Below are 72,089 nucleotides of genomic sequence, written 5' to 3'. Positions count from 1 at the left end.
TTCATCACAGTCACATCACATGCAATTACTAATTCACAGGGTGTCAATAAAGTCCTTCCATTATCTGTACCGTTTTGTCCCCACCACGGGGGGTTGTTCGCAGACGCGCTGGTCACAATTCAACAGCCTTTCTCGTAAAGTTGTAAAATTTGAACGAGATTGTATGGAAAGCCGGCATTCGTAGTATTCTACTCGTTCATTAAAAACAACCTAAACTGATGAAATTCCTTTTCCATTTTACAGCCTTTTCTCTACTCACTGATATCTTTGAATATTGTGTCGTGTTGAGAGACAGCCCAAATTCATTGGTCACGGTGTTCAAGTGAGTGAAGGTGTACAATGCCCCGACCTTGATCGGGGTCAAGTTGGCCTCCCTCCACACCGCCACTCTTACCACAGCTTACTTGTTTTACATATACGATGCTCAATGGCACCAACTGAGCCCCACGTACCGACACCATTCTGCTTGGCTGTTTCTAAATTGGAACAAACAGACATACGATTGTGTTATCCTGCAATGTTTAATGCAAGGGAACACGTTTTTGTATTTTTAGTAGTTCTAAATATATATTTAAACATGCATGTGTGCGTGAAGTAAACTTGCACTTTCAACATGGCCCTCAATAGTTACCAGCCCCTCCGGAGGGTTTTCAAGCACTTGTCTTAGAGACACTGGCACCGACGTGGGGAAGATGAGCTGGATTGCCTCAGCCTGCAAGTCATCACGACACTATACATGCGCCCCAATGTACATTTTGCTGGTTAGTTTTGCAAAACAGCACGTTGGGGTTTCTCGCGTCCGTGGTAAAATGGGAAAACACATAACTGTTGCCCTCTGTGACTTTTAGGTGACTAAAAAGGGTCAACTTGATAGCACTGGTACCGTCACAGAGGGCAACAGTCTCATTTCGTAGCTGCCGTCCATTTGAACGATTGAAGCACCATCCGGCTTCCAGCCTCTGGCCCGGGTGTCCCTCCTTATCCCCACCACTTTTAGCGTTTATGACTTTTCTGTTCATTCTGAAAGAGGAAGTGACAATTAAGATCCAGAATTTTTTGGATCATTTTTTTTTTTTTTTTTTTAATGTGACTCCAAGTATGTGAAGTGAATGTCTAAAAATGTGCAAAGTACTTCGCAATCTGGCACATGCATATCCCACTGCTGCATTTGGGGACAAGGTGAAGCATTTTTAGCCTTCACTCGAACTAATTGCAAAAAGGATGACCGAAAGCAGCCAAAGCAACATTAAATGTTGCTTGTTTTTGTAACATGTAAAGGGAAATGTGCTTTTGGGAGTTTGCAAACATATTTTTTAAGGTTGTGTTAAACTTATAATCATATTAATATCTAGTATTAGAGTGCACGTGTGGATTGGTGGGGGGCGAAGAATGTGCAGGCAAACTGCATGAACTTGTTTTCTTGGAAGTGTTGTGTATAGGCCCAGACAGGGAGTACCGGACGGGAGAACATCTCAAGGTCGGGAATGAGAACAACAGCACGTCTATGTGTCTCGGACTTCGCGGGAAATTCCAACCACCTGACCTCCGCGATAGCACCGACACGGGGAGGAGATGGCCATCCACCAATCATCTCACAATATTTTGCATGCTTTAATATTCATATTGTGTTTCTTTAAAACTGGGCAACCCGGAAGAATGTGTCGTCTTTGGTGGTCACAAAAACGCACGAGTTTTAGTGTGAGGGACCCGGGACCCAGGCCTGTATTAGTCAGGAATAAATAATTGGTAAATTTGGTCTAATTGATCTACTGGTCTTCTCTTTGACAGAACGAACTCGCAAAATTGTTAGGTGCGCCAGTGTGTGGATTAGGACATAGCAATTTATGTGTAAAGTGTTGATCGCAATTTGGAGTCAGATCAATAAATAGAATCCGTAACCTAACACATGTGATTTTACTAATTATCCCTTGTTTGTTTGTGTATCGACTTTAACTTTAAACCAGCAATGTCATTCCTCGTTAACTCAAATTGCAAGCACATGGGTATGGCCATTTTGTCCCATTGTGCACACGCGGACAGCCAATTTTCCTCATGCAAAAGCCTTGCTTGCAGACTTTGAACAGCCTTCTTATGACACAGCATTAATTTTCACGGGTAAAACAATATAGCAGATTTAAAAGTGTCTATGCTTGTTTAACAACTTGTTTTCACTTTCATGCATCTGATGGAGTTAATTCATACCAAATTCATCAGAATGTACCTCAGAAAAAGACCATTTTGACAACAGGACAATATTTTTTCCGAGTATCGTAAATAAAAAGAGAGGATCTTAGAATACTTGATCAACTTCCACCCAGTTTGGAAATAATTTGCACACCAACACATCAGTCCAGGTTAAAATAATAAATTAATAAATGAACTAGGCACATGCCTCAGTGTTTATCGAAGATGTTTATCGAAAATAAAATTTCAAGTTGGAGGGGTGATACCTGAGAAACCACTTACCTCTGTCTTCAGGTTTGCTGTAATTAGGGCAGTTTAGAGTCTCCACCCGCTTTTATGCGTGGTAGAGTCAAAAAAACAAAAACTGGGCATAGCGTCAGAACTTCATTAGTTACACGGATAGATAGATAGATCTTTATTGTCATTGACACATGTACAACGAAATTAAAAATCAGTGCTTCTGCTAAGAAATTTTTTTAAAAAAGCTAAAAGTTTATATAAACTAAAAACAATACAAAAGCTCCAGTTCAGTGGCCTAGTGGTAGAGTTCTTTTATATCAAACAAATTATTTTAGGTGCATTACCTGACATGTTTCGGCGGGTTCTTCCGCCTTCATCAGAGTGCCACGTGTGGTTGTGACGCGTCTTTATCAACTGATGGATGAAGGCGTGGCTCACCTGTCAGATTTGACAGGTGAGTCACGCCCTCTGCTGTCTGCTGATGTTGTTTTCTGTTCTGTAGCTTTGCGGCTTGTAGCTTGCAGCTTTCGGCGTAGCTTATAGCTGTGTTGTAGCTTGTAACTTTGCTTAGCTTCATGAATTGGAGTGACACCGATGGTTTGATAAACGTGTTATTTATGTAATAGTTATTTGAATAACTCTGAATGTTACGTCAGGCCTGTTCTCAGCTCCTCGTTTGTGTATATGTCACGTTAGCATACCGTATCCTGGTTTCATTGCTATCACCAATAAAGACTTATGAAGTGGGGGCCAAGGAAATTGTTGTCAATTGTTGTCAATGTTTGCATCGGGTTCAAACCATTTGTTGAAGAGAGTTTCAAGGGCTCTTAGTGACCCATGTTATGGTAGTCCTCTTTATATTGATGCTATTGGAATACGGAGGGGTGTCTCTAATGAATACAACTGTTAGATTTAGTCCCAGTTTTTTTATCTTTAATGCTTGCTATGCTAACAGTTATTACCAAGAGGCAGCCTTCACAGTTTAAATATTTCATGTATGCCAGAAAGATCAATACACAGCTATGAATCCTTCTCTGCGAGATTTCGGAAGAAGGTCTGCTGTCCTGTTTGTGACATCATACAGTAGAGTGTGGCACCATTTAAATTGGGAGTTTAAAAAGGCAAAAAAACCAAAACATGTTTGTCCTATTTTTCCGCTAGTAAACAACCAATGTGAAACAGAAAGTGTGACTTACGTTGCACACATTGCGGGCACACCGGACAGATGGTCGACAGCTCACTGTCACGCCTTCCGTTTCTGATTGGAAAGTACTACAGGCAGACCATGACGGCAGCTTTGCAATTGAATAAAAAACTGATATTTTTGTTACTACACACTTCCCTTTAACCAACGTAACCATATGTTATGACATTAAAACATTTATTTTCAAAAAGTACATCAATTTATCTTTTTTCTTTAGTAGGGTTGCAAGTGGCAGAGAACACCCTGGACCAGTGGGCAGCCAATTGCAAAGCACGTTGAAAACACATTCTCACCCAAGGCCAATTTACACACGTTTTTTGACTTGTGGGAGGACACCAATATACAGTGGCAAACATTTGGTGTTCCGGGAAGAGCTCTCATGCTCATGCATAAAGGAATTGTAGTTTCTGGACTATATACTGCTACTTTTTGCACAAGCTTTGAACCCTGCATTTTATAGTCCAGTTTATTTCGATGGATTTTTCATGACTTTGATCATTCTGTATGATTTGTGCATATATATGGAAATAAGACATTAAAACACCTCCAGCTTATTATCCAGACTTTCCCCTAATTTTATCTGGCGTGGGTTTTATTCAGGTGCGGTTTTTAGTCCAGAAACGGTATTCATGCATCTACGGCCTTACAGACTTGGCTGGTGCGATTCACATTCGAAATAATCCTTGAGTGGCGCTATCAGGTTGCAAATGACGGCGACGCTCTAGGAACGCCCCGGGACCCTCTGGCGCTGCAGGCGGCCCATGTTCTTCACATCCGTGTAGTGTTTGGGGAAACCAAAAATCTGCTCCATTTGGGTACACCACATGATGACGCCTTTCATGATGACAGGAAGTCCCAATTTCCCTTGAACCATGGAGTTTTTCTTGTGATGGTTCACACCTTGTCCAGCTTTGCTGCACGGCCAACTTCTAAACAATCCTGAAGATTCACTTTTTAATCCAGGGATGGGGCCGCCGGCCAATTCATACCTAGGAGGTTTCCCCAGAAGTAGCAAGCTGAATGTGCAGGGCTGACAGTCACGGCATCGATGATAATTGGAATGCACTCCAGGAATCTGCAGATGTCCGTCTTGTCTCTGCTGGACACGAACACCACATTTTCAAAGAGCCAGAAAAAAGGCCGGTCGTCACCCTCCTTCGGCTTCAGCAACGTCAAAATGCGGTAGAATTCCAAGAAGAGTCTTCCGGTGCCCTCAAACAATCCTTTCCGTAGGATATTTGCCCATGGAAAGGTCGTTGCTAGGACTTCCTCCAATCAGCAGGTCAAAAGGGCCCCATTCAGCAAGGTGTTTCCTTGTGATGGTGCGGACGTCGTTGACATATTCAATCTTGCCAGCGTGCTTGATCATACCCACCGCGATGGAATCCTCACAAATCTCTGATGCAATGTAGCGTCCCACCTTGAAGCCAAGGTCTTTGAGCACCAGGTATCCTGTTGCGATGCCGTCAAAGAGCGACAGAACCTTCAAGGGCTTGCGGCAATGGCCGGGTAAACTCTGTGAGGCTCAAACTCCATGGCATTGTTGTTGGCAAAGAAGTCTTGGACCTTAACACTCCTGTCTGGCCTGAGTTTGAGCTTTCCCTCGCACTGCGTTGGGCGGCAAATGTAGCAGCTCCATGGATCAATATCTTTCAGGTCACGAAAGGTTCCCACCAGGATCTCCACACACTTCTTACAGAAACATTTGCAACAGCTGGCGTTACCACAAAGAAGGAATTCTGTTCCGCCACAGCAAACGGTGCAGTACGACTGATAGCCATCTTCATCGTAGCGATACAGTATTTCTGTAAAGTTTTCTTCGCATTTGAAACAAAGACCGCCTTCAAGCAATGGGTGTTGCACGACCACGTCAGGCGACCCGCAAGCCAAACAACAATCTTCGATTTTTGTGCCTTTGTCTCTAAGCCTCTCAATTAAAGTGTCTCTTGTGAAGCTGTAGTTGCAGGTGCTTGCCCGACTCTTAAAAGCATGTTTCCTTTTCACAGACGGCTGGTAGTCAGACTCAGTCGAATCCGAATTGGACAATTGGCCAGCTTCGTGAATGGCAGGTGGCACAAATCCCTGCGGCCCTGATAGTAGAAATCCTTTCACTGCCCAGTCCAGCATCAGATTCATTTCTTTTTCTTCATCTCCTTCTTCAAAGGACTTCTCAGAGCGTTCACTTGCCAGCTCTATGACTTGGAAGATGGCGGCCTTGTAAGTGGGCAGGCTGGCAAATGAATTTTTGCAGAAACATTGGATGAAATTCCGAAAAGGCATCAAAGCTTCCGTTGGGATCTTTGAGAGGGTTCCATCACCTAACCATTCAACCCTCCGTACACCTGGAGGTGAAATTTTAGTTTTCCAAGGAATCACCAAGCCGGGCCACCAAGAGAAGCCCTCTATCTTCCCCCATATGAGCTCTCCGGTCAAAAACCTATTCCCATCCTGGTAATTGGCTTTCCGTCGTCCTTAGTGTGTTGTATATCTGGGTCGTGCCTTTTCCACCCTTTTGCCAGAGTCGCCATTCTCGACAAGTAGGCTGTCATTTATGGTCAGCTCTTTTAACTTTGTAAGGGCTACGTGACATGGCTTTATATATTTCGTATAGCATTCCTTCAGTTCCATAACTGTGTTAGCTTGCGGTATTGTTTGCCTATTGGGGCTGTCTGAAATGCCCGCCATTGCTCTCCGTTGAGCATTCACTGTCAGAGAGTCATGATCCGCAATTCCCAGGACCTTGCCGTTGGCTAGCGGCTCAGGTTCACAGTCTTTGGCGGAAGATGACAGTTTCCTTCTGCTTTTGGTAGCGGGTTCAGGTAGCAGATACAGGCTGATATCGCAGTTGTTTCTGGCGGTCACGGCATCGTATTCTTCGTACGTCACATTGGCTGTGTAGAAGGCTTTAAACCAGGGGTGTCAAACTCATTTTCACCGAGGGCCACATCAGCATAATGGCTGTCCTCAAAGGGCCAGATGTAACTTACAAATGTAACTAAATGTAATCGAATGTAATGAAAAATAAATGTAACTAGTCCTTATTGTTAAATAACTCATTATTTATTATAACTTATTCAAGTGACAATTACAGTTGCATAGAAAACATGTTTGCTTGTTGCTCTTACATAAATCCTTTTAAATGTTGTCAGCTTATGAAAACCCACATAAATCCATTAATGAAGGATCAAACTGTCCAAGTGAATGAAGAAAAATAACATAAAACTGTATGACACGTAGGCGGCTCGGTGGCGCACTGGGTAGCACGTCCGCCTCACAGTTAGGAGGGTGCGGGTTCGATTCCACCTCCGGCCCTCCCTGTGCGGAGTTTGCATGTTCTCCCCCGAGCCCGCGTGGGTTTTATCCGGGCACTCCGGTTTCCTCCCACATCCCTAAAACATGCTTGGTAGGCCGATTGATCACTCCAAATTGTCCCTAGGTGTGAGTGCGAGTGCGAATGGTTGTTTGTCTCTGTGTGCCCTGCGATTGGCTGGCAACCGGTTCAGGGTGTCCCCCGCCTACTGCCCGATGACGGCTGGGATAGGCTCCAGCACGCCCGCGACCCCCGTGGGGACTAAGCGGTTCAGAAAATGGATGGATGGATGTATGACACGTAGCATTTTACAATAAAGGCTGCACACAGCCTAGCATCCAACTGATGGTTTGATGACAACAATTTGTCTGCATACACACATAAGACCTGCTAACATTAAATAATTACAACAGCAGCTACACATAAATAATATGTAATCAACTAAAAATGCCAAAAGAAAGGTTGACTCAGTTCACAACTATATTGGTCAAGTTTCCGGTTAGTCTTTGATGAGGAGATGCTGCCTGTCCTTGAACACACCAAGTGGATTATCTCTCTACTATCGATTGATCATGTTCTGAAAATGATAAACACAAAAAGAAATGCAAGCACAATCGTTAAATTGCACAATGTTTAACTGTTCTTTTTCTTGGTTGAATTACATTTTATTATATTTTAATTACGTTTTAAAAAAAATGCTTACCTGTGTGTTTTCTGACCAGACGTCTGACACCGTTTTCCCGTTGCCAGTGTGTCAATGTCTGGTTTGAGATCCTGTGCTGAGGCAATGCGTAGCACAGCATGGAGGTTGTCATCCGTGAGGCATGATCTGTGCTTGTTTTTGCTCAGATTCATTATGGAAAAAAACTGTTCGCACAGATAGGTGCTCCCAAACATGGACAGAACACAGGCAGCATGAAGTCGAAGCTGTGGCATCAAACCAGGGGGCAGCAGATGGTAAAAGTCCTTGATTGCAGCATCCTGGAATTTTGCTCTCAGGCCACTGTTGCTTTGAAGCTCAATTAGCACCATCTGAAGGTGCTGGGGTGCAGTGCAGACATCGGTGGTGAACGGATTGGCAAAGATGTCAAAGCCAGACTGTTGTGCTCTGAAGTCAGAGAAGCGCCGATCAAACTCAGTCTTTAACCAGCTCAGTTTGGTAGCCAACTGAGCACTTGAAAAAGTCTTGGGAAATGAGGCTGACATACTCTGACAAACAGGAACGTGGACAAGATTGTCCTGTTTCACTTGCCACATCCATAAGTCCAATTTACGCTGGAAAGCCGTGACCTTGTCGGACATCTGCGTAATGACTTGTTTGTGTCCCTGCAGCTTCTGATTCAGCTGGGCGAGATGGTCGGTTATGTCACACAACACAGCAAAGTCACACATCCACTTTGGATCTGATAGTTCAGACATGAGTTTTCCTTTACTCCTCATAAAAAGAGCAATGTCTTCCCTGAGCTCAAAAAATCGCTTGATGACTTTGCTCCTGCTCAGCCACCGCACTTCTGTATGGTACAGCACATCCCTGTGTTCTGAGCCCATCTCCAGCAAAAACTGCTGGAACTGACGGTGATTCAGGCCACGCGCCCGAATGAAGTTCACTGTTTTCATGACTGTGGTCACAATGTCCTCCATCCCCAGCATCTTCCCACACAAAGCTTCTTGATGGATAATGCAATGATACGTTATCAGAGGCGTGTGATAGTTAATGAAATGGACCGGCCACATAGACTCTGTCCGGAAGAAGGCCCAGCAGAGGCTGTACTTCCTGAGACAGCTCAAGAAGTTCAACCTGCCACGGGAGCTGCTGAAGACCTTCTACACTGCCATCATCCAGTCTGTCCTCTGCACCTCCATCACTGTCTGGTTTGGATCGGCCTCCAAACAAGACAAGCACAGACTGCAACGGACAATAAGGACTGCAGAAAAGATAATTGGAATCAACCTCCCATCTATCCAAGACTTGTACCTGTCCAGGACCAGGAAACGTGCAAGTAACATCTCAACAGACCCTTCGCACCCAGGTTGCAGCCTGTTTGAACTACTCCCCTCCGGACGCCGTTATAGAGCTCTGTACACTAAAACCAGCAGACACAGAGACAGCTTCTTCCCCCAGGCTGTCGCTCTGATGAACTCACACCACTCTTAGAGTCTCAGAGTCATTACTGTGCAATAACATCCCGCTTGCCACACCTTTTTTGTCTACACTGTTTGTACTATGTGTCCTCTCTGCATCCATTGCAGCCTGGTCATCCTAGAAGAGGGACCCTCCCATCTGTGGTCTCTTCTCAAGGTTTCTCATTTCCCCTAGCTGGAGTTTTGAGTTTTTCCTTGCCCTCTTGGGAGTTTAAGATCAGGGGGTGTTTGAGAATATCTTTCGTTCTTCACATGTCCTGAGTGTTGTTGTTAGTCACCTAAATGTTGAACAGAGGCTGTGATTTACCGAAGTCAAATTCCTTGTTTGGCACGCTCAAACATGGCGAATAAAAAACTCTTGAATCTTGAATCTTGAATCTTGAATTGTTTTGCATTTTCCCCTTCATTACTCCAACCAAGCCTACTTTTCCTCCACACATTACCGGTGCACCGTCTGTAGTTAATCCTACCAAGTTTTCCCAGTGCAATGCATTTTTACTTACGGACTTCTCCACCGCATCAAAAATGTCCTGTCCCGTCGTGGTCCCATGCATTGCAGCCACATCCAACAGCTCCTCAGTGATAGGGAGGTCCGACTTTATGCCTCTAATAAAAATTGATAACTGCTCTGTGTCCGTGTTATCTGTACTTTTATCAACAGCTAATGAAAAAGCTTTGCAGCTGCGTGTCTCCTTGGCCATGTCACATGCTGGTGCCACCTGCGACAGGACCACGCCCCCCTGTCAGTGGAATCGCCGTCACCTGCCACGGGTTCATGGACAGCGCTATATCAGCGCCGCCAGCGCAGACCTGAGTGTCAGTCTGTCCCGTGATGCTTTGCTCATCTGTCCCTGAGAATCTGACTTACAAATTCGAATCCACAGAACTGCTTGTCCACCCCAGCCAGATCACCGCTCCAGCGCCAGCCACCCCAGCGCCAGCCACCCCCATCATCCCTTCCACAATAAAGTCTGTCGCTACGCACTTGGCTGTACTGTCCGATCCCTTACAGTACAGACTGACCACGCTATGCAGCTAGCGAACGACGAGACGGCATTGAGCCGACTGGAGCGAGCCGAGACCGCCATCAGCAGCCTGTCCGCCGACATCCGGAATCTGATCGAGGTTGGTCAACAACAACAGCTACAGCAGCAGGAAATGGCCCAAGCCCTCCAGAGACTGTCGGTGGCTGCGTCCCCGGCTGTCACGGCACTCCCGCAGCGCCCATCTGCCGACGCCAGGAGGCTCGTGGACGTCCCGGAGCCCCGCCTTGGCAACATCGAGAAGTTTAACGGAGACCCCAAGCACGTGCGGGCATTCGTGACTAATTGCCGTATAATGTTCAGCCTCCAGCCCGTCACGTTTGCGTCGGAATCTGCCAAGGTCGGGTTCGTCCTAACCCACCTCACGGGCGAGGCGCGGCTGTGGGGTCTGGCCGAATACGAGACGATGGCCCCAGCTTGCGATTCATTCGACGCCTTCGCGGAGGAATTGCTCTGCCTGTTCGACCTGGGCTCCGCCGCCGAAGACACCGCCGAGGAACTGGTGACGCTGCGTCAAGGTAGCCGATCGGTCGCGGAGTACGCACTTAAGTTCCAGACGTTGGCCGGCAGCAGCGGATGGAACACGCCGGCGCTCGTTAGCACATTCCTCAACGGCCTCGCTGAGTACATGAAAGACGAGCTGGTTTCTTATGATCGCCCGCGAACCCTGAAGGGCGCGATGGACTTGGCGGCCCGAGTAGACCGGCGGATCCGGACGTGGCGGCGCAATCGGGTGAGGAGGTCCCCGCGGAACCCGCGTGGTCACCTTCCTAAGTCTGCTGGGGACCTGCCAACCACACCACCCGCCGAGCCCATGGATCTGGGAGGGGCTCGGGTCCCCTCGGAGGAGCACCGTCGACGCCTCTCACTGGGCTTGTGTTTTTACTGTGGGGAGGGGGGTCATCGGGTGGCGGGGTGCCCGTTAAAAGGCCGGAGCTCACGCGGCGTCGGGGGATCCATGTGAGCTCGACCAGCACCGGCTCTCCCAGTCCCAGCACGCTCACGCTACAGGCCAACTTCTAAACAACTTGCGGCGGGCGACCAGAACGTGGCGGCCTTGGTGGATTCCGGCGCGGAGGGGAACATCATGGACATTAGCCTGGCACGCCAGTGGGGTGTCGGCTTCCTCCCTCTGAGCCCGTCCATTCCCGCACGTGCCATTGATGGCCGTCTGATCGGCGAGGTGGCTTTCGTGACGGAACCAGTTAAGTTACTGCTCTCCGGCAATCACCACGAGACCATCAAGTTTTTTCTTCTTTCCCTCCCAGGACAGCAGCTCATACTGGGGCACCCTTGGTTGCGGCAGCACAACCCGGTGCTGGACTGGGAGGTGGGGGTTGTTCGGCAGTGGAGCGAACGCTGCCATCGGGTGTGCCTGAAGGCGGCCACCAGCCCACTCGGCAGAGCCCCGCCCAGGTACAGTCCCGACATCTCCAATGTCCCAGCGTTTTATCACGAACTCAAGGAGGCTTTTATAGTAAAGCCAGGGCCACTTCCCTTCCTCCACACCGGTCCTACGATTTTGCTATCGATCTGTTGCCCGGCACCTTCCCTCCCAAGGGACGCGTCTACTCCCTGTCCGCTCCTGAGCGCCGGGCTATGGAGGAATACATCCGGGAGTCCCTGGCAGCCGGTATCATACGGCCGTCCTCTTCACCTGCGGGAGCGGGGTTTTTCTTCGTGAAGAAGAAGGAGGGCACGCTACGCCCGTGTATCGACTACCGGGGAATAAACCAGATCACTGTAAAGAACCGATACCCTCTGCCTCTTCTGTCTTCCGCCTTCGAGAGCCTTCAGGGTGCCACCATTTTCACAAAGCTGGATCTTCGCAACGCCTACCACCTGATCCGCATCCGTGAGGGAGACGAGTGGAAGACGGCTTTCAACACCCCGAGCGGACACTACGAGTACTTGGTGGTTCCGTTTGGGCTCACCAACGCCCCAGCGGTTTTCCAGTCCCTGATAAACGACGTGTTACGAGACATGCTGGACAAATTCGTGTTCGTTTATTTGGACGACATCCTCATCTTCTCCCGCTCGCTCCCTGAGCACATCAAGCATGTTCGGGCGGTGCTGCGCCGTCTCCTTGAGAATTCGCTCTACGTGAAGGCAGAGAAGTGCGAGTTCCATGCCTCCTCTGTCAAATTCCTCGGCTACGTGGTGCGTGAGGGATCCATCGAAATGGACCCTGGGAAGGTGCAAGCGGTCACGTCATGGCCTGTTCCCGAAACACGCAAGCGGCTGCAACAGTTCTTAGGATTCGCGAACTTTTATCGCCGTTTTATCCGTGGATACAGCACGGTGGCCGCGCCCCCACCGCCCTTACCAGCCCCGCCTCCCCGTACAAATGGACGGAACGGCCAGAACAGGCATTTCAGGAGCTTAAGAGGAGGTTCACATCCGCTCCCATCCTCAGGGTTCCCGATCCCGACAGACAGTTCGTGGTCAAGGTGGACGCCTCGAAGTGGGTGTCGGGGCGGTGTTGTCGCAACGTAGCCGCCAAGACGATCGTCTCCACCCGTGCGCCTTCTTTTCTCACCGTCTGTCAGCCTCGGAATGAAACTATGACATCGGTAATCGGGAGCTCCTCGCCGTCAAGTTGGCCTTGGAGGAGTGGCGGCATTGGCTGGAGGGCACCACCACTCCATTCATCGTCTGGACCGACCACCGCAACTTGGAGTAGAGACTGGACGCGAGACAAGCACGGTGGGCTCTGTTCTTTGACTGCTTTGAGTTCTCTCTTTCCTATAGACCGGGTTCCCGTAACGCGAAGGCGGACGCCCTGTCGCGTTTGTTTCCTGGCGGGGAGGAGGGACAGGGTCCGCCTCCCACTATCCTCCCGAGCTCGGTTCGGGTGGCGGCTCTTACATGGGAGATCGAACACCAAGTGGAAGCCGCATCACGCGATCAACCCGGCCCCAGCAACTGCCCGGAGGGTCGCTTGTTCGTCCCTGAAGGCCTGCAGTCGTCCGTGCTGGAATGGACGCACGACTCACGCCTGGCCTGTCATCCCGGCGCTGCACGCACGAGGTACGTGGTGGCACAGCGTTTCTGGTGGCCCACCTGGCAAGTGGACACCAGCGATTACGTCAGAGCCTGCTCAATTTGTAACCGCTACAAGACGTCTACTCGTCCTCCGGCCGGGCTGCTTCAACCCTTGCCGGTTCCCCACCGTCCCTGGTCTCACCTGTCAATCGACTTTGTCACGGGCCTCCCCCCCTCAGAGGGAAACACGGTGGTCCTCACGGTGGTGGACCGTTTCAGCAAGATGACGCATTTCATCCCTCTGCCTAAGCTCCCATCTGCGAAGCAGACTGCGTCCATCATGGTGCGGGAGGTGTTTCGTCACCACGGTCTCCCACAAGACATCGTGTCAGACCGAGGTCCTCAATTCGCTTCCACCTTCTGGACGGAGTTCTGCCGACTCCTCGGCGCCACGGCCAGCCTCTCCTCGGGGTTTCACCCTCAGTCCAATGGTCAGGCGGAGCGCCTGAACCAGGAACTGGGCAGGTCTCGCCGATGCATGGCCGCCGAGGACGAACGCGGGTGGGTCCAACAGCTTCTCTGGGTAGAGTATGCTCACAATTCCCTCCCCAGCTCGGCCACGGGACGTTCGCCTTTCCACTGCGTCTTCGGGTACCAGCCACCCTTGTTGGCCCACCAGGAGCGTGGTGCGGCGTGCCCGTCGGCCCAGGATTGTGTCCGCCGTTGTCATTGTGCTTGGGCGAGGGGCCGGGTCACTCTTCTCCGCTCTGTTTCAGGCTACGCCCCCCCCAGGCGAATAAGCACCGGACGCCGGCTCCGGAGTACAGAGTGGGGCAGCGTGTGTGGCTCTCGACGTGGGATTTGCCACTGCGAGCGGGATCCCGCAAACTGGCGCCCCGCTTTGTTGGACCGTTCCCTATTCAGAAGGTGATTGGCCCGGCCGCAGTCCGTCTTCTCCTTCCAGATTCCATGAAGGTTCACCCCACGTTCCACGTGTCCCGTGTGCGGCCCATCCATGAGAGCGCGTTGGCGCCGGCGCCCGTTCCGCCGCCGCCGCCCCAGCTCGTCGATGGGGGTCTGGCTTACGCTGTCCGCTCCCTGCTCCGATCGCGGCGGCGCGGTCGTGGCCTCCAATACCTCGTGGATTGGGAGGGTTATGACGACGCGCACCGCTCCTGGGTTCCGAGCCGCTGGATACTCGACCGTTCGCTCATTACGGAGTTCCATCGCTGTCATCCGGACCAACCGGGTCCTCGGCGCGGGCGCCCGAGGAGGGACGAGGGGACCAGGGCTGAAGGTCCGGGGAGGTCTGCCGGTACTGGGGTCTTCTGCTCCCGCGTCCGTCGATCCTGCGTCTGGCGAGGTGTCGGACGTTTCAGCGGTGTGCTGACCCCCCACCTGGTCGCCCGTGGTATTGCCTTCCTTTTTTTGTTGTTTTTGGTTCCTAGGGAAGTCGGGAGCCGTCCCTTGTGGGGGGGTTCTGTCACGTGCTGGTGCCACCTGCGACAGGACCACGCCCCCCTGTCAGTGGAATCGCCGTCACCTGCCATGGGTTCATGGACAGCACTATATCAGCGCGGCCAGCGCAGACCCGAGTGTCAGTCTGTCCCGTGATGCTTCCCTCATCTGTCCCTGAGAATCTGACTTACAAATTCGAATCCACAGAACTGCTTGTCCACCCCAGCCAGATCGCCGCTCCAGCGCCAGCCACCCCAGCGCCAGCCACCCCCATCATCCCTTCCACAATAAAGTCTGTCGCTACGCACTTGGCTGTACTGTCCGATCCCTTACAGTCCAGCTGTGTTGTAAGATTTTCTGTTCGTTCCTTCACTCAGTCGGCGATGGTGTTTCTTGATGAACTGACATTTTTAATAGTCTGTAACTGGTCGGGACGCACCTGCTCACAGACCTTCAGCATGCACTGCTTCAAAAACGCTCCCTCTGAAAAAGACTTGAAAGCGTGGGCGATTTCTTCGGCCACAATGAAGCTAGCTTTCACCATGGCCTCGTTTTTGTCTGTGTTATTTCGTGAACAAACTCTGCTGCGACCGCAGTTTGCCTTTTAATTCTTGGGCAATTTGTTGCTTTTCTTGAAGGCTAGCTTTAGCGTACTTAGCTCCGTGTTTGGTGTCAAAATGTCGACGCAGATTGTACTGAAGGAATGGTGTTGAAATACAAAAAATCCTACCTAGCTACAAAAACAGATATGCTCAAACCTCATTGAATAAAGTACATAAGCAGAAAAGTATATTCACATATTAAATCAATAAAAGAAACACTTTAAGCTTATAATTATACCTACACACCAAATCAATAAAGAAGACATAACTAGACATTTTTGATAAATGGTAATGAGAAAGGTTTTTATAACTTTATGATCTGATATACATTTCTGAGCACTTTGAAATAACAAATGACTTTTGATATATTGCCTAAATAGCTTAATGACCCTTAAGGAACTGTGTAATGCATGCCTGATGTTTTTTCTCTTAATTATGGACACGGCCAGAGTCGTCTTGACCATTCAGTACTTGATTGTATCTTATGTTTTGACTAATGCTAGACGCCAGTTTTTGATTACTACTGAACGCTCTGCGCAGAGGGAAATATTTTGCCTAACAAAGAAAAGATACGGTCGGAACCATGGTTAAACTATGAATAAGCAAAGACATGAAGTATCAAAAGAACAGCAATAGATTAATGATGTCACAGCCAAAAGCTAACATAATTTCGTACAAAATGACAAAATTGAAAGAATGAGGTACGACAGTGTATGTCCAAGATTGGAGAAGAATGTTCACAGGAAGGTCACGTGGAGATAAAACCAGCAGGTGCCAGAGGGAGCCAGCCAAGGACTCGGCCAAATATGATCGCCAAGGCCGAAATACGGGATGAAAGTCAACAGCCCCCACACACACCGAATCGCTCATAACCAGCACCCACTCCCATGGCAAACTTGCCCCACCCCAAAGACTCATCAACTCGGCCCACACTGGCATGTGCAACTGATATAAGCTAACCAAAGAACCTTGAACGTTGCCTTTTCTGAATGGAGACTTTCCGCTCTTGAAGGGCCCAGCGCTGTATTGTACTTTCCTGAAAACAGAGCTGTCTGAACAAGAATTGTGATTGAACTCAACCAACCTGTGTAAGTCTAATTTGTGCTTCAGTGTCTTGGCATTTTCCTAAATCTGAAGAAATCAAACGAGCACACTGTGAGTAAATCGGATAACAGGTGATTGGCAATGGCTTTTGCCGTGAGGCGCAGATAACGCGCTCCCTAAATTGTGGACAAAATCCAACAAATGGTGACCATCCGACGTGATTTCTTCAGAAGGGTAAGTGCATGGTCCACAAAGGATTCTTCCTTCTCCGCTCTTGCTCAACAATATTGCAGTCCGATCGGCACAAAAGGTAAGGGGGAACCTCTTTTTCTCTCTCCCAGTTCAGCAATATTGTGGAGTGAAAGTGGAATACAAAAATTAATAATTTCAGCTCTGTGTTCAGGAATGGTGGTTGTATAGAAGTGTGTGTTTGGGTGGAACTTGGTAAAAGTGATTTGTGGAAAAAATTAAAAATACAAAAACAGGTGAAGGCGCCGCTGATATAGCAGGACGGATGCCGAGCGATTCCAATAGTGTGACCTTAGAACATTATAGGGCTGTCTAAGGCAAGGCACATCTGGGATGTCCGAGTCGTGGTGAATTAAGAGAAAGGTGGTGAGGACTTTGTCTGATCAGCAATGGGCGCTCACACCGCTGGAACTTGTGGGATGCCAGTGACTAGCATATGGGCACCTGAGTGGCCTCAATAGTAGACACTTAGGAACTAAAAGGAAATGTGCTTTCGGCAGTTTGCAAACATATTTTTAAGGTTGTGTTAAACTTATAATCATATTAATGTAATATCTATTATTCGAGTGCTCGTGTGGATTGGTGGGTGGCGAAGAATGTGGAGGCAAACTGCATGAACTTGTTTTCTTCGAAGTGTTGTGGAATAGGCCTAGACAGGGAGTACCGGACGAGAACACCTCAAGGTCGGTGAGAAACGAGAACAACAGCACGTCTATGTGGTCGGGCTTCGCAGGGAAAACCCAACCGCCAGATTTCAGCGACACCTAGACGGGGAGGAGATGGCCATCGACCAATCATCTCACAATGTTTTGCATGCTTTAATATTCATATTGTGTTTCTTTAAAACTGGGCAACCCGGAAGAATGTGTCGTCTTTTGGTGGTCACATAAACGCACGAGTTTTAGTGTGAGGGACCCGGGACCCAGGCCTGTATTAGTGCGCTTTGTCAGGAATAAACAATTGGTAAATTTGGTCTGATTGATCTACTGGTCTTCTCTTTGACAGAACGAACTCGCAAAGTTGTTAGGTGCGCCAGTGTGTGGATTAGGACGTAGCAATTTGTGTGTTAAGTGTTGATCACAATTTGGAGTCAGATCAATAACTAAAATCCGTAACCTAACAATTTACTGTTGTTTATTTTCTTATTTATTTAAGTAAAGAAGTTTTTTATGTGCTTGTACAAATTTGTTAAACTTGATTTCTTTTCTACCAATATCACATGTAGTTTTTTTTACACATGTAAAAAAGCCGTTTGGAGCTCCTCTTCCTCTCTGCCATCATGCAGCCACCACGACTCAGAGTCATCAGCGCTGCTGAACGAGAGCGCGCGCGGAGGGGGGCGGGGAATTAACAAATAGAGCATGAGAGAGCAGTGTGGGGCTCAGACACGCCAGACAGTGAAGGAGGAACGTTGTTGCGCGAGCAGTATGATTTAACGGGGGTGGTGTACTGAATTTGGAGAAAATAAACTGAAACTAAAGTATCGAGCTCATCACGCAAGTATTGATCAATACCAATACCAACGTTGCTATTGATACTATCGATATTTAAGATCGATGCGCCCACCACTGCTGCATTGTTCAACATTTTGGCATGTCTGTTCACGTCATGCGTTATGTTAACAAGTCTTTCGGTTAATACTATTATCTGAACGCAATTGCATTTTAAGTGTTGAGAAAAGTATTGTGCTATAAGTTGTTGCGTGACTACAATTGTGTGTACTCCCCACACTAGGGCAGTGCTTCTCAATTATTTTCTGTTAGGCCCCCCCACGCCCCCCCCCCCCCAACTCTCGGGCGCCACTGTAAATATTTTCTATAAAATTATAATAGGTACACCTCGTTAGCTAGCCTGTCGCCATACATGTCGAGTGCGCTTGGCGCGTCAGAGTCATCAGTGGCGAAAAATCCCTATTTTAAGTACGACTCCAGAAATGTTCTTTTAAATGCAGCGTTCCTGTTCTTAGAAGTGGTAGCCTCTTCTTCGGTCTCCTTATTGGCTTTTTTCCCTTTCCGAAGAAGCTTTCCAAACTTCTCTGTTTCGTGGTCATTTTTGCTTGCCTCGCGGGCTCGACTTGGGTGACATGTCACGTGACCGAGACGAGCGTCATGTGTGAAGGGAGACGGCGACGGATGTAATTGGGAGAGAATTGCCATTTTTAAAAATATTTTTCCAAATAAATTCTTACTTATTTTTGCGGGCTCGACTGGGAAAACATGTCACGTGACCGGGACGAGCGTCTTGACCAGAATGAATTGATCGTCGATTAAAAATCGTCGGGGGGTTGGGGACCCCTTTCATATACTACACATTGAAACAATACTTTAGCGACTGTATTTGCTATAAACAAAATAAAAAACTGGGTCACGTAAATCGGCGGATGACGTTGCTGGTAATGATTTTCAACATCCACGAGGTGTCAGTGCTGAGCGACACAATCAACAGATAGGGAATGTATTTGCAATAATTTAATAAACCGGGTCACCTAAATCCACGGATGACTTCGCTGGTAATTAGTTTATGCATCCACTAGGTGTCAGTGTTGAACGACAGAATCAACAGCTAGGGAACTTATTTGCAATAGAAATTTAATAAACTGGGTCACCTAAATACGCGGATGACTTTGCTGGTAATAATTTTCAACATCTACCAGGTGCTGAGCGACAGAATCAACAGATAGGGAATGTACTGCTTATCACCCAACATGTTGCACATTTAGCACATTTAGGAAAGACCGAGTTACTTTTTCTGGTTTTGTTGTAGCTTATGTGGTTATCAAGCCAACGCATGAAAGAAAAACTAAATACGGCCGAATAAATTGACACCCGTAAGGCAACATCCCGGGTCGAGCGCTGAAGGACTGAGCTGGGGAGCTGTCGGGTGTCTTCACGGACATCTTTAACGTTTCCCTGCAGCAGGCCATCGTCCCCTCGTGTTTCAAGGCTGCCACCATCGTTCCTGTGCCGAAGAAACCTGCACCGTCCTGCTTCAATGACTACCGCCCTGTGGCACTGACGCCCATGAAGTGCTTTGAGCGGCTGGTCATGGAGCACATCAAGTCCGTTCTCCCCCCCACCATTGACCCTTTCCAGTTTGCGTACCGTGCCAAGCGGTCCTCTGAGGATGCCATCTGCTCTGCCCTCCACTCGGCCCTCACCCACCTGGAGAGAAAGGACTCATATGTGAGGTTGCTGTTTGTGGACTTCAGCTCTGCCTTCAACACCATTGTGCCGCAACGACTCATCTGCAAACTCGACGAGCTGGGCCTCAGTACCTCCCTCTGCAACTGGCTACTGGACTTCCTCTGTCAGAGGCCTCAGGTGGTGCGTGTTGGCGACAAAATCTCCGCCAGCATCACGTTGAGCACGGGGGCCCCATCCATCCATCCATCCATCCATCCATCCATCCATCCATCCATCCATCCATCCATCCATCCATCCATCCATCCATCCATCCATCCATCCTTCCATCCATCCATCCATCCATCCATCCATCCATCCATCCATCCATCCGTCTTCTTCCGCTTATCCAGGATCGGGTCACGGGGGCATCAGCTTTAGGAGGGTTCCCAGACTTCCCTCTCCCCAGCCACTTCATCCAGCTCATCCCGGGGATCCCAAGGCGTTCCCAGACCAGCTGAGAGACATAGTCTCTCCAGCGCGTCCTGGGTCGTCCCCGGTGTCTCCCCAGGGAGGCGTCCAGGAAGCATCCTGATGAGATGCCCGAGCCACCTCATCTGGCTCCTCTCAACGTGGAGGAGCAGCGGCTCTACTCCGAGTCTCTCCCGGATGACCGAGCTTCTCACCTTATCTCTAAGGGAGAGCCCGGACACCCTGCGGAGTATACTCATTTCAGCTGCTTGTACCCTGGATCTCGTTCTTTGGGTCACGACATTGATACTAATACATAACTAATTACTAGAACTAATACATTTAATATAATGACGCAACACACAATTTATACACGGACAACTAAGTGGTGAAATATATTATCATAATTTAGATTAAATTAATTTAATTCAATGAAAAAAATTTAAACAATGACTATTTTGTGCATTTAACTTTAAACTTTAATAATAGAACATTTTAAACAGAACAATAAACAAGTAACAAGAAATACAAACAATAGAACAAAAAATAAAACAAAATTACCACAAAAACCCCCTCTGGGGGAAAATTAGGGCCGTCGGGGAATCTTTGGTTTCACGTAGTCAATGGAACCCTTTTGGTGGCATTTGTGGCGTCCATGAGCTCCACTTGCTCTCTTTTTATTTTAAAGGCCACAACATGAAACGCCTCTTCTTCCAGTTTCTGCGTAAAGAAGTGTCATGATAATTTATTAAGTGTTTAAAACACCACGAGAAAACATGATGGATGGATGGATGGATGGATGGATGGATGGATGGATGGATGGATGGATGGATGGATGGATGGATGGATGGATGGATGGATGGATGGATGGATGGGTAAGTAAGTAGGTAGGTAGGTCAGACAGACAGACAGACAGACAGACAGACAGACAGATAGATAGATAGATAGATAGATAGATAGATAGATAGATAGATAGATAGATAGATAGATAGATAGATAGATAGATAGATAGATAAGATGGATTGATCGATCGATCGATAAATTAAAACCTAAAACAGTTTGATTAATTTAATGACCATAATGTCAACCACAATGATTTTATACAGTTAAGGAAGCAAGTGAAATTGTATGTCTTCCTGATAGGGCTGTATCTGAGACAAAATCTTATAAAGTTGATGATCCAGATTTTGAGAAAACTCCTAAAACAGAATCTGACTTCAGCCTTGATGATGATGAGCCACTGATAGCAGTGCATCCCAAGTAAATAACAGTATTGATTCAATTTAGAATACCTTTGTTTATACACATAGGAAAAAACTGCTTGCTTTTGGTACCTTTATCACAGTATTTTCTGTGGAGTGGAGCTCCACACCACCGGAACAGGATGTCTTCAGGTGCGTCATGGACAGCCGCTGTCCGACTGTTACCTGGAAAAGGTTGGTCTCTCGCCACCTGACCACCTTTATTTCCCTTTGATCCTATAATGAAAATGTCAAATTAGTACTAGCTGTTGAAATGTAGATCTAGACTACAATTACTAAGGCAACAAAGCTAGAGACATACTCAAGAAACTGGTGTCAAATTTCTGTCCTACAAAACCAGTGTCTTGCATGTTTAGACGTCTCCCTCCTCTAATATACATGATTGTATGCAAACTGCACGGGTGATATTAGAGGAGTGAGCTATCTAAAGCTTGGAAGGGATCAGGCCTTGATGCCCTAAGGCAGGGGTCCTTATATTTCTGACACGTAACGGGTCCGTGGTGCAAAAGAGGTTGGGGACCACTGCCCTAAGCGACCTTACTCAAGTGAAATGTGAGTGTGTGTGATATATCTATATTTAGACACACACACACGCACACAATGTTAGAGGGAGAAATTGTTTACTTTTTTTAAACAAAAGATGCCCAATAGGACCGAAACCCCACGTGTCAGCACCATCTTGATGGGGCGGATCTAAAACAGAAAGAGATTAATAAACATCAATACTTCATGAAAGAGAGGTAGCGAAAAGAGAGAGATTGATTTTACAGTAGAGACAATGCCGTCTGTCGTAAACAGGACATGGCGGATGTCCTTCAAGGCTTTGTCAATGCTTGGAGGGTACAGCAGAGCTGTCCCCTTCACCTCCAAATCTGGCGTCACCTCCATCCCTCCAGCCAAGTAAATGGTGGTGTTGTGCCGGGAGAAGAGGACCCCTTCTTCTCTTCCCCGGCCAAAATTAATAAAGCGAAAAGTACTTCCGACAGAGATGAAATTCTCAAACAGAACAAATTTGCACAGATGGTGGCCATCACAGAAGGCCACCACTGTGTCATAGTGGGAGGCCCCAGCCTCCACCGTGCCATCCTCTTTTAGGACCCATCTTGTATATTTCGTCATGGTTTTTAAGGCCACCACTTTGGCCGTGAGCGCCGCCGGCAATTGATGGAGCGTCCAGAGGTTTTCCACTTTGAAAATAAAAATAATACATAACTGGTCAGCAGAGATATAATTATTATAGCACTTATATATGGTTTAATTAGTCTACATAATGACATAAATTGATTTCATAAAATAGCTGTCAAACTTGGATCAAGGAGAGGACTCGGATGCAGAGTGACAACAAAAAAGGAATTTATTCTAACAGGCTGGAGTCAGCAAAAAAACAAAAGAGGGAAAACGAGGTGGCAAAAAACAAAAACTGAAATACACAGAGCTTAGGCTTGATGACAAAGGTTTCTTCAATAACTAGGTTCTCAAAAAGGACTCTTTAACTGACGATCGCTGGTGCTCTGGACGGGACAAGACGCACTGGCACAAGACAAGGGGAAGACTCTGACTAAATACACAGAGAAGGGTAAGGGCACAGGTGCAGACAATTAGGATTAAGGAAGGCAAGCAGACTGACGCACAGAGGAAGGACCCACGAACTGAAACGAGAGGAGAGTTACTTATCAAAATAAAACAGGAAGTGACAATACGACAAAAAAGACAAAACAACAAGGACCTACAAAACATAACGGCATGAGACATACCTCTGGCCGCATAATTCCCGAGTGACTTCTTCGAAGGGCTTCAAAATGTCACAGGCCTGCTTTATTCCCTCCCATTCCTCTGGTGTTAGGATTGATAATTTTGGATTTGCAAGTGCTAAAGTTGTAATTATTGCATCTTTGTTCACAAGAGTACTTTGGATCATGTAGAACAGGGGTGCTCAATACGTCGATCGCGATCGACCAGTCGATTGCCAAGCTACTACTGATCGATCGCATGACGTTTAAAAAAAAAAGAAAAATGCTGTATGCTAGAATCCAGCCCATCGCTTGATTGACATACAGGTAGGCCTGTCGGGAGGCAATCACAGTGAACCGCACATGAGCAATAGACAGTGACTACAACCCCTCACCGCAGCATGTTTAACGGCCGCGCACACACAAACCGCCAACGTTTATAAGCTTATCAACGCACGCACTCGCTTTTTTTCTTTTCTCCCAGCCGGTGTTACATGTCAACTTGCTCCCATGTTATCTTGCTCCCCGTCTTGAGTTACGACTGTTAGGGTAAAGCGAGTTGCGCAGTTTTGTGTTTCGCGAAAGAATTTCATTGTACGAAGAAAAGTGCTTTCCTTTTGTACACATGACAATAAACACTTTGAATCTTGCAGATTTGTCACAAGGGACGTGGAACTTGCCTGATTGCAAAACTGTTCAAATTCTCAATAAAAACGTTGAACGAAATGTCTCGTTTACATTTTGGACTGGCTGCAAGAAATAGCAAACACTAAAAAAAATGAAAAAGTAGAACAGTTATAAGCGGGATTTGAACCCGTGACGCAAAGAAATAAAGCACAGCTCACTTGCCACCGCCTGAACCGCTGTGGTATCGTACACGCACTGCAACAGGAACAAATTATCTTAAATATAGCCAAAACTAAATTACTCGGCGAGGGTACGTGTTGATGTGATGCCTTGTGTCTACCCGCCCATGTTAACTGGCTCCTCGGAACCAACTTGACATGGTCGCGTTCCCAGGCTCCACACCAAACTCGCAGCAGGGAATCATGCATTTATGACATGATCAACTTTCTAGACACATAAGGAATGGGTTCAAGCACTAAAGCAGCGGTGTTATATTGATCGGCTTTGTGTATTAATAGGAATGTGGAGAGAACAGAATTTCACAAATGGTTGTCTGTCATGCGATGCGACGCGTGGTGGGTGAGCGGTGTGATATACAAAGGTTTACCGCTGAAAAGATGGTACACTTGCACAGCCCCCCCAACCAAGGATGATTTACTGTTCTGCTAAGTTTAATATCAGAGCACTCTTTGCACAATGTTGACATTCAAAAGTCTTTAGAGGCATTTGAACACACGCTCGCCCAATGTTCAAGTTTGTTTGCACCACCATGTCAGGGATGATGTCATTGCATGGATTTTGAAATAGTAGTGTAAGGACCGTTAAAATGTGATGAATAATTAGAGACAAACAACTGAAAAGTCAATAAAGGTGAATTTTACTTGTGTAACACAAACATAATGTAATACAATACAACATAAATTAGACTCGCACGAGGAAGCTGTCTCCCTTGACCAATTGCTCATGATGGAGAACTCCGAATGGAATACAACTTAACAGATCAGGTAAACATCTTTATTTAAGTAGCTTGGTGAGGAAGGCAATACGTAACTTTCAATAAAAAGAAAAAAAAAAAGAAAAAAAAGGCCAAATACACAAAGGGCAACAGTAATCCTTCTCCACATTTGGTTCACCCACACATTTTGAATGGTACCACATGCAGCAAAAGGAGCACTCTATTTGTGGGGCACAAAAGGAGAATATACATTCTAACAAAGTGTAAAGCTCATCTGGACGTTGTCAGGTCATACCCAATCGACTACTTCTTCCAAATCTTCCGCCCCACACACTCTACAAATATTTGACAATTCATCTGCGAAATATAATATGTGCATACTTCATATCAAATAATCCCAGGTTGTTGTTTGGTGGAGGGGATCTATACAAAATACGCAATTCCTTGCAGAAAAGGGAACAACCATTTTCCCTTCACACACTTAGTTTGAATGATCAAGTTTGTTTGCCCCACTGCTTCAGGTATTCTGAGAGGGGAATTCACAGGGGCTAATTAAAAATATTAAAAATGCTACCAGGTGTCTCGTTAGATTGCTAGGTTGGGGAGATAGTTACATTTATTTTTCACACCTGTGTATTACTAGTTTATAAAAAGGCCCCAAAAATCATAAAAAAAATTCAGTCAGTTTAGGAGACAGAGACACAAAGACATATAGAGACAAACAAACAGGTAGTGTTATGGCTACTCAAGCAAGGGTGTTAATGCTACCCCTGGTAATTTGGATGTAGTTATTCAAAGACAAAATGATATAGCAGAACTCATTGTCTCACAGCAAAATGTATCTAAATTACCTGTGAAAGAAACACATGTTTTTGATGGTTATCCATTGGCATATCAGTCGTTTATTCATGCATTTGAACACTTAATTGAAGACAAAACTAAAAATGATCAAAACAGACTAGTATCTCGAACAGTTCACTTCTGGTTTGCCTAGAGATCTGGTTCGCAGCTGTTTGCACAAGGGAGGAGGCAGGGGCTATAAGGAAGCAAGAGACCTGTTAAAAGAGAACTTTGGGAATGAAGTAAAGATTTCTGCTGCTTACCTGGAGAAAGCTTTGAATTGGAGAGCGATTAAAGCTGAGGATGGGAAAATGATGCACGCATATGCAATGTATTTAAGAGGATGCTGTAATGGAATGCAAGACTTACAGTATTTAGAGGAACTTGAGATCCCAACAAATCTAAGATTAATCGCATCCAAACTGCCCTACAAGCTCAGGGAAAAATGGCGGGCCACAGCCTATGAGACACAGCAGAGAACTGGAAGTAGAATCAGATTCCATTACCTTGTGGATTTTGTGGAAAATCATGCTAAGATGCCTTTGGATCCCTTATTTGGAGACATTCAAGACCAAAACCCCACAAAAAGGCCCATTCCGAGATTCCAACCAAAATCAATCAAAGGTAAAAACAGCAGTTTTGCTACTTCAGTGGCAGTGAACACACAAACAGGAAACACTGTAAGGCAATCAGCTCGTCCACCAGTAACCCCTCAAACCTCACCCAGTTCTAACATCTCTTCCTGTGGATTCTGCAAAGGGAGACATGCTCTGATTGATTGCTCATTTTTCAAAGCAGAGGCACATGAAAACAAGGTTGAATTCCTAAGAAGTCATGGACATTGTTTTGGTTGCCTGTTGAAAGGTCATTCAAGCAAAAATTGTAAAAGGAGATTAATGTGCTATGTCTGTCAAATGAAGCATCCTACTGTTCTCCATATTAACAATGCAATAATTCCCAAACAGACTAATCAAACAACAATGGCCACTGCTGAGACAGAAGAGACCCCCATAAGCAGCGCTCTTGTTTCAGCAGGCAATGCAACCGGGGCCGGGAGAGAGCCAGCACTGGCAATTCTTCCTGTCAGGGTTAAGGTGACAAAAGGGGACAGGTATATTCAAACCTATGCCTTCCTTGATCCCGGCAGCGCAGCAACATTTTGCACAGAAAAATTAATGAACCAGCTAAATGCAAAAGGACGCAAAACAGAAATACTTTTGCGAACAATGGGGCAGGAAAGGCCGGCAGGGACCTATGAGGTCAGACGACTGGAGGTGGGGGACTTGGAGGGCTGCACATATCTCGACCTGCCAAACGTTTACACACAAAGTAATATCCCTGTCTCAAAGGAAAACATTATGACACAAGCTGACCTGAAGAGATGGCCATATCTCAGTGGCATCCAGTTAAAGGAGAACGAGGCGGATATTGACCTCCTAATTGGAATTGATGTTCCTCAAGCAATGGAGCCGTGGAACATAATAAACAGTCATGACAACGGACCCTATGCAGTTCATACCTGACTAGGATGGGTGGTAACTGGACCACTCAATGTTGACAGTGTTGCAGAATCTGGGCCCATTGCAGTGTCAAGTAATAGAATATCTGTTGTTGAGTTACTCATAAGACAATATAACCAGGATTTCTCTGAAAACATGTATGAGGAGAAAAATTAGATGGCAGTTGAGGATTAACGTTTCATGGAGATTGCATCCAGCTCAGCATTCCTTAAAGATGGCCATTATCATCTACCACTGCCTTTCAGGGATAAAGCCAAGGTCATGCCTGATAACTATCATGTGGTAAAAGAACGCACACTGCACCTTGTGAAAAGGTTCAAGAAGAATAGAACATATGCAGAAGAATACACCTCCTTTATGGAGGACATTCTCAAAAAAGATTATGCAGAAAAAGTTCCACCTCAGCAGCTTCACAGAATGGATGGGCATGTGTGGTACATCCCACATCGTGGTGTTTACCGTAAACAAAAGCTCAAGCTGAGATTGGTGTTTGACTGTACATCCTCCAAGAACAAATAGCAGTTATGGCAGACATTGAGGCAATGTTTTATCAAGTGCATGTTGAAGAAAAGGACAGAGACTTCCTTAGGTTTTTGTGGTGGCCAGAGGGTGATATCAGCAAACCACTTTGTATGCATGGCCGCCGAGGACGAACGCGGGTGGGTCCAACAGCTTCTCTGGGTAGAGTATGCTCACAATTCCCTCCCCAGCTCGGCCACGGGACGTTCGCCTTTCCACTGCGTCTTCGGGTACCAGCCACCCTTGTTGGCCCACCAGGAGCGTGGTGCGGCGTGCCCGTCGGCCCAGGATTGTGTCCGCCGTTGTCATTGTGCTTGGGCGAGGGGCCGGGTCACTCTTCTCCGCTCTGTTTCAGGCTACGCCCCCCCCAGGCGAATAAGCACCGGACGCCGGCTCCGGAGTACAGAGTGGGGCAGCGTGTGTGGCTCTCGACGTGGGATTTGCCACTGCGAGCGGGATCCCGCAAACTGGCGCCCCGCTTTGTTGGACCGTTCCCTATTCAGAAGGTGATTGGCCCGGCCGCAGTCCGTCTTCTCCTTCCAGATTCCATGAAGGTTCACCCCACGTTCCACGTGTCCCGTGTGCGGCCCATCCATGAGAGCGCGTTGGCGCCGGCGCCCGTTCCGCCGCCGCCGCCCCAGCTCGTCGATGGGGGTCTGGCTTACGCTGTCCGCTCCCTGCTCCGATCGCGGCGGCGCGGTCGTGGCCTCCAATACCTCGTGGATTGGGAGGGTTATGACGACGCGCACCGCTCCTGGGTTCCGAGCCGCTGGATACTCGACCGTTCGCTCATTACGGAGTTCCATCGCTGTCATCCGGACCAACCGGGTCCTCGGCGCGGGCGCCCGAGGAGGGACGAGGGGACCAGGGCTGAAGGTCCGGGGAGGTCTGCCGGTACTGGGGTCTTCTGCTCCCGCGTCCGTCGATCCTGCGTCTGGCGAGGTGTCGGACGTTTCAGCGGTGTGCTGACCCCCCACCTGGTCGCCCGTGGTATTGCCTTCCTTTTTTTGTTGTTTTTGGTTCCTAGGGAAGTCGGGAGCCGTCCCTTGTGGGGGGGTTCTGTCACGTGCTGGTGCCACCTGCGACAGGACCACGCCCCCCTGTCAGTGGAATCGCCGTCACCTGCCATGGGTTCATGGACAGCACTATATCAGCGCGGCCAGCGCAGACCCGAGTGTCAGTCTGTCCCGTGATGCTTCCCTCATCTGTCCCTGAGAATCTGACTTACAAATTCGAATCCACAGAACTGCTTGTCCACCCCAGCCAGATCGCCGCTCCAGCGCCAGCCACCCCAGCGCCAGCCACCCCCATCATCCCTTCCACAATAAAGTCTGTCGCTACGCACTTGGCTGTACTGTCCGATCCCTTACAGTCCAGCTGTGTTGTAAGATTTTCTGTTCGTTCCTTCACTCAGTCGGCGATGGTGTTTCTTGATGAACTGACATTTTTAATAGTCTGTAACTGGTCGGGACGCACCTGCTCACAGACCTTCAGCATGCACTGCTTCAAAAACGCTCCCTCTGAAAAAGACTTGAAAGCGTGGGCGATTTCTTCGGCCACAATGAAGCTAGCTTTCACCATGGCCTCGTTTTTGTCTGTGTTATTTCGTGAACAAACTCTGCTGCGACCGCAGTTTGCCTTTTAATTCTTGGGCAATTTGTTGCTTTTCTTGAAGGCTAGCTTTAGCGTACTTAGCTCCGTGTTTGGTGTCAAAATGTCGACGCAGATTGTACTGAAGGAATGGTGTTGAAATACAAAAAATCCTACCTAGCTACAAAAACAGATATGCTCAAACCTCATTGAATAAAGTACATAAGCAGAAAAGTATATTCACATATTAAATCAATAAAAGAAACACTTTAAGCTTATAATTATACCTACACACCAAATCAATAAAGAAGACATAACTAGACATTTTTGATAAATGGTAATGAGAAAGGTTTTTATAACTTTATGATCTGATATACATTTCTGAGCACTTTGAAATAACAAATGACTTTTGATATATTGCCTAAATAGCTTAATGACCCTTAAGGAACTGTGTAATGCATGCCTGATGTTTTTTCTCTTAATTATGGACACGGCCAGAGTCGTCTTGACCATTCAGTACTTGATTGTATCTTATGTTTTGACTAATGCTAGACGCCAGTTTTTGATTACTACTGAACGCTCTGCGCAGAGGGAAATATTTTGCCTAACAAAGAAAAGATACGGTCGGAACCATGGTTAAACTATGAATAAGCAAAGACATGAAGTATCAAAAGAACAGCAATAGATTAATGATGTCACAGCCAAAAGCTAACATAATTTCGTACAAAATGACAAAATTGAAAGAATGAGGTACGACAGTGTATGTCCAAGATTGGAGAAGAATGTTCACAGGAAGGTCACGTGGAGATAAAACCAGCAGGTGCCAGAGGGAGCCAGCCAAGGACTCGGCCAAATATGATCGCCAAGGCCGAAATACGGGATGAAAGTCAACAGCCCCCACACACACCGAATCGCTCATAACCAGCACCCACTCCCATGGCAAACTTGCCCCACCCCAAAGACTCATCAACTCGGCCCACACTGGCATGTGCAACTGATATAAGCTAACCAAAGAACCTTGAACGTTGCCTTTTCTGAATGGAGACTTTCCGCTCTTGAAGGGCCCAGCGCTGTATTGTACTTTCCTGAAAACAGAGCTGTCTGAACAAGAATTGTGATTGAACTCAACCAACCTGTGTAAGTCTAATTTGTGCTTCAGTGTCTTGGCATTTTCCTAAATCTGAAGAAATCAAACGAGCACACTGTGAGTAAATCGGATAACAGGTGATTGGCAATGGCTTTTGCCGTGAGGCGCAGATAACGCGCTCCCTAAATTGTGGACAAAATCCAACAAATGGTGACCATCCGACGTGATTTCTTCAGAAGGGTAAGTGCATGGTCCACAAAGGATTCTTCCTTCTCCGCTCTTGCTCAACAATATTGCAGTCCGATCGGCACAAAAGGTAAGGGGGAACCTCTTTTTCTCTCTCCCAGTTCAGCAATATTGTGGAGTGAAAGTGGAATACAAAAATTAATAATTTCAGCTCTGTGTTCAGGAATGGTGGTTGTATAGAAGTGTGTGTTTGGGTGGAACTTGGTAAAAGTGATTTGTGGAAAAAATTAAAAATACAAAAACAGGTGAAGGCGCCGCTGATATAGCAGGACGGATGCCGAGCGATTCCAATAGTGTGACCTTAGAACATTATAGGGCTGTCTAAGGCAAGGCACATCTGGGATGTCCGAGTCGTGGTGAATTAAGAGAAAGGTGGTGAGGACTTTGTCTGATCAGCAATGGGCGCTCACACCGCTGGAACTTGTGGGATGCCAGTGACTAGCATATGGGCACCTGAGTGGCCTCAATAGTAGACACTTAGGAACTAAAAGGAAATGTGCTTTCGGCAGTTTGCAAACATATTTTTAAGGTTGTGTTAAACTTATAATCATATTAATGTAATATCTATTATTCGAGTGCTCGTGTGGATTGGTGGGTGGCGAAGAATGTGGAGGCAAACTGCATGAACTTGTTTTCTTCGAAGTGTTGTGGAATAGGCCTAGACAGGGAGTACCGGACGAGAACACCTCAAGGTCGGTGAGAAACGAGAACAACAGCACGTCTATGTGGTCGGGCTTCGCAGGGAAAACCCAACCGCCAGATTTCAGCGACACCTAGACGGGGAGGAGATGGCCATCGACCAATCATCTCACAATGTTTTGCATGCTTTAATATTCATATTGTGTTTCTTTAAAACTGGGCAACCCGGAAGAATGTGTCGTCTTTTGGTGGTCACATAAACGCACGAGTTTTAGTGTGAGGGACCCGGGACCCAGGCCTGTATTAGTGCGCTTTGTCAGGAATAAACAATTGGTAAATTTGGTCTGATTGATCTACTGGTCTTCTCTTTGACAGAACGAACTCGCAAAGTTGTTAGGTGCGCCAGTGTGTGGATTAGGACGTAGCAATTTGTGTGTTAAGTGTTGATCACAATTTGGAGTCAGATCAATAACTAAAATCCGTAACCTAACAATTTACTGTTGTTTATTTTCTTATTTATTTAAGTAAAGAAGTTTTTTATGTGCTTGTACAAATTTGTTAAACTTGATTTCTTTTCTACCAATATCACATGTAGTTTTTTTTACACATGTAAAAAAGCCGTTTGGAGCTCCTCTTCCTCTCTGCCATCATGCAGCCACCACGACTCAGAGTCATCAGCGCTGCTGAACGAGAGCGCGCGCGGAGGGGGGCGGGGAATTAACAAATAGAGCATGAGAGAGCAGTGTGGGGCTCAGACACGCCAGACAGTGAAGGAGGAACGTTGTTGCGCGAGCAGTATGATTTAACGGGGGTGGTGTACTGAATTTGGAGAAAATAAACTGAAACTAAAGTATCGAGCTCATCACGCAAGTATTGATCAATACCAATACCAACGTTGCTATTGATACTATCGATATTTAAGATCGATGCGCCCACCACTGCTGCATTGTTCAACATTTTGGCATGTCTGTTCACGTCATGCGTTATGTTAACAAGTCTTTCGGTTAATACTATTATCTGAACGCAATTGCATTTTAAGTGTTGAGAAAAGTATTGTGCTATAAGTTGTTGCGTGACTACAATTGTGTGTACTCCCCACACTAGGGCAGTGCTTCTCAATTATTTTCTGTTAGGCCCCCCCACGCCCCCCCCCCCCCCCCCAACTCTCGGGCGCCACTGTAAATATTTTCTATAAAATTATAATAGGTACACCTCGTTAGCTAGCCTGTCGCCATACATGTCGAGTGCGCTTGGCGCGTCAGAGTCATCAGTGGCGAAAAATCCCTATTTTAAGTACGACTCCAGAAATGTTCTTTTAAATGCAGCGTTCCTGTTCTTAGAAGTGGTAGCCTCTTCTTCGGTCTCCTTATTGGCTTTTTTCCCTTTCCGAAGAAGCTTTCCAAACTTCTCTGTTTCGTGGTCATTTTTGCTTGCCTCGCGGGCTCGACTTGGGTGACATGTCACGTGACCGAGACGAGCGTCATGTGTGAAGGGAGACGGCGACGGATGTAATTGGGAGAGAATTGCCATTTTTAAAAATATTTTTCCAAATAAATTCTTACTTATTTTTGCGGGCTCGACTGGGAAAACATGTCACGTGACCGGGACGAGCGTCTTGACCAGAATGAATTGATCGTCGATTAAAAATCGTCGGGGGGTTGGGGACCCCTTTCATATACTACACATTGAAACAATACTTTAGCGACTGTATTTGCTATAAACAAAATAAAAAACTGGGTCACGTAAATCGGCGGATGACGTTGCTGGTAATGATTTTCAACATCCACGAGGTGTCAGTGCTGAGCGACACAATCAACAGATAGGGAATGTATTTGCAATAATTTAATAAACCGGGTCACCTAAATCCACGGATGACTTCGCTGGTAATTAGTTTATGCATCCACTAGGTGTCAGTGTTGAACGACAGAATCAACAGCTAGGGAACTTATTTGCAATAGAAATTTAATAAACTGGGTCACCTAAATACGCGGATGACTTTGCTGGTAATAATTTTCAACATCTACCAGGTGCTGAGCGACAGAATCAACAGATAGGGAATGTACTGCTTATCACCCAACATGTTGCACATTTAGCACATTTAGGAAAGACCGAGTTACTTTTTCTGGTTTTGTTGTAGCTTATGTGGTTATCAAGCCAACGCATGAAAGAAAAACTAAATACGGCCGAATAAATTGACACCCGTAAGGCAACATCCCGGGTCGAGCGCTGAAGGACTGAGCTGGGGAGCTGTCGGGTGTCTTCACGGACATCTTTAACGTTTCCCTGCAGCAGGCCATCGTCCCCTCGTGTTTCAAGGCTGCCACCATCGTTCCTGTGCCGAAGAAACCTGCACCGTCCTGCTTCAATGACTACCGCCCTGTGGCACTGACGCCCATGAAGTGCTTTGAGCGGCTGGTCATGGAGCACATCAAGTCCGTTCTCCCCCCCACCATTGACCCTTTCCAGTTTGCGTACCGTGCCAAGCGGTCCTCTGAGGATGCCATCTGCTCTGCCCTCCACTCGGCCCTCACCCACCTGGAGAGAAAGGACTCATATGTGAGGTTGCTGTTTGTGGACTTCAGCTCTGCCTTCAACACCATTGTGCCGCAACGACTCATCTGCAAACTCGACGAGCTGGGCCTCAGTACCTCCCTCTGCAACTGGCTACTGGACTTCCTCTGTCAGAGGCCTCAGGTGGTGCGTGTTGGCGACAAAATCTCCGCCAGCATCACGTTGAGCACGGGGGCCCCATCCATCCATCCATCCATCCATCCATCCATCCATCCATCCATCCATCCATCCATCCATCCATCCATCCATCCATCCATCCATCCATCCTTCCATCCATCCATCCATCCATCCATCCATCCATCCATCCATCCGTCTTCTTCCGCTTATCCAGGATCGGGTCACGGGGGCATCAGCTTTAGGAGGGTTCCCAGACTTCCCTCTCCCCAGCCACTTCATCCAGCTCATCCCGGGGATCCCAAGGCGTTCCCAGACCAGCTGAGAGACATAGTCTCTCCAGCGCGTCCTGGGTCGTCCCCGGTGTCTCCCCAGGGAGGCGTCCAGGAAGCATCCTGATGAGATGCCCGAGCCACCTCATCTGGCTCCTCTCAACGTGGAGGAGCAGCGGCTCTACTCCGAGTCTCTCCCGGATGACCGAGCTTCTCACCTTATCTCTAAGGGAGAGCCCGGACACCCTGCGGAGTATACTCATTTCAGCTGCTTGTACCCTGGATCTCGTTCTTTGGGTCACGACATTGATACTAATACATAACTAATTACTAGAACTAATACATTTAATATAATGACGCAACACACAATTTATACACGGACAACTAAGTGGTGAAATATATTATCATAATTTAGATTAAATTAATTTAATTCAATGAAAAAAATTTAAACAATGACTATTTTGTGCATTTAACTTTAAACTTTAATAATAGAACATTTTAAACAGAACAATAAACAAGTAACAAGAAATACAAACAATAGAACAAAAAATAAAACAAAATTACCACAAAAACCCCCTCTGGGGGAAAATTAGGGCCGTCGGGGAATCTTTGGTTTCACGTAGTCAATGGAACCCTTTTGGTGGCATTTGTGGCGTCCATGAGCTCCACTTGCTCTCTTTTTATTTTAAAGGCCACAACATGAAACGCCTCTTCTTCCAGTTTCTGCGTAAAGAAGTGTCATGATAATTTATTAAGTGTTTAAAACACCACGAGAAAACATGATGGATGGATGGATGGATGGATGGATGGATGGATGGATGGATGGATGGATGGATGGATGGATGGATGGATGGATGGATGGATGGATGGATGGATGGGTAAGTAAGTAGGTAGGTAGGTCAGACAGACAGACAGACAGACAGACAGACAGACAGATAGATAGATAGATAGATAGATAGATAGATAGATAGATAGATAGATAGATAGATAGATAGATAGATAGATAGATAGATAGATAGATAAGATGGATTGATCGATCGATCGATAAATTAAAACCTAAAACAGTTTGATTAATTTAATGACCATAATGTCAACCACAATGATTTTATACAGTTAAGGAAGCAAGTGAAATTGTATGTCTTCCTGATAGGGCTGTATCTGAGACAAAATCTTATAAAGTTGATGATCCAGATTTTGAGAAAACTCCTAAAACAGAATCTGACTTCAGCCTTGATGATGATGAGCCACTGATAGCAGTGCATCCCAAGTAAATAACAGTATTGATTCAATTTAGAATACCTTTGTTTATACACATAGGAAAAAACTGCTTGCTTTTGGTACCTTTATCACAGTATTTTCTGTGGAGTGGAGCTCCACACCACCGGAACAGGATGTCTTCAGGTGCGTCATGGACAGCCGCTGTCCGACTGTTACCTGGAAAAGGTTGGTCTCTCGCCACCTGACCACCTTTATTTCCCTTTGATCCTATAATGAAAATGTCAAATTAGTACTAGCTGTTGAAATGTAGATCTAGACTACAATTACTAAGGCAACAAAGCTAGAGACATACTCAAGAAACTGGTGTCAAATTTCTGTCCTACAAAACCAGTGTCTTGCATGTTTAGACGTCTCCCTCCTCTAATATACATGATTGTATGCAAACTGCACGGGTGATATTAGAGGAGTGAGCTATCTAAAGCTTGGAAGGGATCAGGCCTTGATGCCCTAAGGCAGGGGTCCTTATATTTCTGACACGTAACGGGTCCGTGGTGCAAAAGAGGTTGGGGACCACTGCCCTAAGCGACCTTACTCAAGTGAAATGTGAGTGTGTGTGATATATCTATATTTAGACACACACACACGCACACAATGTTAGAGGGAGAAATTGTTTACTTTTTTTAAACAAAAGATGCCCAATAGGACCGAAACCCCACGTGTCAGCACCATCTTGATGGGGCGGATCTAAAACAGAAAGAGATTAATAAACATCAATACTTCATGAAAGAGAGGTAGCGAAAAGAGAGAGATTGATTTTACAGTAGAGACAATGCCGTCTGTCGTAAACAGGACATGGCGGATGTCCTTCAAGGCTTTGTCAATGCTTGGAGGGTACAGCAGAGCTGTCCCCTTCACCTCCAAATCTGGCGTCACCTCCATCCCTCCAGCCAAGTAAATGGTGGTGTTGTGCCGGGAGAAGAGGACCCCTTCTTCTCTTCCCCGGCCAAAATTAATAAAGCGAAAAGTACTTCCGACAGAGATGAAATTCTCAAACAGAACAAATTTGCACAGATGGTGGCCATCACAGAAGGCCACCACTGTGTCATAGTGGGAGGCCCCAGCCTCCACCGTGCCATCCTCTTTTAGGACCCATCTTGTATATTTCGTCATGGTTTTTAAGGCCACCACTTTGGCCGTGAGCGCCGCCGGCAATTGATGGAGCGTCCAGAGGTTTTCCACTTTGAAAATAAAAATAATAACTGGTCAGCAGAGATATAATTATTATAGCACTTATATATGGTTTAATTAGTCTACATAATGACATAAATTGATTTCATAAAATAGCTGTCAAACTTGGATCAAGGAGAGGACTCGGATGCAGAGTGACAACAAAAAAGGAATTTATTCTAACAGGCTGGAGTCAGCAAAAAAACAAAAGAGGGAAAACGAGGTGGCAAAAAACAAAAACTGAAATACACAGAGCTTAGGCTTGATGACAAAGGTTTCTTCAATAACTAGGTTCTCAAAAAGGACTCTTTAACTGACGATCGCTGGTGCTCTGGACGGGACAAGACGCACTGGCACAAGACAAGGGGAAGACTCTGACTAAATACACAGAGAAGGGTAAGGGCACAGGTGCAGACAATTAGGATTAAGGAAGGCAAGCAGACTGACGCACAGAGGAAGGACCCACGAACTGAAACGAGAGGAGAGTTACTTATCAAAATAAAACAGGAAGTGACAATACGACAAAAAAGACAAAACAACAAGGACCTACAAAACATAACGGCATGAGACATACCTCTGGCCGCATAATTCCCGAGTGACTTCTTCGAAGGGCTTCAAAATGTCACAGGCCTGCTTTATTCCCTCCCATTCCTCTGGTGTTAGGATTGATAATTTTGGATTTGCAAGTGCTAAAGTTGTAATTATTGCATCTTTGTTCACAAGAGTACTTTGGATCATGTAGAACAGGGGTGCTCAATACGTCGATCGCGATCGACCAGTCGATCGCCAAGCTACTACTGATCGATCGCATGACGTTTAAAAAAAAAAGAAAAATGCTGTATGCTAGAATCCAGCCCATCGCTTGATTGACATACAGGTAGGCCTGTCGGGAGGCAATCACAGTGAACCGCACATGAGCAATAGACAGTGACTACAACCCCTCACCGCAGCATGTTTAACGGCCGCGCACACACAAACCGCCAACGTTTATAAGCTTATCAACGCACGCACTCGCTTTTTTTCTTTTCTCCCAGCCGGTGTTACATGTCAACTTGCTCCCATGTTATCTTGCTCCCCGTCTCGAGTTACGACTGTTAGGGTAAAGCGAGTTGCGCAGTTTTGTGTTTCGCGAAAGAATTTCATTGTACGAAGAAAAGTGCTTTCCTTTTGTACACATGACAATAAACACTTTGAATCTTGCAGATTTGTCACAAGCGACGTGGAACTTGCCTGATTGCAAACTGTTCAAATTCTCAATAAAAACGTTGAACGAAATGTCTCGTTTACATTTTGGACTGGCTGCAAGAAATAGCAAACACTAAAAAAAAATGAAAAAATAGAACAGTTATAAGCGGGATTTGAACCCGTGACGCAAAGAAATAAAGCACAGCTCACTTGCCACCGCCTAAACCGCTGTGCTATCGTACACGCACTGCAAGAGGAACAAATTATCTTAAATATAGCCAAAACTAAATTACTCGGCGAGGGTACGTGTTGATGTGATGCCTTGTGTCTACCCGCCCATGTTAACTGGCTCCTCGGAACCAACTTGACATGGTCGCGTTCCCAGGCTCCACACCAAACTCGCAGCAGGGAATCATGCATTTATGACATGATCAACTTTCTAGACACATAAGGAATGGGTTCAAGCACTAAAGCAGCGGTGTTATATTGATCGGCTTTGTGTATTAATAGGAGTGTGGAGAGAACAGAATTTCACAAATGGTTGTCTGTCATGCGATGCGATGCGACGCGTGGTGGGTGAGCGGTGTGATATACAAAGGTTTACCGCTGAAAAGATGGTACACTTGCACAGCCCCCCAACCAAGGATGATTTACTGTTCTGCTAAGTTTAATATCAGAGCACTCTTTGCACAATGTTGACATTCAAAAGTCTTTAGAGGCATTTGAACACACGCTCGCCCAATGTTCAAGTTTGTTTGCACCACCATGTCAGGGATGATGTCATTGCATGGATTTTGAAATAGTAGTGTAAGGACCGTTAAAATGTGATGAATAATTAGAGACAAACAACTGAAAAGTCAATAAAGGTGAATTTTACTTGTGTAACACAAACATAATGTAATACAATACAACATAAATTAGACTCGCACGAGGAAGCTGTCTCCCTTGACCAATTGCTCATGATGGAGAACTCCGAATGGAATACAACTTAACAGATCAGGTAAACATCTTTATTTAAGTAGCTTGGTGAGGAAGGCAATACATAACTTTCAATAAAAAGAAAAAAAAAGAAAAAAAAAAAGGAAAAAAAAAGGCCAAATACACAAAGGGCAACAGTAATCCTTCTCCACATTTGGTTCACCCACACATTTTGAATGGTACCACATGCAGCAAAAGGAGCACTCTATTTGTGGGGCACAAAAGGAGAATATACATTCTAACAAAGTGTAAAGCTCATCTGGACGTTGTCAGGTCATACCCAATCGACTACTTCTTCCAAATCTTCCGCCCCACACACTCTACAAATATTTGACAATTCATCTGCAAAATATAATATGTACATACTTCATATCAAATAATCCCAGGTTGTTGTTTTGTGGAGGGGATCTATACAAAATACGCAATTCCTTGCAGAAAAGGGAACAACCATTTTCCCTTCACACACTTAGTTTGAATGATCAAGTTTGTTTGCCCCACTGCTTCAGGTATTCTGAGAGGGGAATTCACAGGGGCCAATTAAAAACATTAAAAATGCTACCAGGTGTCTCGTTAGATTGCTAGGTTGGGGAGATAGTTACATTTATTTTTCACACCTGTGTATTACTAGTTTATAAAAAGGCCCCAAAAATCATAAAAAAAATTCAGTCAGTTTAGGAGACAGAGACACAAAGACATATAGAGACAAACAAACAGGTAGTGTTATGGCTACTCAAGCAAGGGTGTTAATGCTACCCCTGGTAATTTGGATGTAGTTATTCAAAGACAAAATGATATAGCAGAACTCATTGTCTCACAGCAAAATGTATCTAAATTACCTGTGAAAGAAACACATGTTTTTGATGGTTATCCATTGGCATATCAGTCGTTTATTCATGCATTTGAACACTTAATTGAAGATAAAACTAAAAATGATCAAAACAGACTATACTATCTCGAACAGTTCACTTCTGGTTTGCCTAGAGATCTGGTTCGCAGCTGTTTGCACAAGGGAGGAGGCAGGGGCTATAAGGAAGCAAGAGACCTGTTAAAAGAGAACTTTGGGAATGAAGTAAAGATTTCTGCTGCTTACCTGGAGAAAGCTTTGAATTGGAGAGCGATTAAAGCTGAGGATGGGAAAATGATGCACGCATATTCAATGTATTTAAGAGGATGCTGTAATGGAATGCAATACTTACAGTATTTAGAGGAACTTGAGATCCCAACAAATCTAAGATTAATCGCATCCAAACTGCCCTACAAGCTCAGGGGAAAATGGCGGGCCACAGCCTATGAGACACAGCAGAGAACTGGAAGTAGAATCAGATTCCATTACCTTGTGGATTTTGTGGAAAAACATGCTAAGATGCCTTTGGATCCCTTATTTGGAGACATTCAAGACCAAAACCCCACAAAAAGGCCCATTCCGAGATTCCAACCAAAATCAATCAGAGGTAAAAACAGCAGTTTTGCTACTTCAGTGGCAGTGAACACACAAACAGGAAACACTGTAAGGCAATCAGCTCGTCCACCAGTAACCCCTCAAACCTCACCCAGTTCTAACATCTCTTCCTGTGGATTCTGCAAAGGAAGAGATGCTCTGATTGATTGCTCATTTTTCAAAGCAGAGGCACATGAAAACAAGGTTGAATTCCTAAGAAGTCATGGACATTGTTTTGGTTGCCTGTTGAAAGGTCATTCAAGCAAAAATTGTAAAAGGAGATTAATGTGCTATGTCTGTCAAATGAAGCATCCTACTGTTCTCCATATTAACAATGCAATAATTCCCAAACAGACTAATCAAACAACAATCGCCACTGCTGAGACAGAAGAGACCCCCATAAGCAGCGCTCGTTTCAGCAGGCAATGCAACCGGGGCCGGGAGAGAGCCAGCACTGGCAATTCTTCCTGTCAGGGTTAAGGTGGCAAAAGGGGACAGGTATATTCAAACCTATGCCTTCCTTGATCCCGGCAGCGCAGCAACATTTTGCACAGAAAAATTAATGAACCAGCTAAAAGCAAAAGGACGCAAAACAGAAATACTTTTGCGAACAATGGGGCAGGAAAGGCCGGCAGGGACCTATGAGGACAAACGACTGGAGGTGGGGGACTTGGAGGGCTGCACATATCTCGACCTGCCAAACGTTTACACACAAAGTAATATCCCTGTCTCAAAGGAAAACATTATGACACAAGCTGACATGAAGAGATGGCCATATCTCACTGGCATCCAGTTAAAGGAGATCGAGGCGGATATTGACCTCCTCATTGGAATTGATGTTCCTCAAGCAATGGAGCCGTGGAACATAATAAACAGTCATGACAACTGACCCTATGCAGTTCATACCTGACTAGGATGGGTGGTAACTGGACCACTCAATGTTGACAGTGTTGCAGAATCTGGGCCCATTGCAGTGTCAAGTAATAGAATATCTGTTGTTGAGTTGAATGATTTACTCATAAGACAATATAACCAGGATTTCTCTGAAAACATGTATGAGGAGAAAAATTAGATGGCAGTTGAGGATTAACGTTTCATGGAGATTGCATCCAGCTCAGCATTCCTTAAAGATGGCCATTATCATCTACCACTGCCTTTCAGGGATAAAGCCAAGGTCATGCCTGATAACTATCATGTGGTAAAAGAACGCACACTGCACCTTGTGAAAAGGTTCAAGAAAAATAGAACATATGCAGAAGAATACACCTCTTTTATGGAGGACATTCTCCAAAAAGATTATGCAGAAAAAGTTCCACCTCAGCAGCTTCACAGAATGGATGGGCATGTGTGGTACATCCCACATCATGGTGTTTACCGTAAACAAAAGCTCAAGCTGAGAGTGGTGTTTGACTGTACATCCTCCTTTCAAGGAAAATCTCTGAATAAGGAGCTTCTCCAAGGTCCAGACTTAACAAACACCCTCATTGGAGTGCTATTAAGATTTTGACAAGAACAAATAGCAGTTATGGCAGACATTGAGGCAATGTTTTATCAAGTGCATGTTGAAGAAAAGGACAGAGACTTCCTTAGGTTTTTGTGGTGGCCAGAGGGTGATATCAGCAAACCACTTTGTATTTACAGGATGAAAGTTAATCTCTTTGGCGCTGTATCATCCCCGAGCATTGCCAATTTTGCCCTGCATCAAACTGCTGATGACAATCAGAACCACTACTCTGATGAAGTGATGAAAACAATCAAAACTAACTTTTATGTAGATGATTGTCTTCGATCTGTGGCCACAACTGACCAAGCCATCAAGCTTGTCAAAGATCTAACTGAAGCCTGCAGCCAGGGAGGTTTCACATTGACAAAATGGGGCAGCAATAACCATGAAGTGTTAACAAGCATTCATGTACACCACAGAGCAAAAGCAGTCAAGGAACTGGACATTGATAGAATAAAGCTGACAGAACAAATCTCAAACTACTCTTTTATTTTTGTGGTGACAATTTCTGGAATGCAAGAGTAGCCATAACACTGAGAGTCCTGAACCAAATGAGATACAAACGCTTGCAAATCCTGTTTCAGGGCCGCAGCAGGCACTTGGCATCTGCATCTTAAATTGAAGTTGAGCATTCTGGGTAGTGTGGCCGAGCGCTTTACAGCACTGGATTAAGGCTCCGGTCTCTCATGAGGAGACCGGTGAAAGAAGGCACACATATGTGTGTGCAGGATACGTTTCCAACTGAGAAGCCCAGAAGTGCTCCAAGTGACCATCGGCAAACGCCATTTGGATTCCACAATTGTTTCTCTGTTCGATGAGCTCTTCCTTGATGTTGCTATCATCATCAACATCTTCCATATTCTGCTTAAAAGGGTGCCGGATCCAGTCGTCACAGGGTTGTAGCTCTCCACACGAGAAGTAGTCATCAAATGAGGTGCACAGTATCTGCAGATGCTCAACAATTTCTGAAACGAAATCTGGATGTAGGGAAGCATCCCCTGTGACTGTTTCTTCAAGGGAAGGAACATTTGTCAAGTTCCCTTTCTTTACACGCCTAATCCACAAAACAATTTTGTCTTTGAATGTCGCCAACATCTCACTTGCAATCAAAATGTTCATCCCTCTTCCTTGTAGTGAGCGATTTAGCTCATTGAGTGCTGTGAACACATCAGCCAAATAGGCAAGCATTTGAACAAATTCAGAATCGTCAAAATATCCAGTCAGTTCTTGTCCCAGTCCGTGGAGAAACTGCTGAATTTCTTCTCGCAATTCAAACATACGAGATAGCACACGCCCACGTGTCGGTATGGTACAACAGCACAGTGTGTTCCTGACCCACTTCCTCACCAAATGACTGAAACAGTCGATGATTCAGAGCACGACCACAAATCATATTCACAATCTTCACACAAACCTTCAAAGTCTTTTTCAGGTCTGGGGTCAATGTTTTTGCTGCAAGAGCCTGCCGATGAAGAAAGCAGTGGGTAATCTTCAGGTCAGGAATTTCTTTTCCCATCAATGCAGCAAACCCTGAACAATTGCCCAGCATGGCTGGTGCACCATCACTGCATATCGAACCAATCCTGTCAAGATGAAGTTGGTATCTTGTGGAGAATTCTTTTATCATCTATGGCTTTCGATGTTGTCTTCAGACAGAAGAGAAAACCTTCTTCCACTTCATTGTTCTTAACGTACCGGACTAATACCAATAGCTGACAACAATTTGACACATCTGTTGACTCATCCACTTGTAGGCTAATCTTTACTGGACTGGCCTTGATGTCAACATCAACTTGCTCCAGGATATCATCACTCATGTCGATGATTCGGTTACGGATTACATCATTTGATAAGGCACTTGTTGCAGTTTTCTCGCAGCTTCCTGACAGAACAGTCTTTGCTATTTCAAGGGCACACGACTTGATCAATTCCTCGGCAATTGTATGGGGCTTCTTTGACTTAGAAACCAGGTATGCAACTTGATAAGAAGTGTGTAGTAAAGGTTTCACTGTTGGTGGATTTTCACCAGCAGTGTGTCAGCAAAGTGCCAGCACGATCAAACCTAGCTCTGAACTCGAAATGTTGCAATATCATTCCCTGCATCCTTGCCACTATGTCTGTTCTTAAAATGTTCATCGAGCTTTGATGGCTTCAAATTTGCGTTGGAGGACATGGTGCTGCATAGGATACACTGTGGACGTGTACCATCCTTCTCAGTAACACACGTGAAGCCATACTGAACATAGTCATCATTCCACTTTCGTTTCTTGGACAAACTGAAGATAAACCTGGAAAACAAGAATTTTGTTATTTTTTGTTTTTTATGTGCAAGAGGGAGACAAAAGGCAAAGCACCCTGTAATGAGTGTCTCCTCAACTTCAAAGAGTAACAGAGCAAAATTGAAGTTACAATAAAAGTGTATGTTATGACTGTATTACTTTATACAATTGACTTTGTTTTGTTTATCTAAATACTGGTGTAGGTCTACAAAAGAAAAGTATAGTGTGCATGTCTGTGATACATGTCTATACATGGTGTAATATTGTGCATGTAAAGTTTACATGCACAATATCACACCACATTACATTGTAAACTTTTACATGTTTGATTTTTTCAAAAACATTTATATAAACTATGAACACTGAGAGGTTATTAATGATTATAGCATGGCATTGTAATTATGAGAAAAGCGTATTACTACTAAATATACAGCACGAGTCAGTACACATACATACCTTCTTAGGTCGACCTCGGCTGATGACTGAAGAGAAACTAACAGTGTGAAGCCGAAGCAGGCTTATGCAGTGAGTGACACGTACTAGACACGTTGTGATCAATGTTTTCTGAGTAACTGTGTTCTGAAGTATACCAATGTCAAAATCATGTTAGCTTCCCAAGTTTTTATTGTGTATTGTTATTCGTTTAACAGTACTTAAACTTTATTACTCACAAAAATAAATTAAAACTACATAAAATACGAATAATAAATGAATAAAAATTATTATATATAATATATATTAAATAATTATTATAATAATAATTGGTTTACTTTACAGCTATAAGGCTCAATTAGCATTATCCCTAATGCCAATTAACACAATGACTTCTCGATTTCCAGAATTCTTCATTTTTTCCGGTTACCCGACCATTATCCCCGAAAAATGGTAAATTTCCCCAGGGTATCCTCGCACCCCCTAGGAAGCATTCTTGCACCCCTAGGGCCTTTCCAACTAATCTAATCTGACCATTCAGGAAAATCTGGAGAAGCCAACCGAAGGGATATAGAGACATTTGGATATTGAAAGTCGTTCAGTCTTTTGCTGAATTGTTTTGAGTTTTGTACATTTTGTCACTTTTATTTTTGTGAACCATATATGTGATGATGCTGTAATGGTGTTATTGAAATATTGATTGGTTTGAACAAAATCAGTGAAATGGTGGGAATTTAAAAGTGGATTTAACTGAACTCATATTAGATGTACTATTACTGTATTTTTCGGACTATAAGTCGCGTTTTTTTTTTTTCCATAGTTTGGGTGGGGGGCAACTTGTAATCAGGAACAACTTATATGTGAATTTTTTCACAAATGTTCAAAATTAAAAAATCCGCGATGTAGTGAAACCGCGATAAACGAACCGCGATGTAGTAAGGTACTACTGTAATTTAAACTGCAAGTGATGTCAGCGGCACGGCGGTTGTTTACATAAAGGACAAAGGATTCGTTCACAGGATGACGAAGATGACGAAGGGCCCCACGTTTGAAGGATTTAATGATTTGGAGTGAGACAAGGTTTGAAAAACTTATTTATGTTATAGTTATATTGCAACTTGTACCGTAATTTTCGGACTATAAGTCGCTCCGGAGTATAAGTCGCACCAGCCACAAAATGTCCCAAAAAGTGAAAAAAAAAAAACATATATAAGTCGCTTCGGAGTGTAAGTCACATTTTGGGGGGCAATTTATTCGACAAAATCCCACACCAAGAACAGTCATGAACGAGCAACAACAGGCTAAACGATAGCAACAACAGGCTAAAAGGTAGGTATGCTAATGTGACAAACACAAACAAAGAGCTGAGAACGGGCCTGACGTAACATATAGAGTTATTAAAGACAACTATTACATAAATAACATGTTTATAAAACCATCTGTGTCACTCCAATTCATAAAATATATCGATCGTTCGATACGATAGCAACAACAGGCTAAACGATAGGTATGCTAACGTGACAAACACAAACGAAGAGCTGAGAATGGGCCAGACGTAACATATAGAGTTATTATAGAGAACTATTACATAAATAACACGTTTATAAAACCATCGGTGTCGCTCCAATTCATTAAATCCATCGATCGTTCTTTGTCAACAACGGGTGCGCGCGGCTGACGGCGCTTGCAATTCAAAATATTCCACAGGCCCTTATAACGATATATAAATTATATTTCAAATAACTATTATATAAGCAATATTATAAAAACCATCTGTGCACTTTAAATGATTAAATCCATCGATCAAATTCCTCGTCCTTTTTCAACAACGCCGCGCGTGCGTCCTGACGTCAGCCTCGTCGTTATTTCACAGATCTACTATATAACTATATTGTAGCGTTAATAAAGTACAAGGAAAGACGTGGGTTTGGTAAACGGCTCTTTATTTAACAAAACAAACTTCCAAGCGTGTGGAAGAGAGCTCCATACAATAGGACCGGGCGTGCGTAAAAGCCATGTCCGAGCCCCATGCACCGTCCGCGGACAGCAAGAAGCATTACATTTCATTTAAATAAACATACACCATAATTCTTAGTGAAAAATTATTTTTTTTAAATTCAAGACATATATGTTTTTTACTAATGCACAAAATGATGTGTATGAACATCACCTTGTTCAAAGAAAAAAACAAACACAAACAAATTACATACTGGCTAATCAGAAGCTACACGATAAAACAGGTTTGTTTGGACCTCCTCAGTGGGGGCTCTGTCGAACCCCTGAGACCGACTCACCAAACCCCTAGGGTTCAATCGAACCCAGGTTAAGAACCACTGGGCTAAACGATACGGTATGCTAACGTGACATAAACACAAACGAAAAAATCCGCGATGTAGTGAAACCGCGATAAACGAACCGCGATGTAGTAAGGTACTACTGTAATTTGAACTGCAAGTGATGTCAGCGGCACGGCGGTTGTTTACATAAAGGACAAAGGATTCGTTCACAGGATGACGAAGATGACGAAGGGCCCCACGTGCCTGACGTAATACTGACAGTTATCCAAATAACTATAACATAAATAACAACTTTATCAAATCATCTGTGTCACCCCAAATCATTAAATCCATCGATCGTCCTTTATGTCAACAATGTGTGCGCCGCGTCGCTGACGTCGGCTGCAGTTCAAATTATTCCAAAGGCCCATATAACGATATATAAACTATATATCAAATAACTATTATATAAGCAACAATATTATCAAGCCATCTGTGTCACTCCAAATCATTAAATCCATCGATCGTCCTTTATGTCAACAATGCCGGGTGTGCGCCGCGCCGCTGATGGTGGTTGCAGTTCAAATTATTTCACAGGCCCATATAATTATAAACAACAATTTTATCAAACAATCTCTGTCACTTCAAGTGATTAAATCCCGTGATCGAATCGTATGCGCCGCTGATGTCAGTTGCAGTTTAAACTACAGTAATCCCTTGCTACATTGCGGTTCGTTTATCGCAGATTCACGACATCACGGATTTTTGAATTTTGAAAATTTGTGAATAATTTCACATATCGTATTTGCCGGTGTATAAGTCGACTCGGTGTATAAGTCGACCCCCTAAAATTCGACGGAAATTTACGATTTTATGATATATCCTTTGTATAAGTCGAGCTCAATTGTTGCATTATATTAAACTTCAAAATTCAATCAGAAATATGCAAAATTTATTGACGAAATGTGTTCAAATTCGCTGGTTTGTAGCGAGCGATCTATACGCCATTTTAAATATTATTTACTTCATGACCCTGTGATATTAGGCGCCGAGAGAGACTAACAACAATGAACACTCTTAGAAACTGGTTTATTTTTAGTTAAGAAACTACAAATTATAATTATAAAGTGATTGCCGGTACATAGAGTTCAAAATTCGTCTTCATCGTCGCTATTTCCGAAAAGCTCGTTCCATTCGTTTTTGTTTAGTCTGTCGTCATAAAGGGCATCTTCTTGGTCTTCTCTATCCTGAGAGCGTTTGGCGAATATTTTCTAAGTGCCAACGGCTCTTGCGCCATAAAGAGTCCGCCCCGGCTGGTTCCTCATGTCGGCCAGAACAAGTGACAATTTGGCCTCTTCCCCTGGAAGTCTGGCCAAGTTTGGCGAACATTTTCTAAGTGCCAACGACTCAACCGCCGTAAAGTGTCCGCCTCGGCTGGTTCCCCATGTCGGCCACCACAAGTGAAAATTCGGCCTCTTTCCCTTGAAGTCTGGCCAAGTTTGGCAAATATTTTCAAAGTGCGAACGACTCAACCGCCGTAAAGTGTCCGCCTCGGCTGGTTCCCCGTGTCGGCCACCACAAGTGAAAATTCGGCCTCTTCCCCTGGAAGTCCGGCCAAGTTTGGCGAATATTTTCTAAGTGCCAACGACTCAACCGCCGTAAAGTGTCCGCCTTGGCTGGTTCCCCGTGTCGGCCACCACAAGTGAAAATTCGGCCTCTTCCCCTGGAAGTCCGGCCAAGTTTGGCGAATATTTTCTAAGTGCCAACGACTCAACCGCCATAAAGTGTCCGCCTCGGCTGGTTCCTCCGGTCGGCCAGAACAAGTGAAAATTCGGCCTCTTCCCCTGGAAGTCTGACCAAGTTTGGCGAATATTTTCTAAGTGCCAACGACATTCATTTAGACATGGCGATTGAATGTTTACGTGCCGGTAGTTATTGTCGTTGCTTGACGCGCGATGACTCGCACATTCGCTCAATACCCAGTACTTCCCCCTAGCAGTCATCGTCGCTGCCTGGCTTTCGATGTCCGTTATTGAGGTGAGAATATTTGAAATTGTTGCTGAAGATGCATGTTAATGCGACGAACGCTTTTTAATGATTCAGTTTCTCGCTGTTTGATGAGCCTGACGGACGCACACCCACGCACAATGAGATGCATGAGAAACGGCCTTGGTTACCATCACATTTGAAGCGATGAATACGAAGTTAAATTTTATGACTCGGTCGAGGTCGATTTTTTTCGGTCGATTTTGGATCGAAAAAGGTCGACTAATACACCGGCAAATACGGTATACGTCGCTCCTGAGTATAAGTCGAAAACTATGGTAAAAATACGCGATCTATCTATCATTGAAGATTTATTCTTTAACGATATCATGAAAATAGCCTAACATTAGCTAACATGCAACATCATGTTACACACATGCTTGTAAAAGTAAAAACGTACCTTTGGTTTTGTTGTTTTGATGTGCTCCTTAATGTTTGAAGCGCCACAACCTCCATAGCTTATCACATCTTGACAAAGAATGCACAAAACTTTCCCTGGGACATCTAATTTACAGATATGTTCCGTCAGGCAGGTGGTTACGGACTGTGTTCGGAGTTGTAAGATGACGCTGCTCTCGAACCATGCCCATCTGAAGCAGTTCCTGATCCCGTTCGACTTGTATATTTCGCTGGCAAAATCCTCGTCTATTTTCTCTAAAACTTTCGCCATGCTGGCTAAAACTTTTGCTAATTAGGCAAATGAGTAGGCAAATGATGCGACGAAAGTAGCGTCAAAATGCTGCCGAAAATAAGGCGGCTGTCGCAATACTGCTCTCAGCCGCCCCCACCCCATATAAAAACAATTTTCTCAACTGATCCACACGATTCACGAAAATGATACTCCCGACGGAAAAAAACACGGAAATCCGCAGAAGATTCTCATCCCTGAGTAATATACATATAAATAATACAGTAGTCCCTCGCTACATCGTGGTTCATTGATTGCAGTTTCACTATATCTATATCAAATTCAAAATGAAACTTCCAATTTGGGGAATTATGGCACGAAAGTTGCCCACACGCCAGCAGAAGGCAGGGAGTGCCCACACAATTGCAGTGCGTACACTTGTACCTTTTTATGAAAAAATTGTTAGAATAAGAGCTCTAAAAACATATTTACAGTGTTGTACCTTGTTATATAAACATTGTTATAGTAATAAAAGAGTTCTAAAACATATTTACAGTATGTACACTTGTACCTTTTTTATATAAAAAAATGTTATAATAATAAAAGCTGTTCTAAAAACATATTTACAGTATGTGTTACGAATACTCCATGTTATGTTGTTCAGTCGTGCTTTGATTTGAGGTAGGGTGCTTTATTTTGAAGGCCGTTTTCAGGCGATACCACTTCCTGTGTCACGTTCGTGTACATATATGTTACAGTGGTACAGCAGTCATTTACGATGTAATTGGGTCTCCTAACAAGAGGAATGAACGATCACCTATGTCTAACCTTTAGGACAATGTAGTATTGCTCCAAATGTTGTTTTACATTCCTTTAGAGGTCTGTTTTCGCGTGTTAGCATGATCGCGAATTAGCATCTTTCCGCAAGCTCGTTAGCCTGCCCAGTGCTTCTTGTCAACATGTTACACGCACATACGTATATTTATATTTTCAATATCTATAAACAATTTTCTGCATCTTATTTATACTATTAATGTATTATTTACATGTTAGAATTTTTTTTAATGTTCTAATAATAAAATATAAACTTAAATGGTTTCATTTACATTTATTGACACACAAAAAATGTACAGATGAGCGGGTGACCCTACTTCTCGGATTTCACTTATCGCGGGTGGTTTTTGGAACCAATTATCTGCGATAAACAAGTAATCCACTGTATATAATATGAATACACGATTATAAAATAAAAAAAACAACAATCAAAAACAGTAAAACTATACAATATATACATGATTAAACTAACAGCTGCAAGAGTCGGCTAAAACTTGTTGCAATTTGTTTGAAAATTGAATGATGCGATGACGCGTTTAAGGGTATTTTGGACAGTATTACAATCATAAGCTGCAGAGAAATGGAAGGAGTTGCGACCAAAAATTATACGAGTTTTGGGGATGGTGAATTTGATAAGATTACTGGACCTTAGATTGAGGGAACAATGATGATGGTGCAGATGGGACAAGAGATATGGAGGTGACATACCAAGTATGGATTTGTAAATGAGGTGAAACCAATGGTGGAGTCGTCGGGTGTGGAGCGATGTCCAGTCAATTAATTGATACAAGTCACAGTGGTGAGTTGAGAAGTGTGCACCTGTGGCAAAGCGGATGGTGGAGTGGTGAAGAGTGTCCAGTTTACTGAGAGTGGAGTGGGATGCCATCCTATAGATGGTGTCGCCATAATCAAAAATGGGCAGGATGGTAATTTTGACAAGAGAGTTGAAGGAATGAGGTCGAAATACAAAAAGTCCTGCCTAGCTACAAAAACAGATATTCTCAAACCTCACTGAATAAAGTACATAAGCAGACAAGTATATTAACATATTAAATAAATAAAAGAAACATTTTAAGCATATAATTATACCTACACACCAAATCAGTAAAGAAGACATAACTAGACATTTTTGATAAATGGTAATGAGAAAGGTTTTTATAACTTTATGATCTGATCTATATTTCTGAGCACTTTGAAATAAATGACTTTTGATATATTGCCTGAATAGCTTAATGACCCTTAAGGAACTGTGTAATGCATGCCTGATGTTTTTTCTCTAAATCATGGACACGGCCAGAGTCGTCTAGACCGTTCAGTACTTGATTGTATCTTATGTTTTGACTAATGCTAGACGCCAGTTTTTGATTACTACTGAACGCTCTGCACAGAGGGAAATATTTTGGCCTAACAAAGAAAAGATACGGTTGGAAACATGATTAAACTAAGAATATAATGACGTAAGCAAAGACATGAAGTATCAAAAGCACAAACTTTACATAGTCAGGTAACAGCAATAGATTAATGATGTCACAGCCAAAAGCTAACATAATTTCGTACAAGATGACAAAATTGAAAGAATGAGGTACAATAGTGTATGTCCAAGATTGGAGAAGAATGTTCACAGGAAGGTCACGTGGAGATAAAACCAGCAGGTGCCAGAAGGACCCACCCAAAGACTCGGCTAATGATGATCGCCAAGGCCGAAAGACGGGATGGAAGACAACAGCACCCACACACACACCAACAGCCCCCACCTACACACCGAATCGCCCATAACCAGCACCACTCCCATGGAAGCAGACTCTCCTTCGAACTTGCCCCACCCCGAAGACTCGTCACCCATCAAACTCGGCCCACACTGGCATGTGCAGCTGATATGAGCTAACCAAAGAACCTTGAACGTTGCCTTTTCTGAATGGAGACTTTCTGCTCTTGAAGGGCCCAGCGCTGTATTGTACTTTCCTGAAAACAGAGCTTTTTGAACAAGAATTGTGATTGAACTCAACCAACCTGTGTAAGTCTAATTTGTGCTTCAATGTCTTAGCATTTTCCTAAATCTGAAGAAATCAAACGAGCACGCAGTGAGTAAATTGGATAACAGGTGATTGGCAATGGCTTTTGCCGTGAGGCGCAGATAACGCGCTCCCTAAATTATGGACAGAATCCAGCAGAGTAGCTAGCTGTACAGGTGAAGGAGGCCTTATTGCAATAGAGGAAGCTAAAACGAGATTTGACTTTTGACTGTAGGTGTTTTATGTGGGTAGTGAAGGAGAGTGACGAGTCCAACCATAGGCCAAGATATTTGTAACAATTTACCAACTCGAGTTCAATGGAATCTGTGCAAAAGATTTTAGAGGCAGTGGTGGGAGCAAAAATGATGCATTTTGTTTTCTTAGTGTTGAGAAGGAGATGGAGATTATGGAAATATTGTTCAACGGAGGTGAAACTAAGTTGTAACAAGGATGCTGCAGAATGGAGAGAGTGGCCTTCAAAGTATAGGATAGTGTCATCAGCATAAAGGTGGATCTTTGAACTGCCCGCAAACTTGACTACATCATTAATGTAAATAGTGTTAGGCTTGATAGATTATTTTGATCGTATGATTGTTGGAATGTAGACTATAATGATGAACCAAACTTGTCCTTTTCTCACAACGCAGTAAAATAAAGTGGTTGCATCTTCTGCTTGATTGACCAGCGGCAGAGGAAGCAATCAAAATTGTTCTGTTTCCCCCAACGTCGTAAAACTGATTTGACCAGGGGCCGGGGATTCACCAAACCTGTCCACTCACCCCCACCCTGCTTCTCTCAATAAATATGCTCTTACAGGACGCCTAAATCAGACTTCGTTCGAACATCGCTGCATGCACAGTGACAAACGTTTTCTCCACTTGCAAGTGCTAAAAGGGCATATTGTCTCCCGTGTGGTTCTTTCAAATAAGTTAGAGTGAGCACCGCTCTAACATTTTGGTGCCGTGACCCGGATCTCAACATACCCACTGTCGACAGGCCATCGTCCATTAGGAGGTCCTGGTAAAGAAAGACCTCGAAAGAAAATTCTTCGCTGGGCCAGCATCTTAGGTTTGCCTTCGTCTGACCACAGTGAATTGACGGTTCCGGCAGTGCAACGAACCAGGGGACAAGTAAGTAAAAGCCCTAAAGTTGTGTTAGGGTTTTTCAGATTATCCTTATCGTATGATTATGTTGGAATGCAACCGATAATAAATAACCTATCTTGTCTCATCCTACACAAGGTCGTAAAACACCCCCTGATATGTTTTGGGCTTCCTATTCAGTCTACACCAGCCCCCACTCTTTCTCTTAATAAATATGTCCTTGCAGTTGGGAGATTTCAGACCTCCATTCGAACATCGCTGCACGCACAGCAACGAATGGACTCTCCACCTGCAGGTGTCTAAAAGAACTTGCTTGTCTCCCGTGACAGAGGTGGATTGACGGGAACCGGCAGTGCAACGAACCAGGTGACAAGTAAGTTAAAGGCCTGAAGTTGTGTGATTGTGTTGTTGTGAAACGCGTAAAAAGCCACAGGTGCACGAGAGATACGGCTTTGGTTTATCCGAGCTATGAGATACGGCTTTGGTTTATCCGCGCTATGAGATACGGCTTTGGTTTGTCCAAGCTATGAGATACGGCTTTGGTTTGTCCGAGCTATGAGATACGGCTTTGGTTTGTCCGAGCTATGAGATACGGCTTTGGTTTGTCCGAGCTACGAGGCCTAAAAAAAAAAGAAGCGCTGGAGTTTGTGTGATTGAGTGTGTGACTGGTAGGATAGATTGACTAAAAAGCAGTTCTAGCGTTGATCCACGTCAATAAAACAGGCTAGTAATCTGTTGAAAGGTCAATTTAAACCTTCATTGAGGATCCTAAGAACGGTAAATCTCTTGCTCTGCTCTTCTTTGAGATGAGAAGTTCATGGCAAGTAGATTTCTTAATAGTATGCAATACATGCTGAAGTGGTAGAAGTGCTACAGTGTGGTTGAAAGCTTCACAAGAAAGAAGAGAACAAATCCAAAAGACAAAAGATAGAAAGTTGAAAAGTGATGAGGCCGCCATTCAATTGAGATTTGAAAATGAAAAAGAATTCTGGGTGCATAGTGTCATCCCATTCAATGATGCAGATGAGAGTGCTTATCAGCAACATCTTAAAATTGCGCTCCTCACTGGTTTCCCCCCTGACTTAGGCATTTGGGCGAGGAAACACTTGGTGGAAGCGGACACTGCTTGGTTTACAAAAAACATGCAGTGGCCCAGAGACGCTGACAAAGGGATTGAGAAAGGCAAAAGTTCTGATGTATTTCATCTAGATGATGATAATGATCTAACTGAAGATACAACGATCTTCTACCAAAGTTCCCAAAGGGGCAGAGGAAGAGTTAGATACCAACAACGTCGCAAGCCACCATTCAAATCAAAACCCCCATCAGATTCAGACAACTATTGGAACTGTGGGAGACGAGGACACTTTGCACGAGAGTGTCGTTTTGCAAAACAATACCAATCAAAGGGTGGAGGAAGGAGCAGAGGAAAAGCCAAATTTTTAGCATGACAAGCTTCCTCCTCTTTGACCGTTCATGCTCATACAAAGAAAGAATTAACAGATGTCCATATGACAACAAAACATGTGATTCACAGGTTATTAAAATTCTTTCTTATTAGAGCTCCTGTCCATACAAGAAGTATGACAATGCTGTTTGTATGCCCAAATTACAAATGACTAGAGATCAAATTGTGTTACACTAAAGTTAAAATATGCAAATCAAGTGGTAAAGAAATGCAACTTGCTTCTAGAAGATAGATAAATAAAATTAGAATGGGCTGTCCTCGTGTGCATGGGAGGGACCAGCTCATGATCGACCACAGGAAATGGCCAGCCTGTGACGAATCATTGTTGCTGAGACCTACCTTCCGCACGCGAGAGCTGTGCATGTGTGTGCGTATCTGTTAAATTGATGAAGATTGGCTAAACTTTTAGTATAAAGAAATGTGCTAGACTGTTGTCTATTCAATTTACACCGCAGAACAGAAACAATTTTGACAGATAAAAATGAGAGGAAAAGAGTGAAATCTGTTTGCGAGCTGAAACTAATCCACACTAGTGCATGTTAAGTGTCAAGCCCACATGAGAAATTCGAAAAGATGTGCAGCGACAAAGTCCATAGAGTGAAATTCAATTATGGACGAAAAAAGGGGCAAGATTAGAGAATGGCATTTATAAATGACCTACCCCACCAAAGAACCTATGCAAATGGTGAGCAATATTGAGCCATGGTGCGTGTCACATGGCTCAAGAGGAGGGATTGTTAGGGTTTTCCAGGTTATCTTTATCGTAGGATTATGTTGGAATGCAACAGGTAATAAATACCTTACCTTGTCCTCCTTATCTCAAGGTCGTAAAACATCCCCTGACATGTTTAGACTAGAGGACAAGGGCTTTAGCCAGCCTACCCATACCCCCACTCTGTTTCTCTTAATAAATATCCACGTGCAGGAAGGAGGGCAGACTTCATTCCTGTAGCGAGTGAACTCTCCACCTGCAGGTGTCTAAAAGAACTTGCCTGTCTCCTGTGTGGTTCTTGCAAAATAAGTTGGAGTGAGCAAATCTCTAACATTTTGGTGCCGAAACCCGGGACCTCTCATACCCATCATCTGGCTGACGGAGGACGACGCGCTGTACACCGTCGACGGGCCAGCGTCCACTAGCCGGACCTGGTAAAGAAAGACCTGGGAAGGAAATTCTTCGCTGGGCCAGCATCTTAGGTCTGCCTTCGTCTGACAGAGGTGGATTGACGGGACCCGGCAGTGCAACGAACCAGGGGACAAGTAAGTTAAAGGCCTGACGTTGTGTGATTGTGTTGTTGTTTGTGAAACGCGTAAAAAGGAAGAAGTGCACAGGAATAAGTTTTGTGGAAGGAGGGGGTGTTGTAGAGTCCCCCTCTGGATGAGGTGTCTCTTTTGGAGCAGTGGTTCTCAAACTGTTTTAAAATCTCAGTACCTCCGTGAATCATTATTTGACGACCACTGTTCTGAGGAGTACAACCTCGCGTTGGCAGGGCTGGGGACAGGGACTTTTGTCTTTGGTTTCCAGGGAAGGTGGGGGGTGTTGTAGAGTCCCCTCACTGGATGAAGCAGCTCCTTTTTTTTAAAAAAAAAAAAAGGAGGACTTCGCGTTGGCAGGGCTGGGGACAGGGACTGTTGTCTTTGGTTCCCAGGGAAGGTGGGGGGTGTTGTAGAGTCCCCTCACTGGATGAAGCAGCTCCTTTTTAAAAAAAGGAGGACTTCGCGTAGGCAGGGATAACTTGTGTGATTGAGTGTGTAACTGGTAGGATAAATTGACTAAATAGCAGTTCTAGCATTGATCCACGACAATAATACAGGCTAGTAATTTGTTGAAAGGTCAATTTAAACCTGCATTGAGGATCCTCAAAGAAATAAATAAGTAATAATAGTAATAATAATAATAATAATATTTTTGAGACAAAGAGATTGTAAAACCTAAAACTACTAGAATTAAGATGGGAAATAAAAACGGTAAATCTCTACCTCTTGACGGAGAGGAGAAGTATATGGCGAGTAGATTTCTTAATTGTATGCAATATATGCCGAAGTGGAAGAAAAAGTATGGAGTAGAAGGGAAGTTGAGAGTTGAAGTGTGGAAGATAGTAGTTGATGTTTTGGAAGAGAGTGTAGATAAAAAGAAAAATGGACTGAAAAAGAAAAGAAAAGAGAGAGAATTGGATTGTGCTAAAATGTGGTTGAAAGCTTCACAAGAGAGAAAAGAACAAATCCAAAAGACAAAAGATAGAAAGATGAAAGGTGATGAGGCTGAGACTATGTTTGTCAGGCCGGAAGACAATGAGGCCGCAGTGCGCAGGCGCACTGCCGCGGCCACGGCTCCAGCCGACGTTGAAGGGGCAGCTCGAGCAGAGGAGCAAGAGGGGCCTTCCGCTCGTACACAAAACTTGTATCCAAGCTTAACAAACCTGCAGGCCCCCCATATAACAGCAAAAGAAGTCAGGGTCACATTACTAGAAGTCCTGTACAAACAAGAAGTTTGACCACTGCTGCTAGATTTTCTCAAAATTCAGACAAGGTTGATGTGTGCCCAATGATACAGGTGCCAAACCCTAATGTAGGGGAAGGCCAACTCCCACATACATATGTTTTCCGGCCATGGACATTGGAAGAGGCAAGAAAAGCAGTTGAAGGGGTTACCCCTGTTGCTGAAGACCCAGCTATATGGGCAGAGGACATGGCTGGAATTATACATTCCTATAGACTGAATGGACATGAGGCAGGAGAAGCTGCAATGTCCTCCTTGGGAAAAGACTGGGCAAAGGTTAGAGGAAATTATACAGGTAGAAATAATCAAGGGCCTTTTCCCTATCCCGTTGAGGGAAATCAATTGGGAGAGGAGTATGCAGCACAATGGAATGGTCTTGTGCAAAGAGTGCGAACTATATTTCAAAGACGAGCGAATTATGGTCATTTGGCAGGAATAAAACAGAAGCCTGGCGAAGATACTGATGATTTTCGTTTGAGATTTGAAAAAGAATTCAGGGTGCAGAGTGGCATCCCATTCAATGATACAGCTGAAAGTGCTTATCAACAACAGCTTAAAAATGCGCTCCTCACTAATTTCCGCCCTGAAATAGGCAACTGGGTGAGGAAACATTTGGTGGAAGTGGATGTTGCAAGTGTGACAACAACTATGCAATGGGCCAGACATGCTGAAAAAGTGATCAAAAAAGGCAAAAGTTCTGATGTATTTCATCTAGATAATGATGATGATGAACTAGATGAAGATACAACAGTCTTCTTCCAAGGGTCCCAGCATGGCAGAGGAGGAGGTAGAGGCCAACAAGGTCGCAGGCCGCCATATAATTCAGAACCCCCACGAGATTCTGACAACTGTTGGAACTGTGGGAAACGTGGCCTCTGGTCAAAAGACTGTTTTAGAAAAAAACATAACCAATCAAAGGGTGGAGGAAGAGGCAGAGGAAAGGCTAAATTCTCAGCATGACTAGATCCCCCCCCTTTGACCTCTGGTGCTCCTATAGAGGAAGAAATAGTAGATGTCCATACAGCATGGGACATTCTGAGTGCATTAAAAGAAAAACCATATGTTACTCTAAACATTGGAGGCAGTGATGTTGAGTTTTTGTGTGATACCGGGGCTTGTAAAACCGTGATAAAAACTAAAGTCCCAAATCTAAAGGCCTCCCAAAATACTATTTGGGTGAAATCTGCTGATGGGCAGGTACACAAGGAGAGTATCTCTAATCCAGTTGAAGTGAGAGATAAGGAAACTGGAAGCATGGCTTCAGTTTCGATTGTCCCATAAACCTGTTGGGACGAGATCTGATGACTCGGTTGGGAATTGCAATAATTCCAGTAAAGGATGGCATGCGAGCATGTAGAGTGAGAGATGTGGACACATATGCTGCACAAGCAGGTGAACAGATTTGCTGCTCCTATGCCATCCCTCCTGAACGAAATCCTAAACTCCCAAGCAGATTGCTGAGTGAAGCTCGAAAACAATTGTCCCAACCTGAATCAGAAATGACTTGTACTGAATTACATGTCACCATGAATATTCTCACTGATCCACAAGATGACTATATTGGAAGTTTTCTCAGTGACACAGAAGAAACTTTAACAATCACTGCTCTGTACACTGATCGCAGGTCATTTGCAGCTGCCGCTGTGCTCTTGCCCGCTCCTCAGAAAGACAGATACAAATTGTCGGCTGTACCCCACATCTCATTGTTTAAACCTCACAGTATAACGTGGGCAGATGTGGGTCCCCGAATTAAACTTGCTGGATCTGTGACTGATTATGAGGACAAAGGTGATGGGTGGAGCTACAGTACCAGTTGTGACGTGTGGAAGCAAACAGTGTGTGAAGTAGCTGTAGGCAGAGCAGGCGCTTGTGCGCTTCCCTGACTAGTTGACATTTATTTGAATGAAAAGGAGGAGGGGGAATTGGCTGGGCTTCCTGAAAAACTGTGGACCAAGGGCCCATCTGATGTAGGACTTTTAAAATCCATTTCCCCAGTACAGATCAAACCAAGATCAGAGTGGCGTCCAAGAGTTAAACAATATCCTTTAAAACAGGAGGCAATGAACGAGATTGCCCCTGTTATAAATGATCTTTTGACAGGAGGAATCATAAGGGAGTGCTCGGATTCTCCTTGCAACACTCCCATTTTTCCAGTCCAAAAGGCCGACAAAATTAATTGGTGAATGATACAAGATTTACGAGCAGTGAATGATGCAGTGCAAACAAGAGCACCCAATGTGCCTGACCCACACACACTTCTGAACACTTTGAAACCTAATCAGAAGTTTTTCACAGTAATTGATCTCAGCAATGCATTTTTCTCAGTGCCAATTCACCCAGACTCACAGTTTTGGTTCGCTTTTACCTTTAAAGGACAAAGCTATACATACACCAGATTGCCACAAGGATTAGCTGATAGTCCAACTATTTTCGTTCAAGCTATCATGGCCTGTTTGGCTGATTTTCAGATGTCAAACAAAAGCCAACTTCTAGTTTATGTAGATGATCTCCTGGTAGCCTCTGAAACTGAAGCTGCTTGCAAGGCAGACTCCTTAGCATTGTTACTCTTTCTCTGCAAAACAGGGAATAAAGTGAGCAAAAATAAGTTACAATGGGTCAGACAGGAAGTGAACTATTTAGGTCACACTTTGTCGGCTTCTGGAAGACAGATACAAAGAACCAGAAAGCAGATTATTTCAGATACACCGAAACCTGAAACAAAAAAACAAATGATGTCATTTTTGGGGCTCTGCAATTACTGCAGAGCATGGATCCCACATTACGCGGAAAAAACACAACCGCTGCTGGATATTGTGCATGGAGTTCCCATGACAATGACAGAAAAAAATCATGTGGACACCAGTAGCGGATGATGCTTTTGTAGTGCTGAAACAGGCTCTGATAGAAACCACAACTCTTATCTTGCCAGACTACAATAAAACCTTTATAAAACAGCAGACTGCAGGAATGGTTTTATGACCTCAGTGTTGCTGCAGAGTCATGGTAGCAAACTAAGACCAATTGCATTTTATTCAAAAAAACTGGATCCAGTGGCTCTGTCTTTGCCGGACTGTGTCCAAGCAGTATGCGCGGCGGCGCTTGCAGTGAGACAATCTGCAGATGTGGTGCTCTTTCACAAAATGGAGCTGCTGGTTCCACATGCTGTAGATGTGTTGCTGCTGCAAAGCAAAATGAACTTTTTGTCGCCAGCCAGACATCTGTCCTACACTGCTATACTTCTGTCACAACCACACATTGTGATAAAGAGGTGCACAATCCTTAACCCAGCAACGTTGATCCCGTTGCCAGGGGATGGAACACCACATAACTGTTTGGATGCTACAGAACATCTACAGCTGCCCAGAGAAGATTTAAGTGACACGCCACTTGACAAGGGGGAAATGTGGTTTGTGGATGGATCATGTTCAAAGGATCCTAAAGGAAACAATCAAAGTGGTTATGCAATTGTGAAATTGCCAAACCAGATTGTTGAAGCAGAGAAGCTTCCATACACCAGGTCAGCACAGGCTGCTGAGCTGATTGCTCTAACAAGAGCTTGTCAATTAGCGGAAGATAAGGAAGTCACTGTATACACAGACAGTCAGTATGCGTTTTCTACTCTGTTCTATTTTGCGAAACAATGGGAGCGCAGAGGGATGACAACATCAACCGGTGAGCCGGTTACCCATGCCTCCTTGTTAAAAGAATTGTTGCAGGCCATTATTTTACCTGCTAAACTAGCTGTGTGTAAATGTGCTGCTCACACCACTGGCAGAGATGAAGTCTCAAATGGAAACAGATTAGCAGACAAAATTGCAAAAGAAGCAGCTGCAGGGAGACATGGCCATGATTTTTTTTTAATGGGTTCAGAGGACACACAACTCATAGATAAGACTGTACTGACAGATATGCAGGGCAATGCTCCAATGGTGGAAAAACGAATGTGGACGACAAAAGGTGCAATAGTGGATACAGATAATATCCACCGCATCAATGACAAACCTGTTTTACCAAAATCACTTTTTAAGGCAGCAGCGCTTGCGACACATGGGCCTTGCCATGTGTCGACAGGAGGGATGAAGTCCATCATAGATCAACAATTCACTACCTTTGGTTTAGATGCTTACTTAAAAAAAATTTGTAAAGCATGTCCTGTTTGTGTGAAACATAATCCACAAGGAAACATGAGACCTAAGAGAGGCTCTGTTGGGTCTAAATACGATTAGACATTAAATCACCCGCTGGAATGAAGAGGAGAAGACAACCAGAACAGGTTTACTCGCGAGGAGAACGATAGAGCAAGCAATCTCAGTTACAACCTCCATCAGTTCTGAGTCTTTACTCCACGTGCCCCTCTTTTTAATGTTATGGTTGCCCTGGTTACAGAGGCGTTGCTACACTAAAGGGAGGGGGGATTGTGTCTGTAGCAACGCTGATTAGCAAAAGAATGTAGTGTGGTGTGAATTAGCACTTCGCTGTTGGCTCTTGACCCCCCGCAGAGGCCGTCCGCAGCTGTCTTCCTTCACAGTTGGCTGACCTGTCCTCGAGGTCAACAAATGTCCTGACGCACGTTGATTGCCGCTTTGCTGTGGAACAAATGCAACTAGACCTTTGCTAACTTTATCTACTTGGTAATTAACACACAATAGTAATAAGTAACTTGTCCTAAACATTTCAACACACATTAAGCAAACGTGAGGTAACCGGTATGCAGTTCCTTAAACAAACATTGAGTAAATATGGGATAACTTTAATGCAACTACTTCTAACTGTATGTATCCCTTAACAAAGAAAAACAGGTCTGATAAACTACAATCTATGAACCAAACCTATATCTAAATAGAAGGAATGAAGTTCCTGTGAATCAAACAAAGAACATTTCACCTATGCAAATAAGCCCTGCTCATTGTTAGTGAAGGACTCTTACGGGAACCAAAACACACAGACAACATAAGGACAGGAAAGGTACAAATGGCTGACAGGGATCAAAAGACATCCCTATCACATAAAAGGAACAAAGAGATAAAAGGAAAAGATAAACTCGTAAAGGCGAGGCCTCCAGGTCTGGCAGGCCAAAGCTTCACTTAAAATTATTCCAACAGGCTCATTTCCAAAACCCTCTTATCCATTTCAAAGCATGCATATGGATTTTATTGAACTCACACAAAGTGGACCTTACAAATACTGCCTAGTGATGATTGATGCATTTTCCAAATGGGTGGAAATAGTTCCATCTAAACATGCAGATGCCTTAGCAGTGGCAAAAGCTATCTGCAAAACCATCATACCAACTCATGGCATCCCCCAAACCATTTACAGTGACAATGGTCCACACTTTGTGAACCAAGTTGTGCAGAACATGGCTGTACACCTTGGAATAACGTTAAAAAACCACTGTGCTTGGCATCCTTCGAGCGCAGGCCTGGTTGAACGGGCAAACTTTACTATCAAAAGCAGATTGAAAAAATGCATGGAAACAACAGGCAGACCTTGGCCAGAGTGCCTCGACTTAGTGAAGCTCTATATGAGAATTACTCCCACTTCCGAAGGACTAACACCTTTTGAAGTCACACATGGGAGACCATACAGACTACCAGTGTTCCCTGCAGATTTGCAAAAAGCAGACGAAGAACAGACCTTGGCAGATTATCTAATCAGGACGCTCAAACTGAAAGATGTGTCCAATGCAAATTTACTGCCGCCTGATCTCTCCCCCTCACAGGTGGACAACCCCATCAATCCAGGAGACTGGGTCTACATCAAGGTCATCAAAAGAAAGAACTGGGCCAGCCCGCGGTGGGAGGGACCGTTTCAAGTTTTACTTGCTACTCCCACGGCGGTTAAGATTTCTCAACGGCCCAGTTGGATTCACCTCAGCCACTGCAAGTTGCAGAGAGTGCTGGACCCCTAATTCGGAGTGGTGGGGAAGGCTAACTACAAATGAGTCCCATCGTTTAGGGTGAGACGTCTCAATGTTGGTGAAGAATTCATCGATCCCCACTCCGCTAGGCGAGGGGATGTCCCGGTGTCTCTGCCATCCTAGTAGCAACGGGGCTCCATATGCCAGATGGATCCTCTGCTGCGTTGTGGTTGGAGCGTGCTATGGTCTATTGACTCATCTGAACAGACCAAATGACAATGTTGCCCGTGGAAAACGATGGTCGCATGATGAGAACTTTGAGGACTGGTCATGGGACCCCAGAAACCCATACGAAACCAACACTTGGTACCGGTATGTCAAGTTCACTGTGAGAGCTCACACACAGGAGGGGTGTTATGTGTGTTCGAAACTCCCCCCTTCCTCCACGCAAGTTCGCTTGGAGGCCAGAGCAATGAATGTCACTGAAGCAAAATGAATGGCATCCATGGGAGGAGTTGGATATCAGCACCGTGCCGTCACAGTCAAAGATGCCGACCCTTACCGCCCTGGACTTGTTGACGGTGCCTGTGATCAGCTATTCTGGACAAATCTCAATGTGACTGTTAGAGGACGAACAATACCACAAGTGGCCTACACAGAGAGACCAGCTGGAGTGAATTACACATGTTACATCCAAGGTAACAAGACCCACGTCTGCATTAACGACGACTGCTCTCAAGGAGGAAACTGGATGGGAGCTTTGGACATCACCTCATCTGATGGCGCCGCGGATGGCTGCCACGGTGAGTCGCTCTCTGTTTCTTTGTCTTATTTTGTGTGTTTTCTGTGTCTTCTGCTGTCCATCCCGGATCACTTTTACTAGAGAAGCACTGTTAAACATCGGTCAGTCTTCTTCTGGTATTTTCTCTCCTGTTCTCTCTGATTCAGATTGTTTGTCGGAGATTTTAGCCGGAGCGGCGGTGCTATACAAGCTAGCGCGACGGCGGCGACGCGGAAAACGAGCGGGAGCCCTCGTAAAGCTGAGGCAAAGAGGGTTCCGTTCTGCCCTACCGTCAATTCATCTGGCGAATGTCCGCTCCCTGGCGAACAAGATGGACGAACTGCTGCTCCTCACTTCAAGGAACACGGACTTCAGCAGATCCGCCGCGCTGTGTTTTGTTGAGACGTGGCTTAGCGAACGAACCCCCCACCACGCCATGGAGTTAGCTGGGTTTCGGCTAACGCGTGCAGATCGCAGCGCGGAGCTCTCCGGAAAATCAAAGGGAGGTGGTCTCTGTTTCTACATTAATGAACGTTGGTGTACCGATGTCATGGTGTTGAAAGAGTTTTGCAGCCCTCTCCTAGAAACACTTTTCATAAACTGCCGGCCGTTCTATTCACCACGGGAGTTCTCCTCGATCGTCATGGCGGCTGTTTACATCCCACCACACGCACGTGCGAGTGAAGCCACGCAGATGCTGGCTGACCAGGTGACAGATATGGAGAAACTTCTACCAAATTCACTAATCATTGTTCTGGGTGATCTTAACAGGGCGAACCTCACACACGAACTCCCCAGATACAGACAGCACATAACGTGTCCCACCAGAGGGGCACAGACACTGGACCACTGCTACACCGTAATTAAGGATGCATACCACTCTGTGGCTCGTGCAGCTTTAGGACTCTCGGACCACTGTCTAGTTCATCTGGTCCCTGCCTACAGACAGAAACTAAAAACTTCTAAGCCTGTGGTGAGGACTGTCAGGAAGTGGACAGTGGAGTCAAGGCAGGACCTCCAAGCCTGCTTTGACTGCACCGATTGGAGTGTTTTTGATGCTGCAAATTCAGACTTGCATGAACTCACTGACACTGTCACATCATACATCAGTTTTTGTGAGGATCTGTGTGTGCAGACTAAGACCTTCTGCACGTACAACAACGACAAACCTTGGTTTACACCGAACCTTAGGAGGCTGCGCAAAGTCAAGGAGGAGGCCTACAGGAGCGGCGACCGGGACCTGTTCAAGCAGACCAGAAACACACTGAACCGAGAGGTCAGGAAAGCCAGGAGGTGTTACGGGGAGAGCCTGGAGAGACACCTCTCTGCCAATCCTGATCCCTCAACAGTGTGGAAAGGCCTGCAGAGCATCACGGGCTTCAAGAAACGAACCCCCCGTCCTGTGGAGAGCCCAAGGCTCGCTGACCAGCTAAACAGGTTCTACTGCAGGTTTGATCGGTCCTCCCACACAACGGGACCTCCTGCAGCACAATCCACACAATCCACATACTCACCTCCCCCCACAACTGCTCTGTCCGCACCTCCATCACCGTGGTCACCGACTCTCTCTCTTGCAGAGGCCGCGCCCGCACTCCAGATTCGCGAGGAGGAAGTGCGCCAGATGTTCCGGAGACAAAAGATCAGGAAGGCACCGGGCCCAGACGGCGTGTCACCTTCCTGCTTGAAAGTCTGCGCTGAGCAGCTGGCGCCCACCTTTGCACGGATCTTCAACCGTTCCCTGGAGCTGTGTGAGGTGCCCTCGTGCTTCAAGAGCTCCACCATCGTTCCAGTGGCCAAGAAGCCCGCCATCACAGGTATGAATGACTATAGACCTGTTGCACTGACATCTGTGGTCATGAAATCTTTCGAGAGGTTAGTACTGAACCACCTGAAGGATGTCACGGGCCCCCTGCTGGACCCCCTCCAGTTTGCCTACCGGGCAAACAGGTCGGTAGATGATGCGGTCAACATGGGACTGCACTACATCCTGCAACACCTGGACACCCCAGGAAAGTACGCCAGGATCCTGTTTGTGGACTTCAGCTCGGCGTTCAACACCATCGCTCCTGACATCCTCCAACAGAAGCTCATCCAGCTTGCGGTGCCTGCCTCCACCTGTCAGTGGATCACCAGCTTCCTGACCAACAGGAGACAGCGTGTGAGGCTGGGGAGCATCACATCTGACACCCTGACCACCAACACTGGAGCCCCTCAGGGATGCGTCCTCTCCCCACTGCTCTTCTCCCTCTACACCAACGATTTCTCCGCAAGTGACTCTTCCGTGAAGCTCCTGAAGTATGCAGACGACACCACTCTCATCGGACTGATCCAGAACGGTGATGAGACTGCGTACAGACAGGAGGTGGAGCGGCTGGTCCACTGGTGCAGCCAAAACCACCTGGACCTGAACCCGCTCAAGACCGTGGAGATGACAGTGGACTTCAGGCGAGGCCCTTCACCACTTTCACCCCTCACTATCCGCAGTAATACTATTCTCTCCACAGACACCTTCAAGTTCCTGGGAACCACAATCTCTCGGGACCTGAAATGGACCGGCCACATAGACTCTGTCCGGAAGAAGGCCCAGCAGAGGCTGTACTTCCTGAGACAGCTCAAGAAGTTCAACCTGCCACGGGAGCTGCTGAAGACCTTCTACACTGCCATCATCCAGTCTGTCCTCTGCACCTCCATCACTGTCTGGTTTGGATCGGCCTCCAAACAAGACAAGCACAGACTGCAACGGACAATAAGGACTGCAGAAAAGATAATTGGAATCAACCTCCCATCTATCCAAGACTTGTACCTGTCCAGGACCAGGAAACGTGCAAGTAACATCTCAACAGACCCTTCGCACCCAGGTTGCAGCCTGTTTGAACTACTCCCCTCCGGACGCCGTTATAGAGCTCTGTACACTAAAACCAGCAGACACAGAGACAGCTTCTTCCCCCAGGCTGTCGCTCTGATGAACTCACACCACTCTTAGAGTCTCAGAGTCATTACTGTGCAATAACATCCCGCTTGCCACACCTTTTTTGTCTACACTGTTTGTACTATGTGTCCTCTCTGCATCCATTGCAGCCTGGTCATCCTAGAAGAGGGACCCTCCCATCTGTGGTCTCTTCTCAAGGTTTCTCATTTCCCCTAGCTGGAGTTTTGAGTTTTTCCTTGCCTTCTTGGGAGTTTAAGATCAGGGGGTGTTTGAGAATATCTTTCGTTCTTCACATGTCCTGAGTGTTGTTGTTAGTCACCTAAATGTTGAACAGAGGCTGTGATTTACCGAAGTCAAATTCCTTGTTTGGCACGCTCAAACATGGCGAATAAAAAACTCTTGAATCTTGAATCTTGAATCACCTATGAGTGTCAAGATAAGAGAGCCATTTCAGGTGGTGAGGGCTCTCCAACGAACATGGCTACACCATCGAACGGAACATACTTCATACAGAATGGCTGGTGGCTTTGTGGTCACAAGGTTTATCCGATGCTGCCCGCCAACTGGACAGGAGTGTGTGCACCAGTGTGGGTGACGGACCACACCTACAGGATACGACATCATCAGCTGACAGGAGCACACAACTCTTCTGGACGTCGACGCAGAGCAGTTGCAACCTTTGACCCTCATGACCCTGTCTGGGGTGCGAACGTTCCAGAGGACCATAAAGTATGGTCCGTCGGAGACAAAGTTGTCCTTGCGCTCTTCCCTCAGATTGGGGTTGGGAAACTATCGCTCTTCATCGAGACACTGAACTATCGTTTTCAATCCTTTGTGAATCTCTCACTGCAAGTCAACGATGGACAAAATAGAGAGATTCAGGCTATTAGACTGATGGTCTTGCAAAACAGGATGGTTCTGGACTTGTTGACGGCAGCACAAGGTGGTGTGTGCCACATCATTGGGACTTCCTGTTGCACATACATACCAGGAGAAAATGACACCCACATCAACGACGCCATGAATTCACTGAAGAACTTACAGCAGGCCATGTCTAATGACAAGGTCCCACATCAGTTTGATTTCTTTTCGTGGCTATTCTCTGGCAACTGGTGGCAACTGCTTTTGAAATTGCTGTCTCCTGTGCTTGTTGTGCTGGTGGTGTTGTGCTTGTTTACGTCCTGCGTTATCCCATGTTTGAAGTCTGCTGTGTCGAAGTTTGTGTCCTCTACTGTAGCCCAAGTTCATATACAACTTCTTAGAGATGACGGATGTGATGACGATAATGACACGTGGATTGCGTAGATGCTGTTCTGTTGACCATGTTTTACAGAAACTTGATGATTTGACCATCGAAAATGCTTCGCAAGTGATGGATACAATGATGTACTGTTTCTGTGTTTTTGTTTTTTATTGATAGCATTCTGGTCGCCTGTGGCAACGGGGCCGTGTAAGAATTTTCCTGCTAATAACATCTGGCCAGCAGGTTTTTCGCTTACACAATAAGTTTGATCTGGGGTATTGAGGTAATGCCTCATCTTCACTGGAAAGTGTTGCTATCATTGTTTGTTGTTTTTTATTTTTACTATTCTTCTTTCTTCATTATACATATATATGTGTGGTTTTTTTTTGACTTGTCTTTGTTGTTTGCGGTGGCATAATCATATGATAAAACAGGAGGGAGATGTTAGGGTTTTTCAAATTATCCTTATCGTATGATTATGTTGGAATGCAACCGGTAATAAATAACCTACCTTGTCTCATCCTACACAAGGTCGTAAAACATCCCCTGATATGTTTTGACTAGAGCACAAGGGCTTCCTTTTTCAGTTACTCTTACCCCCACTCTTTCTCTTAATAAATATGCTTTTGCAGTTGGGAGAGGCTCCAGATTTCATTCCTGTAGCGAGTGATCTCTCCACCTGCAGGTGTCTAAAAGAACTTGCCTGTCTCCCGTGTGGTTCTTGCACACAAGTTGAAGTGAGCAAATCTCTAACACATTACACAGTTCCTTAAGGGTCATTAAGCCATTTAGGCCTTATATCAAAAGACATTTGTTATTTCAAAGTGCTCAGAAATATCTATCAGATCATAAAGTTTATAAAAACCTTCCTCATTACCACTTATCAAAAATGTCTAGTTATGTCTTATTTATTGATTTGGTGTGTAGGTATAATTATATGCTTAAAATGTTTCTTTTATTGATTTAATATGTGAATATACTTGTCTGCTTATGTACTTTATTCAATGAGGTTTGAGCACATCTGTTTTTGTAGCTACACAGGACTTTTTGTATTTTGACCCCATTTCCTTCACTCCCTCTGTTGACCTCAGTTTAACTGAGGTCACAAAAATCGTTGATGCCACCAGGGTCCCTCTGTTGGCACACAACGTCCCTCTGTGGAGCCGCTTCAAGTTCCTCTGTGGGGCCACCAATGAGTGAGAAAAAAATAATTGTAACATTTGTAAAAGATAGAGAGTGGAAAGGCAATTGGCCTCGACGGCATTCCAGTGACAGCATGGAACTATCAAGGAAAGATGGCAGGGGAGATTCTTAAAAAGCGAGAAGATTCCCGGAAAGGTGTTGACTTCTATTTTTTATTACAGACCACGGCGATGCGCGGAACTGTAGTAGCTACAGAGGTATTGTTATGTTGATTAAGCAAAGCATGAAGTTATCGGAAAGAATGTTAGAAGCGAGGCTTGGAAATCTCTACTGGCCAAAATAATGGAGAGTGTGGCAGAGATGAAGATGTTGCAGGACATGCAGCTGGTTGGTGTGACCGCACAGAAAGATATGGAAACTATTACTCTGCAGTCGCGGCCGCTAACAGGTGCAGCCGAAGGAAGTGGAAGATGAGAAAGAAAATGTGAAAGAAAAATACATAAACAAATAACGAAATACATACATACATACGTATATAGTACATACATATAGACAGTCAGTCACTCAATGAATCACTCAATGAATCACTCAGTCAATCAATAAACCAATCAGTCAATCAATCAATCAATAAATCAATCACACAGGTGTTAACTAATTTGTAATTGTATTGCAAGCAATTTAAACTCTAATGGAATATGTGGATGTCCATATCTGTTTTATCAAATTCTAATCCTACTTTACCTTAGGACAAATTGTGCTTCATATTCATGTGTCTTCCCATGGGCTCACCACCTGTGGGAGGGGCCGAAGGGGTCGGGTGCAATGTGAGCTGGGCGGCAGCCAAAGGCGGGGACCTTGGCGGTCTGATCCCCGGCTGCAGAAGCTGGCTCTTGGGACATGGAATGTCACCTCTCTGGCTGGAAAGGAGCCCGAGCTGGTGTGCGAGGCAGAAAGATTCCGACTAGATATAGTCGGACTAGCCTCCACACACAGTTTGGGTTCCGGTACAAGCCCTCTCGAGAGGGGCTGGACTCTCTTCCACTCTGGAGTTGCCCACGGTGAGAGGCGTCGAGCAGGTGTGGGTATACTTATTGCCCCCCGGCTGGGCGCCTGCACATTGGGGTTCACCCCGGTGAACGAGAGGGTAGCCTCCCTCCGCCTTCGGGTGGGGGGACGGGTCCTGACTGTTGTTTGTGTCTATGCACCAAACAGCAGCTCAGAGTACCCACCCTTCTTGGGGTCCCTGGAGGAAGTGCTGGAGAGCGCTCCTTCTGGGGACTCTATCGTTCTACTGGGTGACTTCAATGCTCACGTGGGCAATGACAGTGAGACCTGGAAGGGCGTGATTGGGAGGAACGGCCCCCCTGATCTGAACCCGAGCGGTGTTCTATTGTTGGACTTCTGTGCTCGACACGGATTTTCAATAATGAACACCATGTTCAAACATAAGGGTGTCCATGTGTGCACTTGGCACCAGGACACCCTAGGCCGCAGTTCGATGATCGACTTTGTAGTCGTGTCATCGGATTTGCGGCCGCATGTTTTGGACACTCGGGTGAAGAGAGGGGCGGAGCTGTCAACTGATCACCACCTGGTGGTGGGTTGGCTCCGATGGTGGGGGAAGATGCCGGTCCGACCTGGCAGACCCAAACGCTCTGTGAGGGTCTGCTGGGAACGTCTGGCAGAATCTCCTGTCAGGAAGAGCTTCAACTCCCACCTCCGGCAGAGCTTTTCCCACGTCCCGGGGGAGGCGGGGGACATTGAGTCTGAGTGGACCATGTTCCGCGCCTCCATTGTTGAGGCGGCCGACCGGAGCTGTGGCCGTAAGGTCGTTGGTGCCTGTCGTGGCGGCAACCCCCGAACCCGCTGGTGGACACCGGCGGTAAGGGATGCCGTCAAGCTGAAGAAGGAGTCCTATCGGGCCGTTTTGGCCTGCGGGACTCCGGAGGCAGCTGACGGGTACCGGATGGCCAAGCGGAACGCGGCTTCGGCGGTTGCTGAGGCAAAAACCCGGGCGTGGGAGGAGTTCGGTGAGGCCATGGAGAATGACTTTCGGACGGCTTCGAGGAAATTCTGGTCCACCATCCGGCGTCTCAGGAGGGGGAAGCAGTGCAACGTCAACACTGTTTACAGTGGGGATGGCGTGCTGCTGACCTCGACTCGGGACGTCGTGAGTCGGTGGGGAGAATACTTCGAAGACCTCCTCAATTCCACCTACACGCCTTCCATTGAGGAAGCAGGGCCTAGAGACTCTGAGGCGGATTCTCCAATCTCTGGGGTCGAAGTCATTGAGGTAGTTAAAAAACTCCTCGGTGGCAAGGCCCCGGGGGTGGATGAGATCCGCCCAGAGTTCTTAAAGGCTCTGGATGTTGTGGGGCTGTCATGGCTGACACGCCTCTACAACGTTGCGTGGACATCGGGGACAGTGCCTCTGGATTGGCAGACTGGGGTGGTGGTTCCCCTCTTTAAGAAGGGGGACCGGAGGGTGTGTTCCAATTACAGGGGAATCACACTCCTCAGCCTCCCTGGTAAGGTCTATTCAGGGGTGCTGGAGAGGAGGGTCCGTCGGGAGGTCGAACCTCGGATTCAGGAGGAGCAGTGTGGCTTTCGTCCTGGCCGTGGAACAGTGGACCAGCTCTACACCCTCGGCAGGATCCTCGAGGGTGCATGGGAGTTTGCCCAACCAGTCCACATGTGTTTTGTGGACTTGGAGAAGGCGTTCGACCGTGTCCCTCGGGAGGTTCTGTGGAGGGTGCTTCGGGAGTACGGGGTGCCGAGCCAACTGATAAGGGCGGTTCGGTCCCTGTATCACCGATGCCAGAGTCTGGTCCGCATTTCCGGCAGTAAGTCGGATTCGTTCCCAGTGAGGGTTGGACTCCGCCAAGGCTGCCCTTTGTCACCGATTCTGTTCATAATTTTTATGGACAGAATTTCTAGGCGCAGCCGAGGCGTTGAGGGGGTCCGGTTTGGGGACCTCAGCATCGC

The 72,089-nt window shown here is 45.4% G+C and overlaps 2 long non-coding RNA genes and 1 pseudogene across 3 annotated transcripts; all 3 read right to left on the bottom strand.

Annotated features, from left to right (window-relative positions):
• Nucleotides 1–3,791: 3,791 nt before the first annotated feature.
• Nucleotides 3,792–8,588, bottom strand: LOC125981360 (DNA (cytosine-5)-methyltransferase 3B pseudogene; annotated as a pseudogene).
• Nucleotides 8,589–20,507: 11,919 nt separating this feature from the next.
• Nucleotides 20,508–23,685, bottom strand: LOC137840936 (uncharacterized). Its single transcript, XR_011088113.1, has 4 exons — nucleotides 23,068–23,685; nucleotides 21,938–22,500; nucleotides 21,386–21,529; nucleotides 20,508–20,771 (listed from the first exon to the last, which is right to left on the bottom strand). It is a non-coding gene; the product is annotated as an uncharacterized lncRNA (long non-coding RNA).
• A 10,797-nt stretch (nucleotides 23,686–34,482) lies between these two features.
• LOC125980773 (uncharacterized) lies at nucleotides 34,483–37,855 on the bottom strand. 2 transcript variants are annotated; one of them, XR_011088124.1, is made up of 4 exons: nucleotides 37,043–37,855; nucleotides 35,917–36,479; nucleotides 35,365–35,508; nucleotides 34,483–34,746 (listed from the first exon to the last, which is right to left on the bottom strand). It is a non-coding gene; the product is annotated as an uncharacterized lncRNA (long non-coding RNA). The 2 variants fall into 2 exon arrangements; XR_011088123.1 differs by having other exon boundaries at nucleotides 35,917–37,855.
• Between the last annotated feature and the right edge of the window lie 34,234 nt (nucleotides 37,856–72,089).

This window comes from Syngnathus scovelli, chromosome 14, assembly GCF_024217435.2.
Source record: "Syngnathus scovelli strain Florida chromosome 14, RoL_Ssco_1.2, whole genome shotgun sequence".
NCBI classification, from domain to species: Eukaryota; Metazoa; Chordata; class Actinopteri; order Syngnathiformes; family Syngnathidae; genus Syngnathus; species Syngnathus scovelli.
This window is presented reverse-complemented; position numbering and strand designations above follow the sequence as displayed.